At 44.0% G+C, this 72,089-nt stretch overlaps 1 protein-coding gene and 1 long non-coding RNA gene across 2 annotated transcripts; one reads left to right on the plus strand and one right to left on the minus strand.

The window, feature by feature from the left end:
* Nucleotides 1-7,937: 7,937 nt before the first annotated feature.
* LOC129046134 (uncharacterized) lies at nucleotides 7,938-12,684 on the minus strand. The gene is made up of 3 exons (XR_008506916.2): nucleotides 12,504-12,684; nucleotides 11,790-12,196; nucleotides 7,938-11,430 (listed from the first exon to the last, which is right to left on the minus strand). It is a non-coding gene; the product is annotated as an uncharacterized LOC129046134 (long non-coding RNA).
* Nucleotides 12,685-30,162: 17,478 nt separating this feature from the next.
* Nucleotides 30,163-36,950, plus strand: CD93 (CD93 molecule). The gene is made up of 2 exons (XM_045885352.3): nucleotides 30,163-32,367; nucleotides 32,617-36,950. Exon 1 carries the CDS (start codon nucleotides 30,437-30,439, stop codon nucleotides 32,333-32,335), a length of 1,899 nt encoding a protein of 632 aa, XP_045741308.2. The 5' UTR covers nucleotides 30,163-30,436; the 3' UTR covers nucleotides 32,336-32,367; nucleotides 32,617-36,950.
* Nucleotides 36,951-72,089: the final 35,139 nt, after the last annotated feature.

Here is a 72,089-nt window from a genome sequence, read left to right on the forward strand (position 1 = left end):
ATATAGATCAGTGCCACACACTAGATTTTGGGTGTGTTTTGGTCTGTTAGAAGAAAGTGCCTCTGAAAATCTTAAAGAAAGAAAAACTTATATATATACAAAAATAAGGGTTGATATGATGAAGGGATGGAATATGACTGTAAAGATGGAAATTATAAAAAATTTTATAGAAGGAATTGATAAGTTGTTTGAAAAAAGATAGAAGAGAATTAAAAAAAGAGAAAAAAAGGGAGAGAATGTGATCAGGCAGGGGAGTAGAAAAAAAACCATATACTAGAGATTTAGGGTATATTTTGATCTGTTAGAAGAAACTATCTCAAATTTTTAAAGGGAGAACAACTTATATATATATGCCAAAAATATGGGTAACTACTGTGAAGGGATAGAATATGACTCTAAAAATGAAAAATAAAAATGTTTTTTAAAAAAGGGATTGATAAGATGTTGGTTGAAAAAGGGAAAAAGAAAAATTAAAAAAAAAAAAGAAAGAAAAAAAGACAGTTAAACAAAAGAAATTAACGTTGAAAGACTAAAGAATCATGGTAAAAAAGCCATGAATTCTATGTGTAATATTTCCCTAGCGCTGGAGTTCTGCCGTCTCATTGATCGGTAAACTTGGTCTTGGCTGGCTGTTCTCGCTGATCTTCTGGGGAGGGGCCTGTTGCCGTGGTTTCCAAATATCTCTGCCGGAGGCGGAATTGCCCTGCCCTTGCCCCCTCCTGGCTAAGTAATCTGCTCGGGTTTGCTCTCTGGGGCTTTTGTTCCCTGCGAGCTTTCCGTACAGCTTTGGAGACGGAGAGTGAAAATGGCGACCTCCCAATCTCCGCCCCAGAGGAGCTGAGAACTTGGGGCCCTGCTCCTCAGTGAGCCCCCAGAGAAAAGCCGTCAGTCACTCCCGTCTCCCCGGTCTCCAGCCGTACTCTGTGCTCACCCCGCCTGTGACCGCGCGTTTCTGTCTCCGGCACTCGACCCTGTGTGCAGTCTCCAAACCCAGCAGATCCCTGCGGTGCACTCCCGCGCCACTCCTCCCAGGGGAGGAAGGTGAGTCTCCCTGGATCTGCCACTTGTTGGGTCCCTGCTGGAGGAGCAGTGGCCCGACTATGCCGCGGGTCACAGTTTATGGCAACCCCGAGCTGAGAGTCCGCGCCTGGGCTCTGCCTCTGCAGCCGGCTTCCCTGCTCCGATACCTGGGACCTCTGCTGCACTTAGGCACCCCCGGTCTTTCTGTGACCCCAAGGGTCCTGAGACCACACTGTCCCGCGAGGGTTCCACCCCCCGCTTAGCCACTGGAGTGACGTCCCTCAGCGGAGCAGACTTTTAAAAGTTCCGATTTTGTGCTCCATGGCTCTATCACTTGCCAGAAGCGGCCTACGGAGGCCCCTCCCCCGCCGTCTATCCTCCCGAATATCCCCTCGGATTCACTTCTCCGCACGTCCTACCTTCCAGAAAGTGGTCGCTTTTCTGATGAGAGAGTTGTTGCTCTTTTCTTCGATCTCCTGTTGAGTTTGTAGGTGTTCAGAATGGTTTGATCCCTATCCAGCTGAATTCCTGAGAGGAGATGAAATCCAGGTCTCCTACTCCTCTGCCATCTTGCTCCGCCCCGCTCTGCTCATATTCTATGTTAACGTGTAGGAGAGAGTTTTCATGGAAAGAAACGATTAGTCCCTTAAACTCTAGTCTCAAAAGACTGTGCCTTTGCCAATTTTTCCCTTGCAATTCTAACTTTTTATTTTGGACATTTTCAAACACATATGGAAGTCAAGGGAATAATTTAATAATAATCAGTAGCATAGTGACCTTCATGTGTCCATCACCTGGCTTCAGTAACTGCACGGCTAGTCCCATTTTGTCTGCACCCCGCCCATCAAATCCCAGGCAGGGCCATAGCTTGCCTACAATATTTTAGGAAATATCTCTAGGGGATAAAGAAACTAAAAATATATTGCCTAATAGCAATAACATACCTTAAAAAAGGATAATCATCATCAAACATCCAATTAAGGTCCTATTACCTTAATATTCTTATGACTGATGTCTAGGACTTGTTTGAATTAGGACCCAAATAAAGTGCAAAATAGCAATTGGTTGATATGTCTCTTAAGCCTCCTTTACTCTATAGGATCCCCCCTACTTCCTCTCTATCTCTTTCTCTCCCCCTTCCCCCATCCCCACCCCTGCCAGTTAAAGAAGCTAGTTATTTGTCTTGTAGAGCTTTTTATAGTCTGAATTGTGCGGATTGCATCTCTGTGGTGTTTTTACCATGTCCTCCTAATCCTGTGTATTGTCTTTACATTAATGGTTAGATCTAGAAGCCTGCTCAGCTTCAGGAATGGGTTTGTTGGTTGGTTGATTTGCAAAGCCATGTCGTGAGAGGGGAGGAGTACTTCTCTCAGGAGGCACAGACTGTCCACTGGTCTCTCTTTTTTGCTCCGTTAGCAGCCATTGATGATCATTGCCATTACTCAATCAGGGGGACAGACAAATATTGGTATTTTAATTCTATTGTTATTGTCTAGTTTATTAGCTGGAATATTTTCAATAAAAAGAAAATTGGCTTCATCCACTATTGTGTTGCCATAGGTACAGCTCTTCTAGGAAAGGCAGGACCAATGCTTTCTTCTGTCCTTTTATTCACTTCTTCCTTCCTTCCTTCCTTCCTTCCTTCCTTCCTTCCTTCCTTCCTTCCTTCCTTCCTTCCTCCCTCCCTCCCTCCCTCCCTCCCTCTCTCCCTCCCTCCCTTCTTCCTTCTTTTCTTTTTTCTTTCTTTTTCTTTATTTCTTTCTTTTTCTTTCTTTCTTTTCTCCTTCTCCTTCTCCTTTTAAAGGAGGTATTTCTCTAGAAATCTCCAAAGGTAGAAGTATCAGTTTCTATTGCTGGGTAACAACTGACCACCAACTTAACAGCTTACAGCAACCTGCTTTCAGTACCTCCAGTTTCTGTGGGTCAGGAACTCAGAATATGTCTGAGCAGCAGGTCCTCTGCTCAGAGTCTCACCAGGCTGCAGTCAAGGATTGGTTGGGGCTGTGGTCTCATCAGACGCTCGGCTGTGGAAGGACCTGCCTCCCAGCTCACTCAAAATGTTGGCAGAACCCATTTCCAGGGGTTAGAAGACTGAGGGCCTGGCTCCAGGGAGAGGCAACTATGGAGTCACCCTAGAGCCTGTCCACCAGTGTCTAATAATTTTGGTTTTCAGTTTGTGTTGAGTATCATTATGAACTTAGGTACCTAAACATTTTTGATGTTTCATCTGTGCTTACTTTTTGATTAAAGAATTCTTTGTTACCTGGTGCAATCTTCTTCCTTTTACCTTACCTTTTACCTTACTTCAAAAACAGATTTTTGTCCCCAAAACTTGTCCCCTACCACCTCCCTCTGGATGTGACATAAGCACTGTGGATGGTGCTATCTCTCTGCATTTCCCTGGAATGGTTCGTAACCTGCTTCCATTAGAATCACCTAAGGTGCTAATTAGAAGGGCAGGCATCCCCACTCTGACCCCCAAGAGTCAGCTCTTGTAAGTCTGGGGTGGAGGCCAGGCATCTGCTTCTTGCAGGAGCCACCCAGTCATTCTGATTCAGGCTAATATTTGAGAACCTCTGACAGAATAATCCCCAGTGTGAACATTCCTAAATGTTAGTCAGGAGGTTATGAAAAACATGTGACTGTTTTGTTGATATTTGTATCTTCAGTTCCACCAAAAAGACATGACCTTAGCTAGATCTAGTAGAATACTTATCTAATCAACCTTTCCTTTAGGAAGTTAACTCATGGGAGGTAGAACTAGTTTACTGTGAAATATCTTGGGGAGAAATGTGTCAGTTGTCACCTGCTAGCCTTCTCTCACACATAACTTCTGCTGTAAGCAGAAGAAAATGCATACTTTCTGCTAAGACTAGGTGTTGAATTCCACCATCAGAGAAAATCTCTGGTGAAGTCATTTTAAGAAAGGGAACAACAAGGCCAGAACGAGCTGTGCGATGGAGAGGGACCAGTGCTGCACTACAGATGGACCAAATCACGGCCCGAATCACTCTGAGAACTCCTGTCAGGGTGGAGGGGTTTGCCAGACTCAGTCTGGTCATTCCTCTGGAAGCAGTCTGTAAAGCTTCATCATTCTGTTAAGCGTTGCAATTATGTGTGCTATGGTTTCCAGGAGTCAAAAAGTAGCTTCGGCTGATTGCCAAGGGCAATTGTCTCCTCTCCCGGCAGGGTGTCAGTCTCCTTACTCACAAAGCGGTGCCGTCTCAGAAAGCCTTGAAACCACTGGGGAGTTCACAAGCCAACGGGACTTCCAGAGCTGGGCACACACACCTGTGGATAAAGCACTGTCAACGTGGGCAGGGTCAGCCAGCTTGGGCCAGGTTGGCAGGCAGGGCACTGGGGCTTCTGAAAGCCCTGGAAGCTTCTCTGTGCTCCCTGTACCTACTGTTCGCACCCCCACAGCTCCCAGTCTGCCCCTGAGATGTTGGGGCCTGAAGCAAGAGCACGATGAGAGACCTGTTTACTGCAGATTTAAATATTTAAAATTCTGAAGCCAAGCCAATAAACTGTTAAATAAAACACAATTTATCTGCTATCTTGACAAATATACCTGCCTAATGGCCTAGAAGCCCTGGAAGTCTGAAGTTAGGGCTCTCAGACTCCTCCACCTCCTGGTGGAACATGGCAGCTGGGGCAAAGTTCCTCCTTTGGCCCATGGCCGCCTCTCTGCTCCTCCTGCCTAGCTGTCTTGCACCTCGAGGAGTCTCATGTGCACATGCATGATAACCCAGCCTGCCTATGTGGGCAAACCTATCCCACAAACACCCTACAAACATCCAAGGCCACCCTTTGGGGTCAGGGTGCACACACCAAGGGCTGTTCCTTCCACAGGAGGACAGACCAGCCAGGAAAGAGCCCACCTAGCACTGGACATGTCAGGGATCCAGAGTGTGGTCTAGAGGCAGGGCTCACAGGTTCTGGGTGGATGCAGCCCTTAACTGTAGACTCCTTGTTCTTTGGGGAGACAGATAGCCAAAGCACAGCCCCCTAATTTGTGGGGTCCAGGACATAAAGGTATAAGGGTGAGCTTTATGAGCCTTACTTCTCAAAAATGAGTCAGGGAACAGGATCCTACCAGGCTGGCCATCACTCAACTTGGCTGAGGGGGTCAACTTTGTGAATAAGAGCAGAACCTTTCATCGAGGCAGTGTGCCTCCAAGATGTGAGGCCATCATTCCTGCACGATCTGGAGCTTTTCTACAATTTCCGGTGCTTAGGTTCTTTGAGTTTCTTTCTCACATCTGTAAATGGTGGGAATAATCCCCCCCTTTCATTATTCAGACGAAAGGATATAATGAGACCCTTTTAGCACAATGCCTGGCATGGAAGTTACAAACATCAGTAGCTTAAAAAAAAGTAGGAGGTGAAGTCTCCATCAGGGCAGAGGGGTAATGCTCTGGAAAGGGCTGGTCCCTGGGGAACCACCACCTGCCAAGAGTGGAAGGCATGTCTTCATTTGCTGGGGAAAGGAAGCAGCAGAAAGGGTTACCGGTAGGTGACCCCTGTGGGAGCTGGAGCCTCGTCCTGCTGGGGAACCTGGGAGTGGGTTGGTGCACACACCTCAGAGCTTTCCTCCTGGAGGGCCAAGCGAGCCAAGGTTATCACCGGCTGATGCCTTGGCACTTCTGGCCTGCCCTGAGCACAGAGGGGCTGGCGCATGCAGTTGGAGGTCAGGATGGCATGCGGTGAGGGAAAGTCGGGGGCACGAGGAGGGGCCCTGGCAGGATCGGCTACTCCACTGTCTTGTAGCAGTGATCCAGCCATCTGAGAAGAAACTTCCCTTTCTTGTGACGGAAAACACCTTTAACTCTCAGCTAGACTATTAGTCTATAAGTGGAACAAGTTCCCTGCTCTTCTGTGATGTTTAGAGGCCTGCTGACAGGCTTGATGTGGGGAGAGACGAGCACTTTCCTGCAACGTCCTCCTGAGTTAAGTCCCTGGGGCATTTCTTATGTGCTGAGGGAACAGAGGGCACGTGAGCTACAACCTCAGACTCTATCACTGGCTGGCCCTGAACCTCTCTGATCCTCAGTTCCTTGGTTATGAATGTGCAGAAAATACGGTTGACCTTTGAACAACATGGATTTGAACTGCATGGGCACACTTATAAAAGGATTTTTTTGATAAAAACAATACAATATTAAAAATGCATTTTCTTATCCTCATGCTTCTCTTTACATTTTCTTTCCTCTAGCTTGCTTTACTGTAAGAATACAGTGTATGATACATACAACATACAAAGTATGTGTTAATTGACTGTTATGTCATCAGTAAGGCTTCCAGTCAACAACAGGCTATTAGTAGTTATGTTTTGGATTATACGTGGATTATCCACGTGGGTAAGTTATATGTGGATTTTCCAACTATGCAGGGCATCATTGCCCCTAGCCCCTGTGCTATTCAAAGGTCAGCTGTAATGACTTAATATGTTTATTGTTGCTTAAGGAGATGTGAGCCCAAGAGAAGTTTCCATAGGGGAGGGGGTTTGCCTGCATGTGTACAAAGTTCAGGCCCAGGAAGTTCACTTCCTCTTTACTGTGTCTCTCTCCGCAGCCCACTTCTTCAAAGGTTCTGCCACATGCAACTCAAAATGTCATGGGACCAAGTCCCAGGGAGTGTGAGAGTAATATTTGGGAAGTAATGTTTGGGAGTTGTGATAGAATCAAAGATATCTGCCTTTTAGCCCCCACAACCTGTGAGTATCTTATGCTACATGGCAAGGGGAGATGAAGATTGCAGATGGATTTAAGGTTGCTGGTCAGCTGATCTTGAGATGGGGAGATATTTTGGATTATTCAGAAGGCCCAATGTGATCAAAAAGGTCCTTGTAAGTGAGGGAAGGAGGTAGGAAGTGAGGGAAGGAGGTAGGAGGCTGTCAGAATGAGGCAGCATGGGAAACACTCAAACCTCCAGTGTTGGCTGGGAAGACAGAAGGGGTCATGAACCAACGAATACAGGCAGCCTCTAGAAACTGGGAAAGGCAAGGAGATGGTTGTCCCAGGAGTCTCTAGGAGACACAGTCCTGCTGTCACCTGGATTTTAACCGCATGAGTCCTGTTTCAGACTTCTGAACTCCAACACTGTAAGATAACATATCTGTGTTATCTTGAGCAACTAAGTGGGTGTTTATTTGTTACAGTAGCCCTAGGGAGCTAATACAATGGTCTTTCTTTTAAAGATACTAGAATAATGGCAACTGTGTCCAGCTCCCCTCTTTAAAGCCAATGAAAAACAATAAGAAAAATGAATATCAGGAAACTCCATCTTCGAAGAAACTAAAGTACAAAGAACTCCAAAGCACAAGGTTGGAGACTAAATCACCAGCTATCAAATTCAGTGAAACACTCTGTGTGTGTGTGTGTGTGTGTGTGTATGCCAAAGGGAAGCGGTAAGCAAATAAAAACACTACTTTTTTTTAAAAAATAAAAAATGATGGCTACAATTAAAATAACATGGGTATTATCCAACTTATGCTGACTGCACATGTCTGTATGAGTAGATACCTAAACAGATTATGAAGGGGAAGCCACCAAATTATTAATAGAATGAAGGGGGGGAAATCAGAGGTGGAGAGGAACCATGAGAGATGATGGACTCTGAAAAACAAACTGAGGGTTCTAGAGGGGAGGGGGATGGGAGGATGGGTTAGCCTGGTGATGGGTATTAAAGAGGGCATGTTCTGCATGGAGCACTGGGTGTTATACGCAAACAATGAATCATGGAACACTACATCAAAAACTAATGATGTAATGTATGGTGATTAACATAACAATAAAAATTAAAAAAAATTATCTGCAGTTTTTACATACAAAAAAAACCCCCAACAAAACTATTTTTTTTAAAGATTTTATTTATTTATTTGACAGAGAGATAGAGAGAGAACACAAGTAGGCAGAGGGAGAGGGAGAAGCAGGCTCCCCGCAGAGCAGGGAGCCCGATGCGGGACTCGATCCCAGGACCCTGGGATCATGACCTGAGCCGAAGGCAGCCGCTTAACTGACTGAGCCACCCAGGCGCCCAACAAAACTATTTTTATAACAAGGAAATAAAAGGGAAGCACAAAGCACAAAAGTAAAAATGAGATGAAGAACTAACACAAAAAGCAGATGAAAATAAAGTAATTTTGAAAGTATATTTTATTTAAAACCATGTAAGCAAAATAGAATGGATGTTACCCTGGAAACATTCAGTATCTGCATTTTTCCCTATCTAGGAAAAAATACTTGTGACTTCAGAAGAAATAGAATATTTAAATAGACAAATTACCATGGAACAGTTGAGAATGTTACTGATAGTCTGTACCCCCCACCAAGGTCCAGATAATTTTTATGAAATGTGATGAAACCCTCAAATTGAAGTAATGGATAATTCCAATGTCATTTTAAATGTTCTAGGTTGATAAAAAGAGAGAGCCTCATAATTATTTTTATTTAGCACATATGATGCTAAGTCCTGAGAAAACACAAAAATAAAACAATAAACTAATCTTTTTATGATTATTAATGGAAACGTAAGTGAAAGACTAGCAAATATAGTCCAGGAATACATTAAAGAAACAAGAAACTCCACCATGTAGGGTTCCTCCGTGAAATGCGAGTGTGGGCCAAGTTAGGAAGTCAATTGCCATGCATACGACTTTATGTCAGACTCAGCAGAGCCTGAGGTGGGGATTCTTACGCAGGTGCTTTATCAGGGGAGCTGTTGGGAGAAAGCTTTAAGGGGCAGGAGCAGGTGGGGAGACCCAGAGTGAATAGGAGTTTCCTCTGGAGTTCAGCTTTGGTCTGATCTGCAGGGGGCTCTGGAGGGTGATTTGCACCCCTCCGCCTGCTCCAGCTGGAGGCCAGGGTTCTGATTATCTGTAACCAGTTCCAGCCCAGTGTGACTATGGGCTGTGTCCACCTCCAGGGGATCTGTGGGAAAAGGGCCCTGTGGTCTCAGGGCAATTCTCGGAGAGATGGCAACTGTGAGCCCGTAGCAGCCTGCACTCCCAGCAGCTAGCAGATGGGTGCACCCAGCTTGAATGCAGATCTCAAGTGGGGGGTCAGGAGTGGGGGCTCCACCTGCATCTCTTACCAAGTCAAAAGAGAAAAGACATACAATCCTTTCCATAGAGGTCAGCAAGGCATTCAATGAAATTCAACAAATTTCTGATTTTAAAAATCAACTGAATAAGATTAGATATTTGCTTCCACAACATGATAAAACTGTTGGTGATAAAAATGCATGCTTCGTGGTGAAATGCTAGTAACATTCCCATACAAGCCTCAAATATGTCAACTAATGTCACATCATAGAATGTATCTTGAGGTGCTATTTAGTGCAATTAACATAGGAGAAGTACTGACTTCAAAAATAGAGAGGGTGAATTATTAGGTTTGCAGACAGAATGTATTATGCATGAAAGAACAAAGAGAACTGAAAAATTATTTTAAATAATGGGCAGTTCAGTCAAGTGCCTAGCTACAAATTTAATTTGCAAAAATCAGTGACTTTTTAAAAACTGAAACCAGTCAGACAATAAAATGGAAAAAAAATATTCCATTTATGTTAGCAATAAAAAAAAAAGATTTAAAAAACACCGAAGAATAAAAATCACTTCTCTTGACAAAAACTTAAAACACCAAAGAGAAAAAAAAAATTAAGGCTATGACTACATGGAAAGATAATCTGTCTTCTGGGATTGAAAATCCTCACATGATCAACTTGAAACTCTTCTCCAATTGATCTATATGTGTATGGTTGTCTAGACAAAAATAGAAAGATAGTTCAGTTTCAACTAGATAAGCTGGTTTTTATCTATAAGGAGATCCTAGAAAAAAGGAAGAGTGAGGGAAATAAAAGGATCAAGTGGAGATTTAGGCACATAAAACTCAGATGTAAGCGTCACAGACTACAGAAGCATAAGCGATGTGGTGCTATGACGTATGAATAGACACAGGAGCCAAGGAAGACAACTGAGTGCAGAGGATACCTGAATAATATCAGAGTTTCATTTATGATAAAATGGAATTTCAAATAAATACAGCAGGAAGATTTGGTCAGTAAATGAAATTAATGAAATCTGGAATAACATTAAATGAAATCTCGTAACTTTCCATGTAGCAAAATATACTCCGGATGTAGCAACAACAACAAAAAGTTAGGTATAAAGTTAAACTGTGAACGACTGGAACAGGTAATCATTCTCTTATAGGTGTGGGATGGGAAAGGCTCTGTCCACACAAAATACAGATTCAGAAGCCATAAAGGACATAGGTAAAAAATTTAATTAGATTAAAAAATAGAGTTCTCTGGAAATAAAAATAACACCATAAATGAAGTCAAAAGGCAAATGGCAAACTGAGAAAAAAAATGCAGACATGTACACACACACACACACATCTCACAAAGGGTTAACTTTAGAGATATGTATTACATTTCAGTAAAAAAAACCCAAAAAAACCTTACCAAAATCTTAATAGGAGAATAAACTCCCTCCATCTACGCCCACCCCTCCAAAGAAATCAGTTTGCAGGGTCTGGTTAATGGCATGAGCTATGACTAAATTATTGAACACAGACTTGAATAAAAGTGCCAGAGCTGTAGGAGCTGATAAGGGACAATCTCCAAGGCATATTTCTAAGTGACAAAGTGTGCGCACGACAGGACTGCACATATATGGCTATGTTTCTATTTGAAGAGAAAACTGTGGAAGGATGTACTGGGAACTCTCCCTACTGGGAGCCTCTGGGAGGAAGCCTGAGCTCTGGAAGAGGAAGGCAACTAATTTCATTGTATTCTTGTAAATAGGGCTAGAATTTCAAATCACATACATATGTTCACATCCAATTTTTAAAACTCAGTAATTTTTCAGAAAGTCTGTGGGAAACACAGTGGCCACCAGCAGTTGCCCCACGCTGCCAACAGGACCCACACCGTCAGAGGAAGGTGGCCCCCGAAGGAGCCCAGTGTGAGCTGGTGAGGCCAAAGGAGGCCCTCGCATCAAACCGGAGCCATGCTGGCAGGCGCCTCTGGAAGGCCCCTCCAGCTCTCTGTCCTCTGAGCCGCGTCAGAGCAAGTTCACAGGAAACCGAGTCCCTGGTTACTCCCCACAGATCTGGCCTTGGGGGAGGCTTCTGGAAATCCTGCCATGGGCATTAGCCTTCCTGCTGGTGAGAAGGCAGACTTCTTGGGTCCCAGGGTAGGTGAGCAGCTTCCAGGAAGGAGAGAAAATGGCAGGAGCAGCCCCCTAGCAGGTGAAGGACTCACGGTGGACACACAGGGCAGCCAGCTAGCTGCGTCCTGAGCGGGAGGCTGAGCTCCACTCTCAGGACTGAGGTCCGGTGTCTGCCCAGGACCTCGTCGGTTCTTCCCCTGCAACCTGGAGTGTGCAATGCCCTGGTCAGGCACCTGAGTGGAAAGAATGTAAGTTAGTCTCTCTGCTTCCACCCCCATTTTTACTCCAAAGATGGGGCCTTTCTTCCAAATCTGTAGATACTGTTTCTCATCCTGGAGAAGACAGGTGTCTAAGCACAGCCTTTTCCCTGGTCAAAACCACATTATCCTTTAAAACCTAGTTTAGATCTAAGGTCTCCAAGACTTTTCTTGACACGCCTCCTTCCTATCTTCTCCCAGACTCTAGTTATATTGAAGTCAGGGGTAGGAGGAGGGCCTCTGGGGAATTTTAAAGACATCATGACCCAGACATAAGTAGATGCAGGGCTGGTCCCATGCAAAATGAGGAAGGAGCCAAAAGGTGTGCCACTTACCTGTCCTCTGCCTTCTGCTGGGAGGAAAGGCCCCTGGAGCTCAGAGCATCAGGGAGTTGGTAACTTGCTAAGGAAGGCCCAGTGAGAAAGATGAGTACCGAGCAGCATGCCTCTATGGTGATGCCTTTCAGATAATTCAGACAGAGGATTCAGAGTGGTGGGGCTTTCACCTCTGTTAAGTCATGTACAACAAAATCCAGAAACCACCCACATCTCGTCAATAGCAGAATAGATTTAAAAATCGTGGCGTAGGGGCGCCTGGGTGGCTCAGTCATTAAGCGTCTGCCTTCGGCTCAGGTCATGATCCCAGGGTCCTGGGATTGAGCCCCACATTGGGCTCCCTGCTCATCAGGAAGACTGCTTCTCCTTCTCCACTCCCCCTGCTTGTGTTCCTGCTCTCGCTCTTTCTGTCAAATAAATAAATAAAATCTTTAGAAAAAAAAATCCTGGCGTTATTCACCCAGGGGGACACTTAGCAAGGAAATGAAGACAGGCCATCTAGAACCACATGCAGTGTGGGGGAATCTCACCAAAATCTCACCAAAAACGCTGGGCAAAGAAGCCAGAGACAAAGGAGCACAGTTCGACGTGATTCCATAGATGAAACTGCCCACACTGATACGCTATCAGGGTCAAGAGAGATCACCCTTGAGGATGATAGTGTTTGAAGGGGTGCTGGGGATCCCAGGGCATAGGGATGTTCTTTTTCTTTACCTGAAGTGGGTTTGGTGAGTGAGTCCAGCTGCTGAAAACCCAACAGGCTCCTGAGTTATGATATGTATTCTTTCCTACAGGTAAATTATGCTTCAAGAAAAGGTGATAGTGTATGAAGGAAGGTACCCATTCTACCCTCCCAGGAAGCATCTCACCCATTCCATCCCCTACCCCCCACTGCAAAATTCACCCAGTACTTGTCTGAGTGGGGTTGGCACTGTGGATAGGAAAAACGGTGCTGATGTCATAGGCTTTCCTTGTTATTTTAGCTCGCCTTTCATTATTTTTTGTTCTTGCTTTAAATGAGCTCTTTTTTTTAAACTTCCTTCCTGGCATTTGAGTCATTTCCCAAGGTTTTTGTCTGCTTCAGATAAGGAACTTAATACCCAAGATGGATTGTAAGTTCTACACTTTGTTTCTCCAAGGGCCTTCTACCCAGATATAGGCATGAGTTTGGGAGAAAATCAGGTAGGAAATCAACAAGTAGAATTTGCAGCAGGGCAGGATTTTGTGTATGATCAACTTCATGGAATCTCCTGATATAGACAAAGAATCATGCTGTGTAGAGATGAAAGCTCACTTTTCATGACATGAAGGATCCTGTGACTCAGGGAAGGTACTTTCAATCTGCCCCCCATTTTCCAGCAATCCCAAGGGAAACATGAGTGCTTGGAGCTCCCAGAGCCAGTGAGGGCCAGACCTGGAGGAAGTCCTGGGTTTCTTGCCCCAGTGGTGCCTTCCTTTCCTGATCCACAATCCCAGTGTCAGCCTGGAATGGAATCTACATGAATGAATATACCCTCTGGTACGATGAGAAAAATCTCATGAGCTGGCATGATGGAGAAAAATCTCATGAGCTGGCATGATGGAGAAAAATCTCATGAGCTGGCATAATGGAGAAAATGAGACAGTTATTCCTTTACCATTGTTTGGTGATGGATAAAAAAACCACACCCCATTCCTAGCTTTTCCCCACTATAGTCTAAGGATTCCTGACAGTGTGGGATGTCCAAGCTGGCTTTCAATTTCCCTTTCCTGGCCCTCTGACCCTTGTCTGGCCGTCTACTGTCCCAGATTTCCTCTCCTGTAAGAGAGGTCCATTCCTGAGCTCGTTAAGAGTTACCCGCGCTCCACTGCTGGTGGATATGCTATGTGAATTGCAAAAATGTCATATAGATGTAAGAGGTCGGTATGGTGGAGGTCAGCAAACCATGGCCTGTGGACCAAATCCTGCCCACTGCCTGTTTTTATAAATAAAGTTTTATCAGAACACAGCCACGCCCATTTGCTTACATATTATAACTGCTTTCGAGCTACAAAGACAGAACTAAGCAGTTGTAACAGAGTCCGCATGGCCTGCAAAGCTAAAAATTTTCATTATCTGGCCCTTTATAAGAACCATTGGTGACCCCTGATATTATCATGATAGCTGAGTTATTTGTCTGTATTGTGTTAACATTTTAACAGAACCTTATGGAGATCATGGCAGCACAGGTGGGGCTGTTTTGCTGACAGCTGGGGCATCCTCATCGAATAATGGAGGTGACATTTCTCACTGGTCCTTCAGTGGCCCTCGAACACACTTTTGATGGCTTCCTGCACTTCCCATGCATGGGGTGGTCCCCTTCCTTCCCAGGGCCTGTAGCTTTGGTCTACCACAAAGCTTTGGGGCACCAGGAGACTAACTCTGGTCTTGGTTCAGAGACAGTGGTGGATGTTGGCGGGCCTGCGTGAGTGGATGTGGCTTCCCTGCAGCTAACAGGTGATGGGGCAACTTCCACCCAGGTTTTATGCATGTGTGAAGAAACATGTGCCCAAGACCCTCTCCTTTTTTTTTTTTTTTTAAACTTTTTATTTTGAGATCCTTGTGTATTGACATACGGTTTGTAAGAAATAGCACAGAGAGATCCCATGTTCCTTTTACTCAGTCTTCCCAACGGTAACATCTTGGAGAACTATAATACAATATCACAACTGGGATACTGACAGCGACGCAGTCAAGACACAGAGCATTTCCATCACCACAAGGACACCTTCTTGTCCTTTTATAACCACATCAACTTGCCTCCCACTCCACCTCAACCCTGGCAACCAAAATTTTATCTCTTATTGCTAAAATTTCATCATTTCAGAATTATTATATACATGGAACCGTACAGCATGTGACTTTGGGGACTGGCTTTTCTCCTTTGGCATTATTTTCTGGAGGTTGACATGTGAGCCAATAGTTCTTTTTTTTTTTTTTTTTTAAAGATTTTATTTACTCATTTGAGAGAGAATGAGATAGAGAGAGCATGAGAGGGGGGAGGGTCAGAGGGAGAAGTAGACTCCCTGCCGAACAGGGAGCCCGATGCGGGACTTAATCCTGGGACTCCAGGATCACGACCTGAGCCGAAGGCAGTCGCTTAACCAACTGAGCCACCCAGGCACCCGAGCCAATAGTTCTTACCTTGATATTACGGAGTTGTATTCATGGTAATGATGGACCACAGTTTATTTAAGGACATTTGAGTTCCTACTGGTTTGGGACTATTATGAATAAATCTGCTATAGACATCTGTGTACAGGTTATTGTGTGAACATGGAATTAATACAGCAGAGTCTCAGAGAGGTTAGACTCAGACAGGTAGAAGGGCTCTGGCTGTGGGTGCCCTTTCCTGATAGTCTCCATAGACCTGTGGATCATCAGGTTGAAATGGATAATAAACCACCCCTGACGGATGTTCACCTGAGTGCCACCCTTTTGCCAACCTCAGGTCTATATTAGAATTTTGCCTTCTCTGTAACTCCTGAATCCATCATCACTCGTGGTGCCATCATTAAACTTGTCCCACCATCACTCCTGGTCTTAGCACCTTTCCTGCTCCCACCAGACTCCTCCAGACCCCTCAGCCCTTCTGGTCACATCCTCATTCTTGGTCCCCTCATCTCTTCTGGTCCCATTCTCACTCCTAGTCCCATTGTCCCCCCTTTTCCTACCGTACTCCTACTCCCATCATCAATCCTGGCTTCTCTGTCACCCCTGGTCCCATCATGACCCCTGGTCCCATCATCCCTCCTGGTTCCACCATCAATCCTAGTCCCATCATCACTCTTGGCTCCTCTGTGATTCCTGGGTGCATCATCCCTCCTGGTTCCACCATCAATCCTAGTTCTGTCACCAATCCTGGCTCCTCTGTCATTCCTGGGTACATCATCACCTCATTCCCCATCACTCCTGGTCCCACCATCAATCCCGGTCTCACCATCAATGGTAAACTCCTGATTCTACCATCAATCCTAGCCCCATCATCACTCCTAGTTCTTCCATTGTTCTTGGGTACATTATCACTCTTGGTCCCACCATTACTCCTGGCTCATCTGTCATTCCTGGATGCGTCATTTATCCTGGTCCCACCATTACTCCTAGACCCATCATCAGTCCTGGTCTCACTGTCACCTTCCTGGCCTTACCATCACTTCCAGCTCTTCCTTCATTTCTGGGTGCACCATCACTCCTGGTCCCATCATCGTCCTGGATCCCATTATCACTCCTGGTCCCATCATCATCTCTGGTCTCACTATCACTCTTGCTCCCATCATCATTCCTGGATCCTCTGTCATTCTTAGTTCTTCCATCACTCTTGGCTCCACCATCACTCCTGGTCCCAACATCACTCTTGGTCCCATTATCACTCCCCAGTGCATCATCATTCCTGGGTGCATCATCATACCTGATGCCATCATCACTCCTGGTCCCACCATCACTTCTGGTCCCATCATTCTTGGGACCAGTCACTCTTGGGTGCAACATCACACCTGGCTGTATCATCACTTTTAGCTACTTCATCAGTCTTGGATTGTCCATTGTTTCTGGCTCCTGGCTCCTCCATCATTACTCCTGGCCCCTCCATCACTCCTCCAAGTTGGTCTTGGGTGTAGCATTCCAGCTCAGAGAGGATTGCCATTACTCATCTTAACATGTGATCTTGGGAGGGCCTCCCTCCCTTGCCGGTGAGTAAGAGGATTAATGAGATAAAGTGTAAGAAAGTCCTTTGAACTCTCAGTTATCATAGATCTGTGCTCTGCTCAGATGTCCTGTGGCTCAGCCTAAGGGCTCTGTGCATGACAGTGCACACACATATCCAGGCAAATGTTAGCTGGTAGTAAAAAAGTTTCCACTGGAGCTATAGTTATGCTCTTCTCTGAAGGTGAGACCACAGCTCTGTTCAGTGAGTGTATGTTGAATACTTGGACTCTTCCAGCCTTGTGTTTCTCAATGCTGTGTGGGTGGGTCTGGGGGAGTGTGTGTGTGTGTGTGTGTGTGTGTATGTGTGTGTGTGAAAGAGAGAGAGAGAGGGGGAGGGAGAGGGGACACCCAGCCCAGGCCTCACCCACAGTGAGTCTGATTTACTTGGCCCAGCCTGGGGCTTGGCACTGCAGTTTGTCACACTCCCACGGTGATTCTCATATGTGACTGACAATGAGCCTCATGTCCAGTGTCACCACAGGAGCCAGGAGAAGTGGTGCTTGGTGGGTTCCAATCCCTGGTCTTCCTCCTGGTGCAGATTCACTGGCAGCCTTAGGGATGCACTTCGTCTCTGCCCTGCCCTTCCTGCTTTTGAAGGTAAGAATATTCAAGCTGAACACTGCACATCAGAGAGACTTTGCTTCAAATGGGGATGCTTTAAAGGATGATGAAAACTGAGTGTGACCCGATTGCTTTCTTCTTGCTGTTCCCATTTCTGTGCTTGTTCTAATCATCACCTTTGTGTTGCTGTTATTCCTTTAAAAGCATTTTGCAGTGTATTTCAGACAGTGGGCTTTAATGTTTTGCAAAAAGACACACAAAGAGAAGGAAAGTCAAGAAGGAACACTTGAGTGGTGGACCTTGAAAATAATATCTCAATGGCAACCCTACTTGAGAACTTTAAGGACCCTGTTGTTAACAAAAGAAGGAAAGCACAATGGGATCCTTGGTGTGTCCTCCGGGATTCAAATGCCCATGCCCTCAGGATGGTGGAGATGGAGAAACGGTTTTGACACAAACAGAAGGGGTCTGCTGAGCAATGGTGAAGGCCAGTGTAAGGCAGGCATGGATTGTTTTTCATTCCCTTTCATGAATGGAGGAACTATAAGCAGAAGGGGCCAGAGGCCAGCCCAGCAAACCCTCCTCCGTTGTTTTTAAATTTGAACATTCCTCTTTCTGAACTGTAAATACCTCAGACAAATTGGCAATGTGCATCCCAAATGTCCATTGGATTTCCCAGCTGAACAGGCCTTCCCCTGCTTGATCTTCCTTCCCTCCATACTCATCCTGGGGATTCCTCAGTTCATTCAACAAATAGTTACTGACCACATACTCCTTGTAGCAGGCACCAGGGACCAGGGATGGCAAGAAAGACAAGTTTCCAGCTCTGATGGGTTTGCAGTTACTGGAGGGAGACACTGTGTCCCACATGCCTATGTGAAGTTACAAATGTATGAAGTTCCAGGAAGAAGAGGTGCAATGTGGGGAGACTTGCTCTGAGAGCAAATAACAGGGAGTTTGGATCTACTCTGAGAAGATGGGCACAGCTCCACCAACACCTAAAGAAGTTAAAAGGTTAACTAGTTAACTCGTTTACGTGTGTATAGGCATGTCTACATGTGTGTGTATCAGAGTATGTGTATGTGTATATGTGTGTGTATAGGAGTGTGTGTCTATAGGCATGTGTGTATTGTGAGTAGGAATGTGTGTGGCTGTGTGCATAAGAGTGTGTGCATACGTGTGTATATGTGTATGTGTAGAGGAGTATTTGTGTGTATAGGTATGTGTATAGGAATACATGTTTGTGTGTGTATAAGTGTGTATAGGAGTGCATATTTGTGTGTGTATAGATATGTGTGTAGATGAGTTTGTAAACACCTGTATAGGAGTATATGTATGTGAATATGTGTAAGTGTGTATAGGCGTGTGGGTATGTGTATATAGGGGTGCATGTACGTGTGTGTGTATAGGGGTGTATGTGTAGGTGTGCATGCATGTAAGTGTGTGTGTGTGTGTGTAAGCAGGCCAGTGTACATAGCTTGCAGATGCCCTGTGGGAGGACCCTGTAGCCCCCCATAGGGTTGCGTCTGGAGAGCACAGAGATGGGAATAGAAGGGAGAAAAGTACCAGACCTAACCAGACCATGTTAGGATTTTGGTTTTTCTCCCAAGAGCAGTGGGAAGCCTCAGCAGGGTTTTATTGTGGCGGATGTGTGTGGCGGGGGAAGAAAGGACCAAATTTATACTTTAAAGTGATTTCCCCTTCCAGCATGAGCGTGAGAGGCAGGAGTGGAGATAGCATCCCCCCAGGAGCCCAGTGCAGAGGTCCCCAGAGTGGTGGTGGAGATGCAGCACAGGAAGTGACTGGGCAGGGAGAAGGCCAGTCTGGGCTCGATGACATCTATAAGAGGTCGGGGGAGGTAGGAGGTAAAGATGCCCCTGCATGTCCTGGATAAATGTGTGCTTCATGGGGATGGGCAGAAAGTGAACATGACTTTGGTCTTGGTGACCCAGAGCAGTCCAGGTGAGAAGTAGGTAGCTAAGTCAGTAATGGGTGTTTGGGTGGCTGAGGTCAGGCAGGGGAGAGTGAAACATGGAGGGACAGGGACCCAGGAGGATGGCCACCAGGGGAAGAATCTTAGAGGATGTGGACTACCTGGTGTCCTTGACCAGAGGATTCTGACCAGAAGGAAGGACACCGGAAGGAAAGTCAGAAGGTCGAGTAACTGAGGACTGACATGGGCAGACACCACAGAGGTCCGACCTTTGTGAGAGCAGCTTCAGGACATCAAAGAGGCAGAAAAGAGAGAAGTGAGAAAGGTGGGGAGGCAGAGGTGACACACGCCACTGTGAGGAGCATGGCGGTGGCAGGAGGTGAGAATGGTATTGGTAGAGCAGGGATGAGCTGTCCTGCAGGCACATTTTCACAGCAAGTCCCAGGCAGGTGCAAGGACCTGGTGAAGCCAGCCTCGACTGCGGCTGACTCAGCCTTCCCAGGCAGGGCAGGGCGTTCCATGGAGCTGAGATGTCAACCTCTGCTCTGTGCCTTTACGAATCAGTTTGCTACATTACAGGGAGAAGAAATCAACCGTAAACCTCAGGCGGAGCAGGTCACCCACATCCTTTATGACCCTATATTGATCTCTTGAATGACACAGTTTCCTAGTAAAGCAAATTACTGCCCTTCCGCACCCTTACCACCTCTAGCTTGAAACGTTGAGTCGAATGGAAATACATTTGTTTCATTGAATTCTATGGAACCAGCTGGTTTTGCAAAGTGACCACCGAACTCCTGCAAAGAAGTCACCATTGAAAATTATCATCTGTCTGGGGGGCTCCAAGATGAATCGCTAGCACACACCGAAGTCACTTCTGCCTTTTTGACACAAGAGCTGAAAGAAACAAAACACACTTGCTGAATCCCCCCTCAGGTGAGGTGCAGGTAGCCCCTGGGGGTTCCGGACTTAACCTTTGTAGGAAATCATGAGGGACTGCCCCTGCTTTGTGTGATGTGACATCATCGTGTTTCATCCCAAACAGGCTCCAGTCCTGCTTCCAGTGTGGATCTGAGGTGGCTTCTGCATGTTGGAACCTGCAGCAGTCTGGTGTGTCAGCTTTCTCTCGGCCACCCACTTCATTCCCCTGCGAAACTGGAAGGTGATGGCAGGTGCAGGCCCAGGTCTCCGGCCAGCTCAGGCAGGTGTGCCGCGGCCCCCTCTGTGCCATCCACTGCTCCCTGCTGTCGTCGCTGGACCCCAAGGTGCCTGAAGGCTGTTGGAGCATGGACAGCCAGACCACTGCTGGTCTTTCCAAATGTGTCTTTGCGGCTGTTCCATGCCACCATCCGGATTATTGGCAGGTATAAGCAGCCACCTCCCTCACTGTCAGCCCCTGGCAGGGGAGGGCCTATTTTCTTTTTTATTTATTTTTATTTTTTTAATTTAATTTTATTATGTTATGCTAATCACCATACATTACATCATTAGTTTTAGATGTAGTGTTCCATGATTCAATGTTTGTGTATAACACCCAGTGCTCCATGCAGAACGTGCCCTCTTTGATACCCATCACCAGGCTAAATCCCGCCACCCCTCTCCCCTAGAACCCTCAGTGTGTTTTTCAGAGTCCATAGTCTCTCATGGTTCATCTCCCCCTCCGATCTCCCCCCTTCATTCTTCCCTTCCTGCTATCATCTTTTTTTTTTAACATATAATGTATTATTTGTTTCAGAGGTACAGGTCTATGATTCAACAGTCTTACATAATTCACAGCACTCACCATAGCCCATACCCTCCCCAGTGTCTATCACCCAGCAACCCCATCCCTCCCACCTCCCACCTATTTTCCATGAGAAATAGCCCAATGAGAATACTTTTCTCTCTTCCAATATGGGTGAGGGAAATAGTTTGACCCCTAGAACTGTTGTGTGGGGATGTTCTTTGAAAAACAGACCCGGGAAAAGCTTGAAAGTCTTCCGGGTCAGCTTTTGTCCCACAGGCTAAAGTCTTTAGGACTCAAAAATATGGAATGAATGCTTTTGGCTGCAAGTGATAGCCAAAGTATAAGTTGTTCAAACCATCAAAAATGCTTATCATTCTATCCGACAAGGCTCAGGTGGGGTGATTTCAGGGTTGGCTAATGCAGCAATTCAGTGATGCCTTTGAGGTCCCAGTTTCCTAGTTGTCTCTTGGTTTCTGCTTTCGCAGCCATGCCAGCTTGTCCTGACCCCAGCAGCTTTGTAAAGCAGCACTCAAGAGGACAGGACGACCCTCTCACGTCTCTGTTTGAGGGCCAGCGCCTAGCACTCTCCCTCGCACCACATGCACAGCCTGTGGCATGTGTCTGCCCAGGTTCCAGTGTTGGCCAGGGAGATGCGCACGTCGTCAGCTCGGACCTGTCCAGGTTTACCCACTAGATAGAGGAATCTCCCAGCACCTCCTGAAGCTTATTGCCAAAAGATACACAACTGAGTTCCTCTCTGGAATAGCAAGAGAGCATCCATTGGAGAGGCATCAAGGAGTCATAAGATGCTGTCAGTAGAAGGACTTCCCACACCCTACTTCAGAGAGAGAGAAGGACACACAGAATTCTGGATAGAGCCCGGGTAACTTTCAGCTGAAGAATGATCCTGGTTTTAGGCGGAAGACGGGTGGGCTACCGGGATGCTACTTAGTGGAGCTGAGGTGGTGGACACTGGGGCCAGCACAGCAGCCCCTGTGAGCCTGGTGTGGCCACTGGTTGCCATGTCGGCAGGAGGCCAGCTTTGCTACACACCCTGATTTGTCAGAAGCAGCCAGAAATCCACATCTTTATGCAAAATCTTACACTCCTTAGATATTGAGAATTAATTCAAAATTTTAAAAACACTGTGTGACTGTAATAAAAAATGTCCAGGAGCTGGACCTAGCCTGGGACCGACAGTTCTCATTCTGGTAAAGAGCCTCACGTCTAGAAGCTGTTACGAGGTTTTGCCATGACTGATTGTCACCAACTGGGAGTGGCACTTCCCACTTGAGAGACACCGAATATTACAGCACTGTTATATTCTCCCGGGCTTGGGGATCCAGCCACGTTCCAACTTTTTTCTAGGAAGAACTGGGAAAAGGAGATGAGACAAGCCAGGATGCTCATAGGAGGTAGGCTGGGATGGGTCCTGCCAACAGGAATGTTTCCCTTGCCATGTTGGAGAAAGGTAGGGCGTGAGCCATGTGATTCATAGTTTCAGATGGAAACTAGACACAATCCAGAACGTTTATGAGAAAAGCAGCAGGGTGATGAAACTTCGCCACCGGTGAAATATAATTAGGCAAACTGAGTGCAAGCATGGGCAGCTAATTACGTTATGGGCAGCCATGATGGTGGAATTCTCTGCACATCGTGGGCCATCTCTACTTTGACTCTTGTAAGTGTTAACAGGATTTGGTGCTGGTATTGGGGTATCAACCAGGTCTTCTTGTCCAGGACAATGCAGTCGTGGATGGAATGCCTGATTAATAAGGACTTTTCTCTGTCATCGTGCCCTGGGTGCCCACTCGCACCCACAGCCTCACCATGTCACTGACCACAGTGGCCAGCACCTGTCTGTGTTACCTGGAGGCGTCCCCTGGCCACCGGGGCCGTGGCACAGCTGTGTCCCTACCCTGTCCTGTTTGCCCTGCTTTCCCTCCCCCCAGACCCCTGCAGCAGGCTGTCGGGCTTCCCTGGGTCCAGTGCGGTGCTATGGAGCATGGCGCGACCACTGGCCTGTGTGTGGAGGCTGCTTCCAGAACCAACTAGAGCAGAAATAATCCTAAAACTGTCACGTGGGGAATGTGAGACTCTATCCACGTGGCTGATGATGGCAACTGTTGGTAAAGCACTGACTGCCAAAAGTTTTACTAAGTCATCTCATTTAATCCACATGCTTCTACATTAGGAAGCTGAGGCCCAGGGAGGACAGATGCTTGCAAAGTCACATGGCTAGGAAGTGTCACATTTATTAGCAATCACAGCTACAGGAGGTGGGAATTATTATTCCCGTTTGTACTAAATCGCTTGAGTTTGAGGATGCCAACTGCAACCAGGCAACAGCTCTGACCTAGGAAGATGAGGCCCGACTTTTCTGTGTGTTCCTGGAGCAGGGCACACGGCTCCCCTGCAGCCCAGGCTCCCTGCTGCAGAGGGCGGTCTAGCACCTGCCTGCCGGGTCCTGGGCACGGGCCTGGACCTCCCTGGTACCTGCAGGTTCTCAATGGATGCTTGAGTCGCCTGCTTCTCTAGATCTAGTCTATCCTTCTAGGAAAGCCCCAAGATTCCCCACTCAGCCTCCCAAAGGCAATAAAATTCTATCTATTCAACCTACATGACCTCCTTTCAAACAACTATTGTGTTACTGTTCTTATTTCATGGAGAATCAAAACTTGGCAAGTCAGGCCAAATAGATCATTTGTATTTCTATAAAATTATATTGTCTAAATAGGGCCAAATTGCTATGACAGCTTATTGGAACCACCGAGACTGCTGTAAATGCCAAACGGACCCTGCAAATCGCCCAGCTCAGCCACGGAAGCATGATTCGCAACCTTCTATTTCATGCCCAGAGCTGTTGCTGGAGATGAAAAGTGTAAAAAGACCCTGCCAAAAAGCACAATTCGTCTTTGTGATTTATCTCTTTCCAAATGCTGACAAGCGGCCTTTGCTTCTCAAAGCCAGTTGCCAGGAGGTAAATACCAGTTAACCTTAAAAACAACATGCAGCCCAGTCAAGTTTTCTATAAATATTGTGCATGATAAATTATGTTAGGAGACTGTTTACAAAATGTGGAAAAATCAATAATGCTCTAAAGAAGAATGTTTAATCAGCCAAGGAGCCAAACAAGACTTGAAGGCAGGGGAGTCTGAAAAAGAAAACCTCCGAATCTCTGCCAAATGCAACTGGGTGTTTTTGTCCTTTTTAGCTTTTCTTCAGTGGGGATGGGTGTGGAGGCGTGGTGCCTGATTTTTTTCTGTTTCCTTGCAAATCTAGTAACAGGGACTCTTACTTCCTGAGGGTCTGCTCTGCCTTAGCCCCCAAAGGAAGTGCGTACAGCTATTGTCTCTGTAAATTTAATGCTCACAACATGATGGCATCGTGACTCATATTTTCACCGTTTCACAGACGAGGAAACCAACATCTCTGGAGGCTAGGTGGGTCCAATCCCAAAGCCAGCAAATGCCTGAACCGAGGCTCTAACTTCAGTTGTAGAGGGAGAGTCTGGGTTGTCTCAGTTCCTCAGCCTCCCGGTGTGATGGTAGCTCACCTCCTGCCAGGCGCTGTTCTGAGTGCTGGAGGTGCGAACTCATTTAGTCTCCACAAAGTCCCTGGAGACCTGCAGTTGCATTGTCTCCCACTGCAGTAGAGGAAACAGTCACAGATTGTTGTGCTACACAATGAGGAACAGAGTGATTGAGCAGCTTGACTAAGGTCACACAGCTGCTAAGTGACAGAGTGGGATTTGAACGGAGGGTGGAGGTGTTCTATCTCTTGAAAGCAAAAAAAGTTGGATGATCTATAAGCCGCCCCCTGGTTCATCACAACAAGTGCCCTTCTTAATGCCCATCACCCAGCTACCCCATCCTCCCACCCACCGCCCCTCCAGCAACCCTTAGTTTGTTTTCTACAGTTAAGAGTCTCTTATGGTTTGTCTCCCCCTCTGTTTTTATCTTATTTTTCCTTCCCTTCCCCTATGTTCTTCTGTTTTGTTTCTTAAATTCCACGTATGAGTGAAATCATTCGGTATTTGTCTTTCTTTGACTTATTTTGCTTAGCATAATACCTTCTAGCTCCATCCACATTGTTGCAAATGGCAAGATTTCATTCTTTTTGATCGTTGAGGAATAGTCCATTATATATATATATATATATATATATATATATACACACATACATACCTATACATCACATCTTCTTCATCCACTCATCAGTCGATGGACATTTGGGCTCTTTCGATAATGTGACTATTGTTGATAGTGCTGCTATAAATATTGGGGTGCATGTGCCCCTTGGAATCAGCATTTTTGTACCCTTTGGATTAATACCTAGTCGTGCAATTGCTGAATTGTAGGGTAGCTCTATTTTTAACTTCTTGGGAACCTCCATACTGTTTTCCAGAGTGGCTGCACCAGCTTGCATTCCCACCAACAGTGTAGGAGTGTTCCCCTTTCTCCGCATCCTCGCCAACATCTGTTGTTTCCTGAGTTGTTAATTTTACCCATTCTGACAGGTATGAGGTGGTACCTCACTGTGGTTTTGACTTGTATTTTCCTGATGCCGAATGATGTTGAGCATCTTTTCATGTGTCTGTTGGCCATTTGGATATCTTCTTTGGAAAAGTGTCTATTCATGTCTTCTGCCCATTTCTTGACTGGATTTTTTGGTTTTTGGGTGTTAAGTTTGGTAAGTTCTTTATAGATTTTGGATACTAACCCTTTATCTGATATGTCATTTGCAAATATCTTCTCCCATTCCGTAGGCAGCTTTTTAGTTTTGTTGATTGTTTCCTTTGCTATGCAGAAGGTTTTTATCTTGATGAAGTCCCAGTAGTTTGTTTTTGCTTTTGTTTCCTTTGCCTCTGGTGATGTGTCTAGTAAGAAGTTGCTAGGGCCGAGGTCAAGAGATTGTTGCCTGTGTTCTCCTCTAGGATTTTGATAGATTCCTGTCTTACATTTAGGTCTTTCATCCATTTTGAATTTATTTTTGTGTATAGTGTAAGAAAGTGGTCTAGTTTCATTCTTCTGTGTGTGGCTGTCCAGGTTTCCCAGCACCATTCATTGAAGAGATTGTCTTTTTTCCACTAGATATTCTCTCCTGCTTTGTGGATGATTAATTGACCATAGAGTTGAGGGTCCATTTCTAGGTTTTCTATTCTGTTCCATGGATCTATATGTCTGTTTTTGTGCCAGTACCATACTGTCTTGATAATTACAGCTTCGTAATATAACTCAAAGTCCAAAATTATGATGCTTCCCACTTTGCTTTTCTTTTTCAACATTACTTTGCCTATTTGGAGTCTTTTCTGAATCCATACAAATTTTAAAATTGTTTGTTCTAGCTTGGTGAAAAATGCTGGTGTTATTTTGATAGGGATTGCATTGAATGTGTAGATTGCTTTGTGTAGTATAGATATTTTAACAATATTTGTTAAATATTTGCTTCATATAGAAGTAAATTTTTAGACAATTTAAAAAGAAAGCTCAGTACTCATTGATAAATGAGTACAGAATAAAAGTAGACAGTTTGGGGTCATGGCTCAGGGCTTACACCATGCTAATAGGATTATGATTGTTCTAGAACATTTAATGTGACTTGCATTAAAAAATCTGCCAAGGAAAGCTCTCTGGTCTCCCCGCTGCTGATTCCTGTTTTTTAACTATCAATCTTCAGAGAGGTTTGATAAAATCTATGTTCTAAGTAAAAGGTGATAACTTGTCATCCAAGGAGGAACTCAGTACATGAGGTTCAGAATTTCCTCCAAGTCAGCATCCAAACAATTTCCAATACTTTGTGAACTCAGCTAAATCCCACCTGGTAAAAGTAAGCTCTACTTCTTCCGCTGAGCTCACAAAACATCATGCCCCCAAATCCACCCCCTAAATGCTTGTGCCACCTCCTTATGGGTGGAAGAGGACAGCAGAATCCCTGGAGCTAGAGACCTCAGGCCATCAGGTCCTGCGAGAGTTAACTCAGCCAAGCTCAGCCAGTGGTGACTGAAGGATCAAGGATCAGAGTGGAAGTCAGAAATTGGGAGGCACAAGGGGAGGGGAGATAATCAATAGAGAAACTGCGCTGTATTTAACAGTCATTGGGTCAGTATGAGGCCAACTGCACCCATGTGGTTTAGACAGCTGGTTTGGTTCCTTCTGCTGCACCGTGAGGGCAGCAGTGGTCTCTGGTCCTGCTCTCTCACTGGTCTGCTTTCTCTCCAGTTCCAGAAGAGGGAAAGATATGTAATTACATGAGTTCACTGTTGTTGACACTAGATTAAGAAAGGCATCCAGAGGCGCTGGTTCCCATGTCCTTATTTACAGATGAAGGGGAGGAAGAACAAGGCTTAGATAACCAGGTTACTGGAGATAATGAAGTAGGATCCATAAATTTAAGAGCTGGGAGCTTCTTGCACTGTACATGGTCTTTCTTGCCATTGGTGCTTTACAATATTCCCTGGGTTAATGAATGAATAAACTCAGCACATTTCCTTGCTTCATTTTCTTCTTTATGATGTCAACACTTGGCTAAGTGAAGAGGAGTTGATTTGGAAGTTCCCACGTGAAAGATGAAGAGCTGCCAGCAAAAGAATACCCTGACAAAGATCTGGGGGTCAGACTGGTTCATAAGCTGTAAGTCACTCATTCAGCCCACCTCCTTAAGCACCAACCAAGCAGGATGCTGGGTGAATCCTGCATGATCACACCAGTTAATTGAGGAATCTAGCTCTGGGCTACACAGACAGGAGGCTAAATCAGGAGGAAGATTCTGTGCTATGAGTGTATGCCAGGTTGTACAGCAAATCAAGGCCAACATCATCAGATTGAGTTTATAAAATGTTAAGAAGTCGCTGGCCTGTAAATAAAGCTTTAGAAATGCAGCTTCTTCTCCCAGGAAGAAGTCAACACTGACCCTCTCACCAAGGCTAAATATTCACCTAGCTACAGTGTCCTGTAGCCAGGACTCCAGCCTTCCCAGGATCCCTTGAACCTGGCTACTTCCCCAGTTTTCCAAGGGGGTGAATTCAGAGTCCTAAGGAAGCAGGGAGATCCTCAGCCCCAAGAGGCAGACTCTCTCCAATTGTTCTCTGGTCCAGCCCCATTTCTCTACCTCCAGTGAACACAGCCTTCCAGGATCCCCAACCCTTGCTGGTATAAGCAGAGAGCGATGAAGTCCTTCTGCATACTTCCCATGTCCTCCACTCTTACTCCACCAATGCCAAGAACATCCTGTTCTAGACCCATATCATTTCCTGAATCTGCTGTCCCTAATCCAGGGGACCAGCCCAGCTCAAGTCACTGTCATCTGTGCCTGCAAACCTGCAGTTGCCTGCTGAGTGACTCCCCCATACTACTGGGGCCCTTTAGCCTGCTCTCCAATCCTCTACATGCAGTCTCAGCAGGTTGGCCCCTGGGTGTTTCCCCATGGATTTCAGAACAAAACCCTAAATCTTTATTGTTTGGGCTCACAGAGCTCCTCTTTCCCTGGGTCTTCCCTCCCATTTTTCAGGCTCCAGTCTCATGGTCTGTCCTTCACACCCTTATAAAGGTCACAACCCTCACACCACAGGGCCTCTGTCTGTGCTGTTCCCTCATATGGAAATCATTCTCCTTCTTAACTATTCCTCCTTTAGATTCCAGCTTTGTTGGCATTCTCCATCAGAGGAGCCAGTCCTACTGCTCATGTCCCAACCAGGGCAGTACCTCTGCTGACACCCTCAACTTCTCCCTGTAGTATCTATCATAGCTACAACTGTCCAACATGTTCAAATCTGTCCACTCTAACAGACTTCAAGGGTCATGAAGGCAGGAGTTCCCTCCTTTAATCCCAGTGCCTAGCCCAGTGCATGGTAGAGACTTAAATAACATTGACTGGCTGGCTTGCTGGCTGATTGACTGGCTGGATGAATGGATAAATGCATGGATAGATAGGTGAGTGGGTGGATAGATGGATGGGTGAATGGACGGATGGATGGATGGATGGAGGGATGGATGGGTGGATGGATGGAGAGGTGAGTGGGTGGTTAGATGGATGAGTGGATAGATGAATAGATGGATGGATGGATGGGTGGATGGATGGATGGGTGGATGGATGGATGGATGGAGAGGTGAGTGGGTGGATAGATGGCACCAAAGAGCACAGGGGGATGCTAGGGGTTCTGAGAGAGGATTCCTGGACTATCTCAAATATCTTATTAAAATAAGAAGAACATAAAGGACACCTCTGAAGGGTCTCCAACTAGAGTCTGAGATGGGCACCTTATGCCTTGGGGAGGCTGAAAACTAGTGAGTTCATAACCCCCATGACACCCTAACTCAAATCTCTGTGGAGAGCCGATGTAGCAGACACGGGTGCCATGCCCATAGCCCCTTGGTAGCTGCCGGCCATTGTCCTCCTGCGTGTTCCTTCTGGTGAACTAGGTTCTCACTGTCAGCCCAGAGTATCAAGAATTTGCCGCTTCCAATAGGAGGGTAGCTGGAAGAGAGCTGCCACAGCCCTGTCTCCTTGGCTCAGAAAACTGAGAGTATTCCCTCGGGACCATGCTCCAGGAGCCTCAGTGTTACTGCGCACTCAGGTACCCTCTGTTGGTTTCCCCCATTCCTGTCTGACTTCTCCTCTCGAATAAATGACTTGTCTCAAATCTGTGTCTCAGGGTCTACTTCTGGGGGAAGACAGTTCCGATGACTAACACATCTGCGACTTCAGGAAAAGCACCCTTTGCTTCAAGGGCCTTTGATGAGCTGCTGGGAGGAAGGGGCCTGCTGTGGCCGGGATTCTCAGAACTCCGGCCCTTCCTGCTAACCCTGAGCCGGGGGAGTCGGGAATGCAAGTTCAGGGCCATGAGGCCAGAAACATTTTCCTCTTTTCTTTCTGATGCTTTTTGTGACACTGCCACCTCATAACACAGTATTTGCACTGTGAAACCCTGAAAACTGCCAAATTCCATCCCATTTGGTTTAATACTCTTTAGGAGCTTGGCATTGTGTTAGACAATCCGTCATTCCCACGGCCCAGTTCCTATTTAAAAATTGCCCATCTATTTAAAGTTCACGATGAGGGGATAAAAGAAAAAAGACTTCCAAAGCCAAAGGGAACATGAGATAGGCAGAAGAAAAATCCAGTTTGCTTCTAAAAAAGGCTGAAAATTATAACCATCCGTGGCCTCATGTCTCAAGTCTGAGAATTTTTTTTTTCCTTCTGATTGTTTGCAAACCAAAGTGGAATTTTATTATGGGTTACTAAGTGAGCTTTTTCAAGTTCCTAGTCCCCCAAAGTCTCCACTCACTCTGTAGCTTGCCATTTAAGTTCGTCCTGCAGATGGGAAAGACAAGGGAGCCCAAATAAAGCGGCGGGCGTCTCTGAGCTGGAACTGCCTGCCCCTCACGCTGCTACATTTCCCCAGAGATTAGCCAGAGACCCAGCGCAGCCGTCTGACCTCTTCTATGAACAACAAAACCGTGATGAAGGCGACAGGAGTCAGAACACTATTCACTGCAGGAAGCCCCAGTATCCGGTAAGAAGTAAGAAGTACAACAGTACAGGATGCGCCTTGGGTCAGGGGGATGTGAAAGCCCTCAGTCTTTGTGTTCCTCCCTGGGCCAGAGCGTCTGCGTCTGAGCCCTCGGTTCTCCTCGGAGCTCAGCTCGCCTGCGGCTGTCACCGCAGGGCCACCAGCCTCCCGCCGGGAGGGACGCGGCGCCATCATGGCCACCTGCGCTGGGCTGCCGCTGCTGCTGCTGCTGAGGCTGCTTCTGGGCCAGCCCCGGGCAGGGGCCGGCGCTCACAGGGAGGCCGCGGTGTGCGCGGGCAGGGCCTGCTACACTGCGCACTGGGGCAAGCTGAGTGCGGCCGAGGCCCAGCTTCACTGCAGCAGGAACGGCGGCAACCTGGCCACGGTGAGGACTGAGGAGGAGGCCCGGCACACCCAGCGAGCCCTCACCCAGCTCCTGGAGTCGGAGGCGCCCCTGGCAGCTCGGATGGGCAAGTTCTGGATCGGGCTCCAGCGCGAGAAGGCCAAGTGCTTGGACCCCAGCCTGCCGCTGAAAGGCTTCAGCTGGGTGGGCGGTGGGGAGGACACGCTTTACACCAACTGGAACAAGGAGGTCAGGAGCTCTTGCATCTCCAGGCGCTGTGTGTCCCTGCTGCTCTATCTGTCCCAGCCGTCCCATGCCAGCCACCTCCCCAAGTGGTCCGAGGGCCCCTGCGGGAGCCCGGGCTCTCCGGGAAGCAACATCGAGGGCTTTGTGTGCAAGTTCAGTTTCAAAGGCATGTGCCAGCCTCTGGCTCTGGGGGGCCCAGGCCGGGTGAACTACACGACCCCGTTCAATGCCACCAGCTCTTCCCTGGAGGCCGTGCCCTTCGGCTCTGCGGCTACTGTGGTCTGTGGGGCCGGGGAAGCTGGTCAGGAGGATTACTTCATGTGCAGGGAGAAGGCCCCCGATGTGTTCGACTGGGGCAGCTCGGGCCCCCTCTGCATCAGCCCCCAGTATGGGTGCAGCTTCAACAACGGGGGCTGCCAGCAGGACTGCTTCGAGGGGGGTGACGGCTCCTTCCGCTGCGGCTGCCGGCCGGGCTTCCGGCTGCTCGACGACCTGGTGACCTGTGCCTCCCGGGACCCTTGCAGCTCCAGCCCGTGCCGGGGGGCAGCCACCTGTGTCCCGGCACCCCACGGGAAGAATTACACATGCCGCTGCCCCCAGGGCTACCAGCTGGACTCAAGTCAGCGGGACTGCATGGACATGGACGAGTGCCAGGACTCCCCCTGCCCGCAGGCCTGTGTCAACGCCCCTGGGGGCTTCCGCTGTGAGTGCTGGGTGGGCTACGAGCCCGGCGGCCCCGGGGAGGGGACCTGTCGGGATGTGGACGAGTGTGTCCCGGGCCGCTCGCCCTGCGCCCAGGAGTGCACCAACACCGACGGCTCCTTCTACTGCTCCTGCGAGAAGGGCTATGTTCTGGCCGGGGCGGAAGGCACCGAGTGCCAGGACGTGGATGAGTGTGCGGACACGGAGAACAGCCTTTGTGATAGCTTGTGCCTCAACACGCAGGGCTCCTTCCGCTGCGGCTGCCTGCCGGGCTGGGAGCTGGGCCTGGACGGGGTCTCGTGCACCCCGGGCCCCACATCCCTGGCCCCACTGTCTGGGCCTCCCCAGGGGGAGGATGCAGGAGATAGAGAGGGGAAACTCGTGCATTCTGCCACAATGTCCAGGCCCACCAGGGACCCTGAGGGCACCTCCAAGGAGGCACCCACCGCAAAGGGACCCTCCCTCCCACACAACGCCCCCGTCACCCTGGCCGCACCCCACATGCCGGCTCCCAGTGGGCCCCCTGGTGTCTGGATGGAGCCCAGCACCCATCACCCCATGGTCACCCCTGGCCGTCGGGAGAATACAGAGGAGGATTTCACCGCCAAACAAAGCGATGAGGGCACCGACGGACAAAAGCTGCTGTTGTTCTACATCCTGGGCACCGTGGTGGCCATCTTACTCTTACTGGCTCTGGCTCTAGGGCTACTGGTCTACCGCAAGCGGAGAGCAAAGAGAGAGAAGGAGAAGGAGAAAAAGCCCCAGAACGCAGCTGACAGCTACTCCTGGGCTCCAGAGTGAGCTGAGAGCAGGGCTTTGGAGAATCAGTACAGGTAAAGGAGGCCTCAGGTCACCCAGAGGGGGTGGGAGGGTGGGCAGTTGCGGGGAGGTGGGAGGGCAAGGACCGGCACACAAAGCAGGCGGAGTACAAGGGGCAGGTGTTGTCCAGGCTGTCAGCCCAGGGGCACTCACTAAGGGCTGTCGCCCTGCCGGGGACATAGAGCACGTGGGCCTCTCCTGGGGTCTAGATGTGCTTGGCGGGTCACAGCAGCTTCCAATGCTGTCCTGGTTGTTTTCTGTAGTCCGACGCCGGGGACGGACTGCTGAAGGTGAAACGGCCCCAGAGACACTGACAATTGGCTACCACCATCCTCAGAGCTTTACACACCCCGTCGGAGGGCGGGGGGGCACATCCTTCCAAAAGACTGGACTGGAATCTTAGCAAACAGTTGTACACATTCTTAAAGGCCTGGCCACTTGGAATATACAGGTATTTTCTACGTGTGTGTGGTATTCTTGAAGTGGATGCAATGGGTTGGGATGTCATTTTGGGAATTTTGTGAATATTAACAATTCTCACTCACTTATCTTGTCAAATTCAAATGTGACTGATTTCATGTCTGCCGCTGGTTCTGGATCAAGGGCTTACAAGTCAGGTGCTAATGGAACTCCTTTTGAACTGCTTCTCTGCTCACTGGAATCATCTAAGAAGAAAGGGTGGTCTGCTAATGCTAATTAGGATTGGAATGTTTCGTTCCTCTTGGTAGAACAGAGACTAAATCAATTGTTAAATTACGTAAGAAGCTTTTTTTTTTTTTTTTTTTTTTGGTCAAAAGGAACATATTCAGGACTGGAAACATCTCTTTACATTTGCGTTCATGCATTTTCCCATCACAAGCCCTGCTGAGCTTTATAGTTGGAGTCCTGCAGAAAGACCAGAGTACACTGATCTGTTTAGGTAGCAAGGATGCTGGAAGTTTAGAAATTGCATTTCCTAGTTCTTAGTGTCTCTAATAGTCTTGGGTTTATTTGCAAGTGAAGTCTGGAAAGTGTGGGAGAAGTATAAAGTGAGTTGAAAGCTTTTTTGAAAGCACGTACTCCAAAGAGCTTGAGAGAGAAACCTGGGGTTTGTTCCACAAATACTTGAATCAATCCATCTAAATGCACTTGCATTAACACACACTGACTATTGATGAGGTGAACGCACACAAGGATAAAAGCTGGAGACATCTCGTCTCTGGGTGAGTGCAGCCCCGAGACACCTCCCATGCCACCTGCCTTCCCTGCGTGCTGTTCTGGATTTAAATGCTCTGATCCTAGATGGACGGAGCCCTGAGAAGTCTCTCATTCTGATTATTAAGGCTGTGTGAGGGGGATGAGCTGCTGAGTTTTGAAAGCCGGCATCGTAAGGCATCTTAACCTAGCTCACAGCTGGTATTGCTTCTTGAGAACACGATCCTGTCTTGTGGCTGTCGCTTGCAAGAAAGGGACCGGGCAGGCAGGACGCTGTCCCCTTTCTGCTTGAAGAACGTTTGTCACATTTTTCTCTATTTCTTAAAAAAAGTGGGGGAGATGGGAGGGAGAGAAAAAAAGAGAATAGCTCAAATCTTTTGCAACCACAAAAACCACTCAAAGCAATTTTAATTTATTTTTAAATGCTCACTTGCAAAGGTTTCCCTTCCCTATGTAGTGGTAGAGAGTACTCTCTCCCCACGCAGTTCTGCCTGGGTCACTGGAAAGCAGCTCAGGGATTCACCAACGGTCAGAGCTGTTAAAAACTGCCTGACTAGCACCGGGAGACCTCAGGTCATCTGCAGGCTTGTTGCTGTCACCTTGTAGAACAGAACGGGAGTGTGTTTTCTTCTAGGGATTCCAAAACCTGCCTGTCAGAACCAGGGTGCCCTACTGTTTCTGGTTTTGCCTTAGAAACACATCTGTCCCAGAGGCGGACACCTGGGGCACGAGGAGCTGCCAGGTGCACGGCCCTCAGAGTTAAATAAATACACTTTAGATATTTTTGAAATGTAGATGCTATATTTCAGGGGTTTTGTTTTGTTTTGTTTTGTTTTTAAGGAAATGGGTAACTGAAGGAGTGGGTGTAAGGAAAGATGAAGGTTTTGGAGGACTTAGCACAGTATTTGGAACTTCTGCTTTTTAAAGACCTCAGTTGAAATACTGGTGCTTAACACCCAAGGAGGCAAAGGTTGTATCCACTGGCCATAGGACCCTTGGCCATCTGTTGTGTGGGAACCAACCATGCCACTATTCAGATGATTTTAAAGAGTTGGCCAGATGCGTTGCTGACAATATCGGCACTTACATGAAATAAATGCAAATTCAACAGCTTTAGCTCCAGGCTTTTACGATTCTACCTTGTCACTAGAAGGAAGGAGACATTCCTGTTCTAGGCTTCCCCTAAGCCCCTCTGGGGACCTGTGGGACCTTGTACTGGCTGAGGTCCCCAAGTGTGCCCGCTCATTTTTAGAGTCGGATTCCTTCTTCGGTGCTTCTATGTTTGAATCCCTCCGTGGGTAAAACGCCCTATCCCGACAGCATGAAGACCACAGATTCCCACTGTGAAACATGCAAGGGGAGAAATGGGCTGATATACCTCTGTCATTTTGTCTGAGGGATGTGAATCCTTGTTTGGGGAGATGGGGGCCCACGGCAGTGGATACACAAATGCCCACTGGCTGTGTGGCCATTGGCCAACAATCCTTTTATCCAGAAGCTCCCCAGGTGCCTGGGCCATGACACAGACTGAGAAATGGAAGGGATGGAGCATGGGAGAGGTAGGCTCTGCCATGTACAGACTCCTCCAACAGTGTCCCTGGGCTGGGCAGGGGCATACCAGGCACCGTTCTGTCCCTGAGCTGCCGAGCAGCAGAATGGCCAGGGCGATAGGGAAAGCGAGACAGCTTCACTTGGCAGCGAGCTCTAAGACAATGGAGACTTTTGTCCAAATAGAATTTCCCATACTTCAATAATTCTAGGATGCACTTAGAAAAACTGTATTCAGAACAAACCCACTCCGTCCCGTCCCCTCCCTCCAAGGTGGATCATTGAAGGGGAGGATGCAGCCCACTATGCCCCTTCCTGAATTTCAGGGATGCTCCCTGCTCTTTGCTCTTGTTCATTTGCACAGTGATGCAGAGCAAGCCCCGCCCCAGAATCTGAGGAGTGTATAAAGCAAAGGTGGGGCAATTATCCGAAAATGCCTTGAGAGTGGCGGACCCGGTGGGGCTTTTTGTAGGGTGCACCCACCGCTGCTCAACACTGTGGCTGGTGTCCCTTTGGTTCACCCTCATGCCTGATTATCATAACCGTGATATCTGGTGCTACACAGCCGCATGGTGTTTTCTGGGCAGCATAAAGTGAGTGACTCAAGTGGGTTTCTTCTTAAGGACAGGAGAGATGCAGGCTAACACCCTCCCTGTGATTAGGCAAAAAGGTGGAATAAAAAGTTAAACACGTATGCGAACGTGTTTATGTACATAGTATAGGAAGAACTAAGTTGGAAATGAATCTCTCTCCCTGAAACACACACGTGCGTGTTGCTATTCTTACGTTCCATTCAGGAGCCCCTGTTTGAACACATCCTGATAGGACCTGGAGTTTTATCACCGAAAAACCTTTGGAGAATATGGACGTGATCACTAGCTAATTTTATTCCAGCCCTCTTTCCCACAAATATTCCTGTGAAAACTAAGAGAACAGAGGCAAGATTTGACCTAAAAAATGTACTACATTCAAAATAATGCAGTTTTTAAAAGCAAATATAGGACAGCCTTTTCCTATTATTTTTCTCCTTAGCTTCTCCATTGTCTGAATCAGGAAAACAGGAAAGCATGGCTTTCTAGCAGCTGCAAAATGGTGTAATGTCCTCTCCATATTTCCATCACCTTAAACAATAGATTTAGCATGGGAATCTGAGATATGATCCCTGAAAACATCTATCCCTATCTGCTGCAAAACCTACTGCTATGTCTGTGTGGTTTGTGGTGTTTGTCAACCAAAAAAAAAAAAAAAGCTGATAATCAAAATTCTCCATGTATTCTATAATCAAATACCATATTCTGTTCCAGATTCCTGAAACTAATGCTCACTGAAGTGCTGTAAAAAAAATGAATTGTGTTTTGACCTGTTCTCGGAGATCATGCCCATCTGTTTTAGGAAGAAACTCTGGAAATTCTGTCTTACATTGTTCCCCTTATCTGCAAGGGGGCAAGCATTTCCTTTCTGCACATTTTGCCCACCGTTCTTCCAGGCTGGGTACTTTACTCATATTTGGCTGAAGCTTGAATTAGGTCATTCACAAGGCCTTGTTTTGTGATACTTGATGTGACTGTAAATGTCAATCATCACTGCACGAGAGCTAGATGAGAATGTAAGTATTTTTAAATCTGTGGATTTGAAAGGTGGTCCACTAATTCTGCCATTGTGGGATTTCTCTGTAGGGCTTCTTTCTGTCCTGGGCACAACTGTTTCCCAGGGCGGGGAGGACAGGCTTGGCCGCTGCATCGGCCTTACGACTCTGAGAAACCAAGAGGCATCTCAGGTCCGCCTCAATGAGTAGCCTGCTTGTTGTCCTTTGTGTTTTATGTCACATGCCTAACCTAATAAACTCTGGAATGCATTTGTTGTCAATTTGTTTTAATACATTTCATAACAACTCTAAATACATGGCAGAACTTGAATTCATGGTCATTAAACATAACCGTTTCCCTCCTCAAAGAGTTGCTTAAAGAAGTACCTTGTCTGCCCCATTTCTGCATCTTTACCTACTGGTAGTGACACTAAGTCCAGGGCACCTAGGTTGGGACGAGGCCCTGTCCACGGGGCAAGGACATTCCGAGGGACTGGGCTGCACTATGTCCTGTGTCCCGGCTGCTGAACCCAGCCAGGCTGGACTCAATGCTTCCAGATTTGTCTTCTGGTCTGAGTCTACTCCCCCATGCCTCTCTGCCCGTTTAATTCCCTGCATTGTTTTAATTGCATGGGGGGCACCTGGTGCAGGATTAAACATGTCCAATTGGTGTGATGTGGAAACACCGTTCTGTAATTATCATAGGACCACTTGTCGCCACTTTGTCAGCAAAGCCTTTTCCGTTCGTTTAGCTAATTACACAGGCAGACCACATCCCTCATTGCTTGGCTGCGCGAATCTCACTGTGCCTGGAGGCCCGGGCAGCAGGTGGTCTGATTTGAGTCGGCCTGCCTCTCAGACTGCGTGCCTGGTGAGAACAGGGCCTGGGGAGGAGAAAGTGCCCTGCTGTCATGCTAAGGGACAAGACACTTCCGATAACCATTCATTGCTTACGGTTAAATAAAGCTGATCCTTTTAGCAGTCCAGTCACTAACGAAATACATTTGGAAATTCTATCTTAATATGAACAGCCATGGCTGCCTCCCAACACACACACACACACACACACACACACCACAATTTTAACAGGCTTCTCTTTCATATTGAAAAACCTGAGGCCAGTGTTTCCTAATTAAGGAAAAGCCCATGAACAAAATTGCCAAATTTAAACTCCTCTTGGTGACTTTTGCTACCTGCTAACTAAAATAACAAATATTAGATACATCTTTCAAATATGAATCATTTACAAAGAAATTCAATTCATAGAGTTATATTTACTGCTCAATAAAAAGTCCATTTATAGCAGACATGTAGATTAAAATACAAGACTCACCTGCCATGGAGTTTAACACAAATCAAACGAACATATCAAGTTCTCAGCTGACTTCTAAATATATTCAGTAAGCGGAGACAGGGCACAGATAATAAACCTGCAAACTCGAAGCCTCAATTAGCCCTTCACAGCTTCCCTAGGCCCCCCAGGTCATCTGTTGCAGAGGAAATGATGGACAGGTAAGTGGTGAAAAGGTGAGCAAAGTGCAGTGAAGAAATGAAAGAGCAGGATAACCCCTGAGGCTGGCAACCACCCCCGGGGAGCCTGACTTGACAGAATGCTCTTCACGGGGCTGCACATGCAGGTCCTCACCTGAGCCTCCTGGCACCCAAACCGCGGCACCATGAGCTGCTTCCCCACCCCGCCCCCGAAATCTTTTTGCTGGGGTTTTATGTGAAGTCTGTCATCATTGACTTGGATGTTGATCTTCTCCTGTGGTTGAAAACTGGTCCATAGAATTCAACTGTACAGTAGGAAGGAAGAAGGAAGGAAGGAAGGAAGGAAGGAAGGAAGGAAGGAAGGAAGGAAGAAAGGAAGGAAGGAAGGAAGGAAGGAAGGAAGGAAGGAAGGAAGGAAGGAAGGAAGGAAGGAAGGAAGGAAGAAGGAAGCAGGGAAGGAAAGCAGGAAGGGAGGAGGACAGAGAGAGAGAGGAAGGAATGGAAGAAAGGAAAGACGAAATGGAAGAAACACAGAGAGAAAAAGGAGGGGAAGGAGACAGAAGAAGGAAGAGAGAGAGAGAGAGAGAGAGAAGAGGGGGGTGGAGGATGACTCAGATGTGGCCAAGGTCATTGGGTCGCCATTCACGCATCTCAGCTTTAGTTTGAGATGCTCAGGGGCCATTTGTCCTCACTGCCATCTGTAACTTCCTGGACCTCGCTTACAGAAGACAGACCTCTATTTCTGCTGAGCTTGGCTGAGGACCAACACGCTCTGTATCATGCTCTTGCAACCTCTTCCTGCAAAGCACTGCTTATCTCTTCCACTTCATGTTTTATGCCTGTCCACATAATTCATAGCATAACGTCCTAAACTGGGTCAGTGCCTTCTGTGCTGTAGAGATCCTTCTACTTTCAAACATCACACGAAAATAATGAAATTTGTGAGGTAGAAGCAAATAATTGTGTCTTCCTTTCCCCAAAAGGTTATATTACAAATCAGGTGTTTCACTTCCTTGTCAAAACAATCATCTGCACCCCCAAGTAGCTGACCCCTGGGTATCTGAGCCCACCTTCTCTGGTCATGGCGAGTGTGTTGCATGCAGGCTCTGGCTCATCCATGGACTTTGTCCAAATTGTTGTCTCTCACGGTGATGAGGCTTTGCTGACCCCCTCGTATTTCTATCGCTTTTGCTTTCTACTTAAAACTGTATGGTTAAGGGATTGATGTGTATTTGGCAGATCCTTTACCAACATGAAATAGAACTTTCTGAACATGTTCATATCATATTTTGTCAAACTACTGTAACTGATATACCTGATTAATTGGTTGCATTTGATGAATGCTTTTTAATTTTTAAACACTTAAAATATTTTCAGCTTCCTCTTGTCTCCTTGTTTTTCTCTTGCAAAAAACAAAGCTGGATTTCACTATCTTTCCCCCCTCCCCTTTTATCCAATCAAAAGATTGTCTTTTATTTATTTTTTTGATTTTATTATGTTATGTTAGTCACCATACAATACATCATTGGTTTTTGATGTGGTGATCCACGATCCATTGTTTTCGTATAACCACCCAGTGCTCCATGCAGTACGTGCCCTCCTTAATACCCATCATTGGTCTTTTAATGGGAGATCTAACCTATTCACAGTTACTGAGATTACTAGTAAATTTGCAGTGGCTTATTTTGTATATTCTATTTATCATGTTTTCTTGGTGCTTCTATTCTCTCTTTCTCTGTCTCTCTTTCTCCCTCTTTATCAATTATTGGCTTGCTTGACATTTTTTTGTCTACTTTTCCCCTTAATAGTATGGAACTCTGTAAAAACTGCTTGTATTCTTTTTTTTAAAATTTTTTTATTGTTATGTTAAACACCATACATTACATCATTAGTTTTTGATGTAGTGAGTATTCCACAATTCATTGTTTGTATATAACACCCAGTGCTCCATGCAGAATGTGCCCTCTTTAATACCCATCACCAGGTTAACCCATCCTCCTACACCCCTCCCCTCTAGAACCCTCAGATTGTTTTTCAGAGTCCATCGTCTCTCATGGTTCATCTCCCCCTCCGATTCCCTGCCCACTTCATTCTTCCCCTCCTGCTATCTTCTTCTTCTTCTTTTTTTTTTTTTAACATATATTGTATTGTTTCAGAGGTACAGATCTGTGATTCAACAGTCTTGCACAAATCACAGCGCTCACCATAGCCCATACCCGCCCCAATGTCTATCACCCAGCCACCCCATCCCCCCCACCCACCACCACTCCAGGAACCCTCAGTTTGTTTCCTGTGATTAAGAATTCCTCATATCAGTGAGGTCATATGATACATGTCTTTCTCTGATTGACTTATTTCGCTCAGCATAACACCCTCTAGTTCCATCCAAGTCGTTGCAAATAGCAAGCTCTCATTCCTTTTGATGGCCGCATAATATTCCATTGTGTGTGTGTGTGTGTGTGTGTGTGTGTGTGTATATATATATATATATATATATATACCACATCTTCTTTAACCATTCATCTGTTGATGGACATCTTGGCTCTTTCCACAGTTTGGCTATTGTGGACATTGCTGCTATAAACATCAGGATGCACGTACCCCTTCGGATCCCTACATTTGTAACTTTGGGGTAAATACCCAGTAGTGTAATTGCTGGATCATTCCCACCAACAGTGTAGGAGGGTTCCCTTTTCTCCCCATCCCCGCCAAAATCTGTCGTTTCCTGACTGGTTAATTTTAGCCATTCTGACTGGTGTGAGGTGGTATCTCATTGAGGTTTTGATTTGGATTTCCCTGATGCCCAGCGATGTTGAGCACTTTTTCTTTTTTTTTTTTTTTAAGATTTTATTTATTTATTTGAGAGAGTGAGAATGAGAGAGAGAGAGAGCATATGAGAGGGAGGAGGGTCAGAGGGAGAAGCAGACTCCCTGCTGAGCAGGAAGCCCGATGCGGAACTCGATCCTGGGACTCCAGGATCATTACCTGAGCCAAAGGCAGTCGCTTAACCAACTGAGTCACCCAGGCACCCCTGTTGAGCACTTTTTCATGTGTCTGTGGCCATTTGGATGTCTTCTTTGGAAAAATGTCTGTTCATGTCTTCTGCCCATTTCTTGATTGGATCATTTGTTTGGATTGGATCATGAGTTTGATGAGTTCTTTATAGATTTTGGATACTAGCCCTTTATCTGATATGTCATTTGCAAATATCTTCTTCCATTCTGTCGGTTGTCTTTTGGTTTTGTTGACTGTTTCTTTTGCTGTTCAAAAGCTTTTTATCTTGATGAAGTCCCAATATTCATTTTTGCCCTTGCTTCCCTTGCCTTTGGTGATGTTCCAAGGAAGAAGTTGCTGCAGCTGAGGTCGAAGAGGTGGCTGCCTGTGTTCTCCTTTAGGATTTTGATGGACTCCTGTCTCACATTTAGGTCTTTCAACCATTTTGAGCCTATTTTTGTGTGTGTAAGGAAATGGTCTAGTTTCATTCTTCTGCATGTGGCTGTCCAATTTTCTCAAACCCATTTGTTGAAGAGACTGTCTTTTTTCCATTGGACATTCTTTCCTGCTTTGTCAAAGATGAGTTGACCATAGAGTTGAAGGTCTATTTCTGGGCTCTCTATTCTGTTCCATTGATCTATGTGTCTGTTTTTGTGCCAGTACCATACTGTCTTGATGATCACAGCTTTTTAATAGAGCTTGAAGTCCGGAATTGTGATGCCGTCAGCTTTGCTTTTCTTTTTCAACATTCCTCTGGCTATTAGGGGTCTTTTCTGATTCCGTACAAATTTTAGGATTATTTGTTCCATTTCTTTGAAAAAAGTGGATGGTATTTTGATGGGGATTGCATTGAATGTGTAGATTGCTCTAGGTAACATTGACATCTTCACAATATTTGTTCTTCCAATCCATGAGCATGGAATGTTTTTCCATTTCTTTGTGTCTTCCTCAATTTCTTTCATGAGTATTTTATAGTGTTCTGAGTACAGATCCTTTGCCTCTTTGGTTATATTTATTCCTAGGTATCTTGTGGTTTTGGGTGCAGTTGTAAATGGGATTGACTCCTTAATTTCTCTTTCTTCTGTCTTGTTGTTGGTGTATAGGAATGCCACTGATTTCTTCGCATTGATTTTACATCCTGCCACTTGACTGAATTCCTGTATGAGTTCTAGCAGTTTTGGGGTCGAGTCTTTTGGGTTTTCCACATAAAGTATCATATCATCTGCAAAGAGTGAGAGTTTGACTTCTTCTTTGCCAATTTGGATGCCTTTGATTTCTTTTTGTTGACTGATTGCTGTGGCTAGGACTTCTAATACTATGTTGAATAGCAGTGGTGATAGTGGACATCTCTGCCATGTTCCTGACCTTAGGGGGAAAGCTCTCAGTTTTTCCCCATTGAGAATGATATTTGCTGTGGGTTTTTCATAGATGGCTTTTAAGATATTGAGGTATGTACCTTCTATCCCTATACTCTGAAGGGTTTTGATCAAGAAAGGATACTGTACTTTGTCAAATGCTTTTTCTGCATCTATTGAGAGGATCATATGATTCTTGTTCTTTCTTTTGTTAATGTATTGTATCACGTTGGTTGATTTGCGGATGTTGAACCAACCTTGCAGCCCAAGGATAAATCCCACTTGGTATGGTGAATAATCCTTTTAATGTACTGTTGGATCCTATTGGCTAGTATTTTGGTGAGAATTTCCATCCATGTTCATTAAGGATATTGGTCTGTAATTCTCCTTTTTCATGGTGTCTTTGTCTGGTTTTGGGATCAAGGTAATGGTGGCCTCATAAAACGAGTTTGGAAGTTTTCCTTCCATTTCTATTTTTTGGAACAGTTTCAGAAGAATAGGTATTAATTCTTCTTGAAATGTTTGGTAGAATTCCCCTGGGAAGCCACCTGGCCCTGGGCTTTTGTTTGTTGGGAGATTTTTGATGACTGCTTCAATTTCCTTAGTGGTTATAGGTCTGTTCAGGTTTTCTATTTCTTCCTGGTTCAGTTTGGTAGTTGATACACCTCTAGGAATGCAGCCATTTCTTTCAGATTATCTAATTTGCTGGCACAGAGTTACTCATAATATGTTCTTATAATTGTTTGTATTTCTTCATTGTTGGTTGTGATCTCTCCTCTTTCATTTATGATTTTGTTGATTTGGGTCATTTCTCTTCTCTTTTTGGTAAGTCTGGCCAGGGGTTTATCAATCTTGTTCATTCTTTCAAAGAACCAGCTCCTAGTCTCGTTGATCTGTTCTACTGTTCTTTTGGTTTCTATTTCTTTGATTTCTGCTCTGATCTTTATTATTTCTCTTCTGCTGGGTTTAGGCTTTGTTTGCTGTTCTTTCTCCAGCTCCTTTAGGGGTAGGGTTAGGTTGTGTATTTGAGACCTTTCTTGTTTCTTGAGAAAGGCTTGGATTGCTATATACTTTCCTCTTAGACTGCCTTTGCTGCATCCCAAAGATTTTGAACAGTTGTGTTTTCATTTTCATTTGTTTCCATGATTTTTTTTAAGTCTTCTTTAATTTCCTGGTTGACCCATTCATTCTTTAGTAGGATGCTCTTTAGCCTCCATGTATTTGAGTTCTTTCCAACTTTCTTCTTGTGATTGAGTTCTAGTTTCAAAGCATTGTGGTCTGAAAATATGCAGGAAATGATCCCAATCTTTTGGTACCGGCTCAGACTGATTTGTGACCTAGGATGTGATCTATTCTGGAGAATGTTCCATGGGCACTAGAGAGGAATGTGTATTCTGTTGCTTTGGGATGGAATGTTCTGAATATATCTGTGAAGTCCATTTGGTCCAGTGTGTCATTTAAAGTCTTTATTTCCTTGTTGATCTTTTGCTTAGACGATCTGTCCATTTCAGTGAGAGGGGTGTTAAAGTCCCCCACTATTATTGTATTGTTGTCGATGTGTTTCTTTGCTTTTCTTATTAATTGCCTTATATATTTGGCTGCTCCCATGTTCGGGGCATAGTTATTTACAATTGTTAGATCTTCTTGTTGGATAGACACTTTAAGTAGGATATAGTGTCCTTCTTCATCTCTTATTACAGTCTTTGGTTTAAAATCCAATTTTTCTGATATAAGCATTGCCACCCCTGCTTTCTTTTGGTGTCCATTAGCATGCTAAATGGTTTTCCACCCCCTTTGAAAGACACCTTTCAATCTGGAGGTGTCTTTGGGTCTACAATGAGTCTCTTGCAGACAGCATATCGATGGGTCTTAGTTTTTAATCCAATCTGATAGCCTGTGTCTTTTGGTTGGGGGCATTTAGCCCATTTACATTCAGGGTAACTATTGAAAGATAGGAATTTAGTGCCATTGAATTGCCTGTAAGGTGACTGTTACTGTATATTGTCTGTGTTCCTTTCTGGTCTATGTTGCTTTTAGGCTCTCTCTTTCCTTATAGGACCCCTTTCAATATTTCTGTTAGGGCTGGTTTCGTGTTTGCAAATTCCCTCAGTTTTTGTTTGTCCTGGAAGATTTTTATCTCTCCTTCTATTTTCAATGACAGCCTAGCCGGATATAGTATTCTTGTCTTCATATTTTTCTCATTTAGTGCTCTGAATAGATCATGCCAGTCCTTTCTGGCCTGCCAGGTCTCTGTGGATAGGTCTGTTGCCAATCTAATGTTTCTAACATTGTAGGTTACAGATCTCTTCTCCCGAGCTGCTTTCAGGATTTTCTCTTTGTCTGTGAGACTCGTAAATTTTACTATTAGATGTCGGGGTGTTAACCTATTTTTATTGATTTTGAGAGGGGTTCTCTGTGCCTCCTGGTTTTTGATGCCTATTTCCTTCCCCAAATTAGGGAAGTTCTCTGCTATAATTTACTCCATTATACCTTCTGCACCTCTCTCTCTTTCTTCTTCTTCTGGGATCCCAAATATTCTAATGTTGTTTCGTCTTATGGTATTGCTTATCTCTTGAATTCTGCCCTCGTGATCCAGTAGTTGTTTATCTCTTTTTCTCAGTGTCTTTATTTTCCATCATTTGATCTTCTATATCACTAATTCTCTCTTCTGCCTCATTTATCCTAGCAATTAGTGCCCCCATTTTTGATTGCACCTCATTAATAGCCTTTTTGATTTTGACTTGGTTAGATTTTAGTTCTTTTATTTCTCGAGAGAGGGTTTCTCTAATATCTTCCATGCTTTTTTCAAGCCCAGCTAGTATTTCTAAACTCTAGTTCCGACATTGTACTAATGTCTGTATTAGGTAGGTCCCTGGCAGTCGGTACTGCCTCTTGTTCTTTTAGTTGAGGTGATTTTTTCCATCTTGTCATTTTGTCCAGAAGAGAATAGATGAATGAGAGAAAAAAATGCTAACGGGGTAACAACGTCCCCAGAAAATATACTCTAAATAAATCAGAAAAGACCTGAAACTGGGGGAAAAGAAAGGGAAAGAAAGAAAAAAGAAAAAGAAAAAGATAAAAACAAACAAAAACAGAACAAAACAAAAAAAACAGAATATGATCAAATATGATCAGGTTGGTGAATAGATCATTGCCACACACTAGATTTTGGGTGTATTTTGGTCTGTTAGAAGAAAGGGCCTCCTAAATTTTTAAAGAAAGAAAAACATATATGTACAAAAATAAGGGTTAATATGATGAAGGGATGGAATATTACTGTAAAAATAAAAATTGTAAAAAAAATTATAAAAGGAATTGGTAAGAAGTTGTTTGAAAAAAGAAAGAAGAGGATTTTTAAGAAAAAGAAAAAAAGGGAGAGAATGTGATCAGGCAGGAGACTAGAACAAAGACATACACTAGAAATTTAGGGTATATTTTGATCTGTTAGGAGAAACTATATCTCAAAATTTTAAAGAGAGAACAACTTATATATATATATATGCCAAAAATATGGGTAACTACTATGAAGGGATAGAATATGACTCTAAAAATGAAAAATAAAAATGTTTTTTAAAAGAGGGATTGATAAGATGTTGGCTGAAAAAGGGAAAAAGAAAAATTCAAAAAAAAAAAAAGGACAGTTAAAAAAAACATTAACTTTGAAAGACTAAAGAATCATGGTAAAAAAGCCATGCATTCTATGTGCAGTATTCCCCTAGTGCTGGAGTTCTGCCGTTCTCATTGATCGGTAAACTTGGTCTTGGCTGGCTGTTGTCGCTGATCTTCTGGGGGAGGCGCCTGTTGCCGTGGTTCCCAAATGTCTTTGCCGGAGGCGGAATTGCCCTGCCCTTGCCCGGTCCAGGCTAAGTAATCTGCTCGGGTTTGCTCCCGGAAGCTTCTGTTCCCTGCAAGCTTTCCCTACAGCTTTGGAGGCCGAGAGTGAAAATGGCGGCCTCCCAATCTCCTCCCCGGAGGAGCCGAGAACTCGGGACTCTGCTCCTCAGTGAGCCCCCAGAGAAAAGCAGTCAATCACTCCCGTCTCCCCCGTCTCCAGCCACACTCTGTGCTCACCCGGCCTGTGACGGAGCATTTCTATCTCTGGCTCCTGACCCCGTGTGGAGTCTCCAAACCGAGCAAATCCCTGCGGTGTGCTCCCGTGCCACTCCTCCTGGGGGAGGATGGGGAGTCTCCCCGGATCTGCCGCTTTTTGGGTCTCTGCTGGAGGAGCAGTGGCCCAGCTGTGCCCCAGATCATGGTTAATGGCAACCCCGAGCTGAGAGCCTGGTCCTCGGCTCCGTCTCTGCAGCCGGCTTCCCCACTCCCATACCTGGGAGCTCTGCTGCACTCAGGCACCCCCGGTCTTTCTGTGACCCTGAGGGTCCTGAGACCACACTGTCCTACGAGGGTTCCACACCCCGCTTAGCCACTGGAGCGATGACCCTCAGTGGAGCAAACTTTTAAAAGTTCCGATTTTGTGCTCCGCTGCTCTATCACTTGCCAGAAGCGGCCAACGGAGGCCCCCTCCCCCGCTGTCTATCCTCCCAAATATCGCCCTGGATTCACTTCTCTGCATGTCCTACCTTCCAGAAAGTGGTCGCTTTTCTGTTCAGAGTGTTGCTGCTATTCTTTTCTTTGATCTCCTGTTGAGTTCGTAGGTGTTCAGAATGGTTTGATCCCTATCCAGCCAAATTCCTGGGACCAGATGAAATCCGGGTATCCTACTCCTCCGCCATCTTACTCCGCCCCCCAGAACTGCTTGTATTCTTCAAACACTTCATCTTAATTTTTGCCTCACATACTTAAACCTGTACTTCCCCATCAATATCTATGTTAATTCATAACTATGTCCTTCTCCCTGAAAAAAAAATGACAAGAACGGTGATTTCTTCTCTCTTCTTCTCAAACAACACCAACCCCCAACACCGTCACTCACCTTGATAACATCTGAATTTTAGTGTTCGATTTCTATACATTTTTTTTTTATCAATGCCTATTTAGATACTATGAATTTTACATGATCCTCTTCTCCGTTCCCCCTCCCCTAATTCCCAGTGCTTTTGGATTTCAGGAGAGTGGAGCTAAATACCAAGTGTTTTTGTTGTTTGGTTTTTGTCTTTTTCTGAGGGGGTCATCATCAAAGCATAGATTTTTGCTGCATCCTTGCATGATTGGAAATACTTCTTTTCCCTATTGAAAGATGGCTTATGTGGGTAATGATTTTTGTAATATACAGATCTTCCTTGACTTATAGTAGGATTGTGTCCCACTAGAGCCATTGTAAGTTAAAAATATTGTAAGTTAAAAATGCATTTAACAGGCAAGGTAAGCCAACGCCACTCCCGGGTGGTCCTGTTTGCACTTTTAATGTCTGTAACCTCTCTCTCCCCCACCAGCAGCCTGAGACCATCAACTGCCCCTCCACACTCTGCTCTCTCCGACCCTGTCCAGCTCAGGGTGCTGTCCATACTCAGGCCTTCACTATGGCTCCCCTGGACTGTTGCCATCATGTCTGCCTGGCCTCCAAGCTCCTTCCAATCTAGATCCCAGAAGCAGAGCTGAAGACAAGTATTCCAAAGCAAGTACTTTATTGGGAAGTACGAGAAATGGTGATAGAGTCTTGTAACCTTGGAAATTCTAGGAAATGTTGCAAAACACAGCAGATCATTCCACCTGTGGGACAGGGGATCCAGGATGTTTATACAACAATTCCCATCTATAATTGATAAAGGGCTGCTCCCAAGGTTGGTGATGAGTAATTCCTCGCACTTCCAGACAGCCCAACATGTGGGCAGAGGGGCTAGGGAAGCCATCAGGTACAGGGACAGGGACACAGGCGGATAGGATTTGACCCCACTCATGGTGAAAAGCCTAAGGGCTGTGGGCTGAGCACAGATGGCATCCTCATCTGTCCTTACACCCAGATGAGGCACCCCTTCCTTCCTCCACAGCTCATGGCCCGATTTCCTCAGGAGGAAGCTGGGCTCCGAGGAAGGGGTTCTCTTTCTGGATTGCTATAATCCTAATCACTTAGTTTCTCAAGTGCTGGCTCAGAGGCTACATGCCTATGTATTCCTAAGAGAAGATAAGGTGCTAGAGGGCAGGGACTGCGTCTGTATCATGCTTCACACAGTGCTTTACACATAGTTGAATAGCAAATATTCAATATCTTTTTTAAAGATTTTATTTATTTTTAGAGAGAGAGTGCATGTGGGAGGAGGGGCAGAGGGAAAGAAAGAGAATCTCAAGCAGATTCCCCACTGAGCGAGGAGCCTGACAAGGGGCACAATCCCACGACCCTGAGATCATGTCCTGAGCTGAAATCAAAAGTCGGATGCTTAACCGACTGAGCCACCCAAGTCCCCCAAGTCGCAAATATTTTTTAAATTAAAGACCAACTGAATATGTTATTTCATATGTTATATTGTTAAAGTCATGTATGGGAAACCAATCATTTAACTTTTACTACTTACCAGATATGGAAGTAGTATTTATTGAGAAACAGGCACTATTACTATTCTCACTTTATAGATAAGGAAGTTGACAAACTTGCCCATGGTCACACAGCTGCCAGCTAATGAAGTAGGGGTGGAATCTTGCAGTGTCAGTCTTAATCACTGAGTTTCCCTGACCCCCATTAAAGTGGAGGGGAGGTGCAATTCAAAGAGTGCCAACCAGCAACAAGTTAGACTGGTTGTCCTCTCAACCTGTTCAAGATAGGAAAGGTGAAGCATTAAACAATGGTGGGTAGTTTTAATAATATCTTATGTCCAAATGAACATACTAAAGCTTATGTACACCCCCAACACACACAAACACACACAGACATACACACACACATACATACATACACACACACACAGGTCCTGGGTCTGGAATTGCTCAAAAGCTGCCTGCCATCCCCAGAGAGATTGTGGCAGCTGCACCCCACCTGCAGATCCCACAACCACATCCTCATTGATCCCCAGAGGGTCATCCCTATTCTGTTTTGAACAAGCTGACATGTTTGTGTGTTGACCTGAAAACCATCCAGATATTCTTCAGCAGGTGAATGGGTAAAGATTGAGGTTTACCCTTACAGTGGGATATTCCTTATCAAGAAAAGAAGATATCTTTTGATACATGCAGTGACATGGGTGAATTTCAAAAGTATTATATTTTGCAAAGTAAACCAGACATAAGAGTACACACCTTGCATGATTCCATGTCTGTGAAATTCTAGACTGGGTAACACTATTCTATTGTCTGAGAAAGTAGATCAGTGGTTATATGAGAGTGGGGGTAAGGATTGACCACAAAGGACCTTGAGGGACCCTCATGGAGAAAAATATTTTGTCTTGATTGGGTGGTGGTTACATGAGTGTTGGTATTTGTCAAAACTCATTAAACCATACATGTAAAATGGGTACATTTTATTGTACGTAAATGATACCTCATTAAATTGATTGTATTTTGTATTTTATATTTATTTTTTATTTTAATTCCACTATACTTAACACACAGTGTTATATTCATTTCAGGTGTACAGTATAGTGATTCATCAATTCTAGACATTACTCAGTGCTCATCATGCTAAGTGTACTCTTAATCCCCTTCACCTATTTCCCCCATTCCCATCCCTCCCCTCTGGAAACCACCATTAACTTGATTTTAAACTCCTGCTTAGTGATGTTATAGATGAAATAAAGGTTTACACGTTGTGATCTGTATTTTTTATGGAACAGGGAGCCATGACTGAGTTGGATTTCGTTAGTTCAGAGGAAATAAAAAATGAATGACCCTAAAGTTAGCCTGGTAGTGTACAAATTTTCTCCATTGTCTGTATCTTCTTGCTTAGCTTGGGGAGGTACCCCTTGGGCAACCAATCCTCTCTCTACCTCCCTCCAGGGCAGCACAGGAATTACTAATCCCCTTCATTTTGCTGACCTCCATCAAAATATCCAATAACATCATGAAGAAAGGGGCTCCCTGTCTGTTCCCTGCCTCTCTCCCACACAGAGTATGGACTTTTAAAATTCACATTATTGGGTTATTTCTTTTACCACTCGCTGCCCTCCTGCAAATCATCTGACTATATTTCCTTCTTCAAGATGGTCAAGTCAAACCCTACCCTTTGGCTTTAAACCATGCACTTTTAGGGAAGCAGCTTTTTACTATGGAAACAACCTATTGTGTCATTAAAATTCATAAATAAAAACAACCTTTGAAAAACTCTTGGTTACTGCAGATGCCACATTGGAAGTGAAGCCAGTGTCGGCAGTAAAGTCATGGCCTTTCATTAAGAGGCTTTTTTCCATTGCACAGAGGAGACCAGATGCCCGGAATGACTTCTTCAATCCTCGCAGAGACTGGATTTGATGCTTAATGGTTGGTGGCTGAAATTAAATGTTATTTGTTAACTTCAGCTGCATGTTGAAGGTCTTTAACATGAGGCATTTATCCTTTTAGAGCATAGGAAAAGATAATTCATTTGGGCCTTGTTATTTCAAAATTTGAAGTCACAAGGTCTGGAATCAACTCATGGGTTAGCTGAACAAACAAGAAAACAAACTGAAAATTAATAAATAAATAAAGGTTTACTGGGGAAATGAGGTTCATGAGAGATGTTCAGCTGTAGCCTGCTAAAAATTCATCTCCTGGGGGACTTATCTCAATGCTTACATGTATTTGTGGAAAATAGATATGAATTATAAATAATTCTTACATGAATGTAAATGAATCAATATCTGGTCTGGGCATTTGATTCTGGTTCTACTTGTATGTGAGGTGAACTTGTAATATTTAGCCGTGAATTTGCCTGCATGTAATAAAGCCTGGTTAACATGATGCTTATTTTTCTCCATCGCCAGAGTTCAGAGGTGGGGGCTCTGGCTCTGCTCTCGGGGTCCTTCTATCTTTCTGGTCCTTCATCACCAGCCTGTGACTTTCATCCTCATGCGTATGGCATGGCCCACCAGGGCAGTCCCTTTTTTTTCTTTTTTAAAACATTGAAGTAAGAATTTACTTAAGAACTTATATACAGAGAAAGGTACCAATCCCACTAATACAATCTGATGAGCCTTGAAAAACATATACACTGCATAACTGCCTCTCCAATCAAGACACAGAACATGCCACCACCTGGCACGTTTCCTGAGCTCCCTTCCAGTCTGTTCTTACCCCAGAGATAAGCACCCTTCTGCTTTCTACCACAATGGATTTGGTTTGCCTATTCTAGAAACTCATATTGATGGAATACGAGTTTATTGGGTTGAGGCCTATCGTTTTGTTATTTGTTTTCTGCCTCTCTTATCTGTGTGTTTGTCTTTCTTCTTCTCTTTTCTTGTTTTATTTTAGGTTGATCAAGTATTCTTTTTTTTTTAAATTATTAGACTTTTTTTTTTTCTGAGCAGTTTTAGGGTTATGGAAGAATTGAGCTGAAAGTACAAAGAGTTCCCATATAATCTCTCAATACTTAACCCCACAATTTCCCTATTATTAACATTTTGCATTGGTGTGGTACCTTTGTACACTTGATAAGCCAATATTGATACATAATTGTTAACCAAAGTCCATAGTTTACATTAAAGTTCACTCTTTTCGTTGTGCATTCTATGGGCTTTGAAAAATGTGTAATGACATGTATCCATCAATACAGTATCACTGCCCTAAAATTCCCTGTGCTCTACCTGTCCCCCTCTCCCTCCCCCTGCCCCTGAACCCCTGACAACCACTGATCTTTCACTGTCTCTGTAGTTTTGTTTTTTCTCAAATGTCCTATAGATGAAATCACACAGTATGTAGATTTTCAAGACTGGCTTAGCAATATGCATTTAAAGTTCCTCCATGTCTTTTCATGGCTTGATAGCTCATTTCTTTTTAGCACTGAATCCTATTCTATTGTCCAGATGTACCACCATCTTGTTTACATATTCACCTATCTTAGGACATCTTGGTTGCTTCCAAGTTTTGGCAATTGTCAATAAAATACAAACTTTTGCATGCAGGTGTTTGTGTGGACATAAATTTTCAACTCATTTGGGTAAATACCTAGGAATGTGCTTACGGGGCCATACGATAAGAATATGCTTTGTTAAAAACTGCCAAACTGGATTCCAAAGTGACTGTATCATTTTACATTCCCACCAGCAATGAATAAGAGCTCTTGTTGCTCCATAGCCTCTCCTGCACTTGCTGTTGTCAGTGCTCTGGATTTTGGCCATTCTAATAGCTGTGCGGTGCTGTCTCATTGTTACTTTAATTTACATTTCCTTGACGACATGATGTGGAACATCTTTTCATTTGCTTATTTGCTATCTGTATATCTTCTCTGATGAAGTGTATGTTCAGGTCTTTTGCCCATTTTTAAAAATGTTGCTTGTAGTCTTAGTGTTGAGTTTTAAAAGTTCTCTGTATATTTTGGATAGCATTCCTCTATCAGATATTTGTTTTGCAAATATCTTCTCCCAGGATGTGGCTTGTCTTTCCATTCTCTTAACAGAAGTTTTTAAGTATATTTTACTATTGCATTTTTATTTTTCTATTGAGGGTCAGGAGCTCAGTTGAGCTGGAAAGAGAGAGAGATAGCCAGGCAGAGAGACAGAGAGAGAGAGAGAGAGAAACTGTCAGATGTTGGAGTAGCTGATTGAAACAACAATAAGCCAAAATGAAGGAAACAATGAAGCCTTTAATCACTTCATGAGACAGTCCCTGTAAGCCAGAGTCTAAAACTAGAGAAAGTGCTGAACCTCTTTTTCATTTTTTTCCCATGGAAAGTGTACTGCTAAAGGGTCAGCTGGATCAGCACAGGCATGGAAGAGGTCTCAGTATGGATGAAGCCCTGAACAAAAGGCTCCAGCAGTTTTATGAGTTCTGAGGTGGGGAGAGGTGGAGAGGTGGAAGGCTAGGAGTGGGCAGAGTCAGAGTGAGGAAAAGTCTTCAAGGCTCCCCTTGGCCCTCAGCCCCACCGGTACGGAAACCTCAGCAGAGGTGCCTGGAAACATCTCTGTCCAGGGCCACAGGTAAAGAGGCCTGGGAATAAAGATGCCCAGGGTGAGGAGTGCAAATATGCAAGGAGCACGTCTAGCCTGGGGACCCTGAGTCCTGACTGTACCTCCCTTTGGAGACTGCTGTGCACTAGCCATGCCCCAAGTCCACCGTGGGGCTGGGCAGCTTCCCCCATGACACCTGTTAGCTAAGTCTTTGCAATTACCTGTGGTCAAGCCTGAAAGTCACACACATTTTGGCAGGGAGCCAGACTTCTCACTGGGTGTTTACTGATAATCCCTTTGTATTATTTAGTTGCTTTAGAAATTATATCTAATCGACTTGTTTAGGCTTAATACTGGACCACTTTGTATAAAATAACAAAGAACTTGAAACAGTATAATTCCATTAAACCTGTCTTTTGTATTATTTTTGTCACATATTTTATATTTACAGAATTTGTAATTCCTATGATATGTCATAGTTTTTGCTTTAAAGAGCCAGTTGTTTTTGAGAGAACTGAGTAAATGTCATCTTTTATACTTATTCACATATTTACCATTTTAGGGGTTTTGGGTTTCTTTTTGGAGGTCCGGATTTCCATCTGGTGTCATTTCCCATCACCTGAGAGCTTCCTTTACTACCAGTACCGCGCACATCTGCGGGCACTGAATTACCTTAGTTTTCTTTTATCTGAAAATGTGTTTATTTCTCTTTCATCCTTGAAGAATATTTTATCCAGACATAATATTTTGTGTCGACAGTGGCTTTTTTGTTTGTTTGTTTTAGTACTTTAAAGATATCGTCCCATTGTCTTCTAGTTTGCATTGTTTCTGATAAGAGATCAGTTTGTTTTTTCTCTAGCTACTTTTAAGACATTCTCCTTATTGTTGCTTTTCATCAATTTGACTATAAGAAATATAGTTATGGTTTTGCCTGTACTTATGTGCTGGGGGCTCACTAAAATTCTTGGACCTGTAAAATCTTAACAAAATTTTGGAAATTTGGGAAATATCAAATACTTCGTTGTTACATTCTCTTTCTTCTCTGCATCTAAGACTCCAGTTATATACTACTGAAGCTTTGTTCATTCATTCTGAAACTAAGTATCTTTCTGTTCTTCAGACTTATTAATTTCTACTGAGCTATATTCAAGTTCATAAGTTCACTGACCTATTTCCCTACCGTTTCCCATATGCTTTCAAGTTCATAATGTAAAGTTTTCATTTCAGATATTGTACTTTTCAGTATTAGAATTTCCATTTTTTTTTACAGTTTCCATTTCTTTGCTGAGATCGTTTATTCAGTAAGAATATCTTTTTCATTAGCTCTTTGAATGTGCTTATAATAGTTTCTTTAAAGTCTTTATCTGTTAATTACACTACTTGATTCATTTCAACACCTGTTTCTAATTTTTTTTTTAATTATGGGTCATTTTTTTCCTATTTCTTTCAATGTCTAGTATTTTAAATTGTATGGTGGACTTTGACACACTTTGGAGGCTCTAGTTTGTATAATCTTCCTCTGTTTTGTGAATTTGACTTTTGTTCTACCAGGCTGTTAAATTCCTGGTTGATTATATAGAATTCGTGAAGACTTGGTTTTATGCTTTATTAAGGCATGTATCTTTTATTGTTTTTCCCCTTAACTGTAGAGTAAATTCCTTTTTTTCTGGGACATAAAAGTCACATAAGGTGTGGCTTTTGGGGGGATTTCAGTGAAAAGCCCACGTGTTTATCAAGCCTTCCTAACTTGGTGGGACTTAAACTTTAAACTCTGTCTTCCCTGTGGTGGTCAGTGGCAGACATGCACGCTCAGCCCTCTGTCATCATCTGTTAATTTCCACCGGGTTTCTTGGATTCTCCCTTATGCATGTATTTCAGGGGGTTAGTCAAAACTTTAAGTGTTGCTTACATTTAGATGACTTGGGGGCTCTTCCCTGTGGCTTCCTGTTTTCTAAGATTACCCTCTTAATTTCCAGCTGTGCAAACCCTGAACTCCATCCTTTGACACTTCTAGTCAGTGATACTAGGACTGTCTGCAAGTGTTTTAGTTACCCCACACTCTGTGAATTGAGTGTGTGTTCAGGGAAAATATGAATAAACATAGATCTCATCCAAATAATTTCCTCCTTTAAAGGGTTAAGTCCCTGCAGTTTCTGCCTGATTTCAGTCACTCCCCGGTGCCTTCAAATGGCTGTTTTTCATATTTTGTCCAAAATTATTACTACTGTTTATTTACTTATTTTTACCAGAACCAGATCCTAAGCTTGTCATTTTTGAAGGGACCGTCCAGGTCGCTCACCGTGCAGTGTTTTTATATTCCGTTGGCTAGAATTGGACAACATGACCATCTCTAGCCTAAGCATTGGAAGGAGGATTAGAAAGTAGGGCTTATGGATTGGGAAGGGGGAGTGGTCACAGAGTGTCTGCAACATTACCATTTAAAACATTCTGTAGTTGGTTATCTTCAGACTCACCTTCTTTTCTCTCCCAACAAGACAAGCACATGTTCCTATAGTTCATCTAAATAATGAAGTGCTGACACAGTAATTTTCAATTAAAACTGAAGATTAGTCCACAAGTTTTGTATGACCTTGACGTATAGATTCTTAAAGATGATCCTATATCCTCATAAGCTTCAAGTTTTTCGGGCTATAGATCTTCATAACAATTCCCTGGCCAACAAGGTCTGGGCAGCAATGTTAATAGCAGTATAATTGCTGACAACAGCATAAACGGCAACATCCATTTTCTTTGTAACAAGTTCTCGACACTTCCCACCCATCTTCCTGGTTCTACTGTCCATCCTGGGTGTCCATGGGCCAGATCCAGGGATTCAGAGTGACACTGACTGCGTCATCCAGATTGTGTCCTCTAACTCTAAGATATGGCTTTTATCCTCACTTTGGGAGGGAAGGGGAACTGACAGGTCATAGCAATCATGAAAACAGGGCGAAGAGTAGTAATGATTGCTTGGGCTCATCCTATGTGACTAGCGTTGTGCTAAATGCCTTGTTTCATTAGGCACTAGGCACTATGAATTATGCTTGATTTACAGGTGGAGAAATTAAAGCTTAATGACATTTAAGCAATTTGTCCAATGTCATGAGCATCAGAAGATTTAAACTGAAGCCTGTCTGACTCCTCAGAACCTTGCTCTTATTAAAACCATGTCAGTCCCTAAATGTTGATGAAAGAATAGCACAAGGAGACACATTTCTGGTTCTGTTTATTTTACTAGGTAGAGTGTACACTGTATCATTCAAGAAGATGATATCTTTTCACCCCAGATCAAAAAAAAAAAAGGAAAGCAAAGAAAGTTTGACCTTTTAAGAGTTTTATTTTACTATGAGTAAAATCTATTAAGAGCTAGTTTAGGACAGAGGAGTAGATGGAGGGCTGTGTGGAAAGGGGTTGGGGGAAGGTAAGGGTGGGTGGGTGCATGGTGTGGGGCTGGGGGAAGGTAAGGGTGGGTGGGTGCATGGTGTGGGGCTGGGGGAAGGTAAGGGTGGGTGGGTGCATGGTGTGTGTGTGTATGTGTGTGTGTGTGTGTACATGCATGTGCATCTCAGGACATTGGCTGCAAAACAAGTCTTACAGATTGATACATACCAATCAGTGGATCTTTAAATTCATGCCAGTTGCTAAGTGAAATGGAATCTTGTATCCAAGGTGGCTGTTGAGAGCTCAGTAAGCTAACTGGTCCCCCTCTGCCAATGTGACCATCTGTCTCTGATTGAATGGGACTTCCTATGCTGCCTCTTCCTTCATATCCCATTCTTCAGTTTGGGTATTGCCAGCAACATCTTTCTCTGCCACCTGGATCCCCACGAGAGTCTCCCAGGATCTGTTAGCATCCAAGGCCTCAGCAACTCTTCTCATCACTGGGAGGGTCCTAGGACTTGGACAATTGGTAAGTGGATACCAAAGGATGGAAGGTAAGCAATTTATAAATACTGTAAAATGTAGCTGAGAAAACCATTAAACATCTTCTCCTGGACAGGTTCTGAGACACGTCACTAGAGGTGGTTTTCATCCTCAACAGCAGAAAGGAGGAACCTGTAGCCCAGAGAGAGCACAGTGAGGGCCAAGAGTCAGCACTAGGATGGGGCTAAGGAGGGTGTGCACCAGACCTTGCTGGGGCCCAGGCCTAGCTCTTTGCCTGCACCTGTCCACAATGAAGACACCAGGCAGCTCACCTCCAGATTTTGCTCGTTCCATGTGTTCATCTGTTTGCAATGAAATGAAGGACTGGTGGGGGAGGGCAGGCTGAGGACCCAGGAATATTCTAAGAATTCAATAAAGCAAAAGTCCTCAGAGGTCTAGATTCAGTACCTTTTAAAATCCTTCCTGTATGTTTGTGGCTCTTGGAGGCATTATATTCTGAAGTCTACTAACACCATCGCAAATTTAATTTCTGAAAAAATTAGATAAGAGTTTGCAATGGTATGAGGCATTTACTATTAAAAACAGTCCCAAGCTAAACCCTCATACACTGTTGGTGGGAATGCAAACTGGTGCAGCCACTGTGGGAAACAGTATGGAGATTCTTCTAAAAATTAAAAATAGAATTACCATACGATCCAGTAATTCTGCTACTTGGTATTTACCCAAAGAGAATGAAAACACTAATTAGAAAAGATATATGTACTCTTCTGTTTATTGCAGCATCATTTATAATAATCAAGATAGGGAAGCAACTCAAGTGTCCACTGATAGATGAATAGATAAAGATGTGATATAGGGTGCCTGGGTGGCTCAGTTGGTTAAGTGACTGCCTTCGGCTCAGGTCATGATCCTGGAGTCCCGGGATCGAGTCCCGCATCGGGCTCCCTGCTCGGCAGGGAGTCTGCTTCTCCCTCTGACCCTCCTCCCTCTCATGCTCTCTGTCTCAAATAAATAAATAAAATCTTTAAAAAAAAAAAAGATGTGATATATACATACAATGGAATTTCATTCAGCTATAAAAAACAATAAGATCTTGTCATTCCCCAAATCATGGATATACCTAGAGGCTATTATGCTAAATGAAACAAGTCAGACATAGAAAGACAAATACCATATGATTTCACTCATATGGGAAATCTAAAAAAACAAAACAAAGAAGTAAACAAACAAAAAGCAGAAACAGACTCAAATACAGAGAGCTATGTGATGGCTGCCGGAGAGGAGGGACTTGGGGGGATGGGCAAAATGGGGGAAGGGGAGAGGGAGGTACAGGCTTCCAGGTACAGTCCATTCCAGGAATGGACTGAATAAGCCATGGGGATGAAAGGTACAGCATAGGGAACATAGTCAATGGTACTGTAATAATGTATGGTGACAGATGGTGGCTACACTGGTAGTAAACATAGCATAACATATAGAATTGTCTAATCATTATGCTATACACCTAAAACTACTGTAATCTTGTGTGTTAGCTACACTTCAATAACAAAAGAAAAAGAAAAATGAAAACGAATCTTTTCCTCGACAGAAAATAATCACTCCATAGATGTTTGTGATTTCTTCCTGTGCATAAAATATTGTAATAGGGATATAAAACTTGGTTGTAGCCTTCAGAGAGCTTACAAATCCTTTGAGAAACATATGTGTCTAGAATAAAAACAAAAATAATAGAATTATTATTATTTTTTTTAATGTTGGAACTTGAGCTAGGGTTTTAAGCTCAACTATTTGAAAAGGTAGGAGCCAAAACAGGCTGAGAAGAAGAGAAGTCATTACTCATTCAGACAAGTGCTATTTATCCTGAGCCTAAAATGTGCTGGTCATTGTGCCCTACATCTAAGCATAAGTAAATAACATGGACATGTGGCCCACTCTATGGAGCAGATAGAGGGAAGAGAAGTAAACAAAATAAATATGTAATCACCACCTATGTGTATACATGTATATGCATATACGCATATTAGTATGTTTACATACATTCAGTGAGGAATAAAATAAGTACATGTGATGGGGGCACCTGGGTGGCTCAGTTGGTTAAGCGACTGCCTTCGGCTCAGGTCATGATCCTGGAGTCCCGGGATCGAGTCCCGCATCGGGCTCCCTGCTCGGCAGGGAGTCTGCTTCTCCCTCTGACCCTCCCCCCCTCTCATGTGCTCTCTGTCTCTCTCATTCTCTCTGTCTCAAATAAATAAATAAAATCTTAAAAAAAAAAAAAAAAAAAAAATAAGTACATGTGATGGATGAGATGAAGGGAAGGGATGGGGTGGGAGAAATGAAGAGGGCAAGTGGTGGGTGGTGTGGGCACAGTGCTGAGAAAGGTGGGAAAGGTACAGACATGCAAATTGCGAGATGGAGGAGAGTTGTAATGAGGAGCACCTGGCACAGCCGCCCAGGGCAGGGAGGTCTGTGATGTAGAAGCAGAAGGTGGGAGGGGAAAGTTTCTGGGTAGCACTCAGGAATGCTAAAGAAAGGGAGCACACAGTTTAGCTGGAAGGAGGGCATGAAGAAGAAGAAGAGAAAAACAGCCTTGGAAGAGCACACAGGAGCCGATTAGAAGGAACCTCAGAGCTGGTGCAACTTCTCAGACATGATGGTGTTGGGTGTCAGCCACTGGGTGGTGGACCTTGGCCCTCGCAAGGCTCTTCCCTTGGCTGTCCTTTAACTACTCCCTGACTTGGACAAGGATGCAGTCACAGAAAACCCACTGTGGTTGCTATTGCAGGTGTCATGTGAATGGACATCCCCCCAGTAGTGCCTAAAGCAGATGCTGATTGCAAATCAAGATTGGCATCCATCTTTAAAGGAGCAAGTGAGTTTCCCTCAAGTCAGGGCAAAATGTTCACCCACCCAGATTCCACCACTAATATTGTACTCTAATTGTTTTATCACATGCTTACCCATCTAACCACCCATCAATACATCTTTTTTTTTTTTTTAATTTTATTTATTTGACAGAGAGAGATACAGCGAGAGAGGGAACACAAGCAGGGGGAGTGGGAGAGGGAGAAGCAGGCTTCCCGCGGAGCGGGGAGCCCGATGCAGGGCTCAATCCCAGAACCCTGAGACCATGACCTGAGCCGAAGGCAGACGCTTAACGACTGAGCCACCCAGGCGCCCCCCATCAAAACATCTTATTTTGGGTGCATTTCAAAGTAAGTTTCAGACATCAGTATACTTCCCCCTAAACACGTCAGCACATGCCATTAACTGGAGTCCAGTAATTGTTTATGGCTGTGTTTTTCTTTTGAGGTAAAATTAACATATAATTAAATGTATAAATTTTAGGTGTACCATTCCACGAGTTTTGACAGATGCAGACACGTTTGTAACTCATACCCTTATCAAAGTAAGAAACATGACCATCACCCCAGAAAGTTTCCTCACCCCCCTTCTCAGTCAATTATGACCACTCCCCCAACCCCAGGCTCTCATTAGAGGCAACTGCTCCTCTGATTTTTTTCCCCTACTATTGATTAGTTTTAAAAAGCTTCATGAAAATGGACTCAGAACCTACTCTTTTGTGTAAAACTGTTTTCATTCAGTGCAATTCTTCTGAAATTCATCCCTGCTATTGTGTGTTTACTCCTCGCAATTGCTGAATAGAATTCCATGGAATGGGCACACCACAATTTGTGCATCCATTTAACTGACGAACACCTGAGCTGTTTCTAGTTTGAAGCTGCATTTCACAAGTCTGTCTGAACAGAGCCTTGGCACATCTCAGAGGCAAACCCACACTGTGCATAAGGCTATTCTACACCTCCTTTTAAAGGGATATAAAATGCAAGTGGCAAAATATAGAAAACACATTTTCTTATAATAACATATTTGATGGTGACATTTTTATTACCATGCACCCCGCTGGGCGACATTCCCGTTAACAGAAATTTTCTGTCCGTTCACTAGATTGCTAAAGCAAATAAAATTGCTCTATAAATGAAGGACTGTTATTCTTTACAGTGCTTTCCTGCTTCTGATCACTTCTTTTTGCCATAAACATCGCTCAAGTTCAACAGCACTGTTCTGGACCCACTCTGAAAGTGGAGGAGAAACTGGCATAGCCTCTTACATTTTCTATTTCAGGTTTAATGGGGTCTAAGTTGTGTGCCTTCTTGGAAGATGATGCTTCCATCTTTCAACCGTTTGGCCAGGGAAGGTGACTGTCTTAGAAGTTAAATTAATTGCTGGGTGAGGGGAATTGAAAGTGAGCAATAAATGATGTCCTGGTCAGTGTGGGGGTCACAGATAACCTGGTGGGGTCAGACCACCCACGTCGATGTGTTTGAGGGAGTAGCCATCTAAGCTTTAGTTCTTGAACCAGCTCTGGCTTCTGAAGGAGGCACAGGACAAACCAAATCTGGGAAGGAAACAACTCACACAACCTTTTTATTTCCATTTGTCTTTCTTCTCCTACTTTAAATTCTCCTGCTCCTCATTAAATTAAGAGAAAGAGGAATATGTGGCATTATAAGTAAACTGAACCTTTTAAATTCCGGTTTGGCGGCCCTGACAAAGGCTCAACCTTGACACAGGGTTGGAGTTCTTACAGTTTTTGCTGCTAAATCCAGGCAAGTCTGATTCAGATGACAGAGAAAAGATGTGTGGACGTGGATTTCCTATGCTTGGCTGTGGTGAATGCCAGAGTACAGCTGGCCAAGAAATCCTCTTTGAGGATTTATGACATCGTCTGTGTCATTCATCTGCCCCAGGAATCAGCAGACCGTCTTGTAGTTTTAAGTGTGAAATTTAAGAAATTGAATGAAATTCGGAAATGGAATTATTTTTGAAATGGTATTTTTAAGAACAAACAGGTTAGGTAGGAAAGAGATGGATGGTGTTTTTAAATATGTCATTTATAAGCCCCTGAAGGTTTCATAAAACACAATCCAAATACTATGTTTGCCATATTTGACCCATGTCCTAGATCAGAAATGTTAGGGCAATTGTGTCATTTGGGCAAAATGATTTTTTGCCTTGGTTTTATTATCAACCCTTTATTATCTTTGGATCTACAGCCTCAGTCTGGGGGGCCCAGTACAATCACAAGTTCCTTAAAAAATGGAAGAGGAAGACAGAAGAGTCAGAGAAAGAGATACAACAACCAAAGCAGAGGTCAGAGAGTGAGAGAGATTGGCAGGTGTTATTCTGTTGGCTTTGAAGATGGAGTGGACCATGGGACAGGAAATGTAGGCAACTTCCAAAACATGGAAGGTTCTCCCCTAGATTCTCCAGAAGGAATACAGCCCTACTAACACCTTGATTTTGAACTTCTCACCTCCAGAACCATTAACATAATAAATGTGTCTTGTTTTAAACCACTAATCTGTGGTAGTTGGCTACAACAGGAATAAGAAACTAACACTCTCTCACATACTAAGCTACTCACTACAAATTATAAATATTTCCAAGGTTTTTTTTAATGTAGCTTTGTTCCAGAATGTAGTAATGACAGAGTGTTCACTAAAGAGTGATTAATAATAGTGCATGAAAAGTAGTGTCTGAACTAGTACAAATGGTTCCCATTTGCTAACCTTGTATGAACTAATTCATGGTATGGAAGCTCCTGTGCAGCAGACCACACTGAGCTAGTTAAGGAACCAAAGGTGAAAAGGGCTTGTTTCTGTCTTGGATGTGGGGGGTTCAGAATATGGAGAGATGTAAAGCATAGGCTCACAGCTTACTGGAAACCACATAATGGAGGATTCCAAGGGGATCAGCCTCGGCAAGGTCAACTCAATATTTATGGTTCTATCTGGGAGCCGTGGGGAAGCTTTGTGGCCTTGAACTTGAAGGATGGAACAGTATTTCTCTCTGTTTGCAGTTCAAAGCCTCTGGTCCTTTTAATTCGCCCTTCTCTTCTCCAACTTTTTAAACACTCCTGCTGCTTCTTTCTCCCTCTTCCTTCGTACTCAGCAGCCTCTCTTTCACCCACAAGAGTTGTGCAACAGTGATAAATACATCTATAATGGGGTAAAATGGGGTAAAAATTAGTGCTGGGCCCACTCCCCACCATTGCCCCTTACTAAAGTGCTACTTTAGTTGTTGGATTTTTACCTTTTTGTCTGCATATCTTCTTTGAATTAGGGAAAACTCTACGAGCAAGGTCTGCATCATCTGGGATTTCTCTTTTTAATATGTTTAAGGCAGGGGTCAGCAAACTATGACCTGCAGACCCAATCTGACCTGCTGCCTGTTTTTGTAAGGCGCATGAGCTAAAAATGGTTTTTACATGTTTTTGTGGTAAGGAAAAAATCAAAAGAAGAAAAATATTTCATGACATGAGAACATTGTAAAAAAAAATCGAAGTCCACAAATAAAGCTTTATTGGGACACAGCACTTTTATTCACCCTACAGTGGCAGAGACCAAATGGCCTGCAAAACCTAAAATAGTGACTATCAGTCCCTTTAGTTGACCCCTGGCTTAAGGGATATGATCTAATGAACATATAGAAGATACTATTAAATGATAATATTTGACTAAAAATAGGGGTCGGGCCTTGAAGTTTACAGAAATGAGATCAGATAAATGACAATCCAGGAAGCTATACTTGAATTTATTCAGATTTGTACCAGCTAGGCCTATGACTGGCTGCATGTAACAGAAATCCAATTATAGTGGTAGAACCAGAAGAAGACTGATTTATCTCCCCAACAAGAAGTCCAGAGGTTGATAGTCCATAGATGAGGCTACGAATTCTTAATGCTTTTAGCATCTTGGATTCTTTCAATCTTTCTGCTTTTATCCCAGTGCATGACTGTCTGCCTCATAACCATGATACCAGCTGTACCTTCTGTCTTCCTGGCAAAATTCTACAAATTCCAACTTGCTTGGCTTAAAAGTATATCCCTACTACATCATTAGAATAAGACTTGGGATAAATGTTTCCCTGGAGCCAAGAACTGTGTTTGAAGTTTCCATGGACGTATTGGCAGAACCAGGACCCAGAGTGGAAAGCCCAGGAAAGGAGATGGGGATAGTGAGGTATGATCAAAGCCTTGGAGGCCACTTCATTCATGTCTCACATGCCACGAGCCAGTGGTTCTCAGTCGTGTGCATCACAATCCCCAGAAATCCATGCTCAAACACAGATGGCTTAACTCCTGGAGTTTCTGTTTCAGAAGGCCTCGGCTGCACCCAGAATCTGCTTTTCTGACAAGTCACAAGGTGATGAATGGTGTTTACAGAGAGAAGATATAATGATGCTGATGGTCTTGGGAATGCCTTTCCACACATCTAGGGAGGATCACTGAAACTCTAATGGAGGTGAGGGAAGGAGCCTCTCATCTCAATTAGACCATTCAGTTGCCCTGCTGGGTCCTCCTGGGGCATAACCATGCTAGGGAACTTTGGGTGTACCAAAACCCCAGGATCTTGTCAAAGGCAGATTCTGATTCAGAAGGCATGGGATGGAATCAGAGATGCTGTATTCTAACAAGGTTGTAGGTGAGAATGCTAGTCTGGGGATCACATGTTGAGGGACAAGGCTGCAGTCACCTTGGTTGGCAGATTCCCTCCTCTTCCTCAGTCTGCATCACAGCAGGGCCACCCTGTTTCCAACCCTAGATGCCCCCCACTCTGCTAGAGGCAGCAATGCCCAAATATTCTGGGGTAGGCTGTCCATATCTTTGTCAATTCTACTGAGCCTGGGGGACTAACTTATTTGAGTGACATTCTCAACTGCTTGGAAAGCTACTGGGCCAGAAATGGAAATGGCAGCAAACACTTTCTTGAGAATTAGGAAGCCAAATACTTTTTTTTTAATCATTATTTTCCCCAGATTCAGAGATTGCTTAATTCTCAACAAAATAACAACTTTTAGATTGCAAGATAAAATATGAAAATGTTGGCCAAGCTCAAGGCCACAGGAAAAGAGCAGAAAGTCTACACACTGTGAGAAAATAGAGTTACAGAGTGTCTCTGTGGCATATTTCAAGTTCTGGATTTACTCTATTTTCAGCTGTGTGCATTTATCTGCTTTCCATAGAACCAGCTGGAGATTTAAATTTGCATCATGAATAATGCTGCCAGAATTCTCCCTTGCATCTGTTGGCTCCGAGGTTCTTCAGTGGCCAGCTGGTCACCAGAAGTGATCATAAAAGTACAACCAGTTCCAAGGAAAAGCATTTTTCTCTATTGCCTGTGGAGTGAGACAAGTAGGCATCCCATGACTTCCCTTTCTGGAGAACACTTTAAGGGACTCTGGAGAGCAGGATCTTGCTAAATGTCCTAAAAGTTCCTTCCAAAGGAGAAGAGACCCCAAAGAGGAATCTATGACAGTGCTTCTCTGGAATCTGGCTTCAGAATGATTCTCAGTCTGGAAAGTATTCCCAGTGATTTGGGTGTGGACTGAATGCTTCCCTGTCTCTCCATGGGTGGGCTGGCTCTCAATGCAGGTGAGTGGGATCTGAGCATGGGGGTGAGCGGGATCTGAAGGTCCCTCAGTGGAGAGCCACTCCTGTCCCTCTCTCCTAAAAGCTTGATGAAGCCTCAAGCACCCCGAGGCCTGTGGGTAGAAGTGGAATTTCTGAGTGACAGTCTCAAATGTTGGCAACCCTGACCCCAGAGTAAAACTCCCTCCTTGCAGCTGTTCTCTGTGACTCCTTCACTCCCCGCAGGGCCTGCCTTCTCAAGCTCAAGATGTTCCCAGTCAAACCACCTGAGGTTGTCAAACCATCTTGCAGGACGGCAGCCACCAAAGATCTGCAGCAGCTAGTCTGCAACCCTGATTGACCAGATGTCGATGGAAACAAGCCATCTACCTGCACCAGCATCTGTGAGTTACTGAAAGAACTCAGGTCTATATTATTCAATAACCTGACTAGACAATGGGGGAGGGGTGGTTCAAATATCGATTATTCGCATCACTAAATTTGAGGAAGATTTGTTACCTAGCAGGTAGATAGCCAATTGTGTTGGACACCCCCATGCTCACTCATGCTACAACAACAGCGTCGAATAGTTACAACAGAGACCAAAGGGCCAGCAAAGCCTGAAGCATTTACTACCTGACCTTTTACAGAGAAAGTTTGCCCTCCTCCTGCATCCACAGAATTCCTCCCTTACATAGGTCCTAACTGGTGCTCTGATTGTCTCCCCTTCCACAACTCAAACCAAGAAGCCACAAGATGTAACAACTAAATAGTAAATTGGTAATTATATTGCCGTTGAGTTGGGACCCGGCTCTACTACCAGGTCTGATTGAATCCCTGTGATAAAAATCTGTTCACTTGTGAAATGTGTGTTTGGGGAAACGTGTGCACTGAGCTCTGGGGTGCAGAAACCCAAGTTCTTCCTTAGTCCACAAGGGCGGCTCTCCCATGATCCTGATGAAGACACCCACATTAAATGCTTCAAAAGCAGTGAGCTAAGAGTGACTCAAAATACATTCTATTTTGCATGAAACATCAAAAAATAGGTGGCATATTATTAACCAAATTACTTTCAAAGTCACTAGCTTTCAATTGCCAAAAAATAATTTTACCTTCTTTATAAAGAATCAGAAACTGTTAGTTATGAAATACATGTTGGCTGTCAAAAATATGGAGGAAAGTGAAAATCATTTGCTATGCTTCAACACAGATAATTTTATTAATATATACATTATTAGCTATACGTTATATGATATGTAGGATTTTTTTTCTAAATCAGATAGATCATCTATTTCCACAGTTTTCCATCCAATGGATGTATCAGTTATAATTCGTTAACTATCCTACATATGCTAACTAAATATTCAGGTATCTAATTCTCAAAAAAGATTATGTGCAGTTAGTTTTATGACAGATAAATGTTTTTGTTGCTGGATTTCTTACATTTGATACATTTAAAGTATATATTAAAATACAATTTTGTTACATAGCATTAACAAAAATATGTCCTCTTTTCTGATTTTCCTAGCTAAGTAAGGTATGTTCTCTACACATGCTTCGCTTGTAAGCCTCTCATCCCGCATGCAGTTGAGCCAAGAACTTATCCCACAGTAAATGTTTGCCAGACGTCAAAGCATATTTGAAGTTTTTCAAATAACATTTTTGGATTTCTTGGCTCTCTCATGAGGAGTGTCTTCAAGGACAGAGCATTCCTTCCAAATATGTATTGTGTTTTCAATAAAAACAAAATATGCTATGAATAAATATTACATAAAAAATAAAGGGAGAGTCTAAAATAGCATAAATACACCTTGACAAAACATAGTTCCAGAGGCTTCTATCTGACTAACCAAGGTAGTTCTGTATTCTTTTAAGTCAGTAGTTTGTAATTCAGGGGTTCCATGAACTTAATGGAAAAAAAAAAATACATCCTTATTTTCACTAATCTCTACCTGGAACTTAGCATATCCTAGCATTATTGAAAAAGAAATATCAACACTGAAATCACAGATAGTTCACACCACACTGTAGATATTACAGATCTCTCAACAGCTTGTTTGCATCAATTACCACTTTGAGATTCTGGTATTTAAGTGATGCACCACCAGGTGTTGTGATTTTAAATACCCATAAAGAGGCTTTTATATTTGATATCACGTATTTGTTTCTTATTGATATTCTTATAACTGTATTTCAATACGATTGGTGCCCCTTGTAATTCTATGTATTTTATCACATGCGTTTATTCAAAACGTTATCCTGAGAAGGGGTCCACAGGCTTCTCTGCTCAACTGCAGGACAGTCCATGGCACCTCTTACTCACCGTCCGTGGCCCAAGCAGAGATCTCCACAGCCCGCTGGACCAATGTTGCCAAAGGGGATACTGTCCAGCAGGCTGGGCCTCTGGCATATCTTGCTATTTTCCTGTGTTCCTCTCCTCTCAGAAAATACTTCTTGAGAAGAGGGGCACATCAGGACACTTGAGTGAGAAGAACTATGTGATGGCCCATGGATCCACAAGGCACAAAATCCTCTCTAGTCCCAATGGGGCCACACTGGACAACCATCCCGAAACAGGTCACTAGTCTTCTGCGAGCTGCCTTGGGCTTACGGGAAGATGCGTCAAGATGACAGATGCACAGCTCTGTTTAAAAGTCTAGGGAGTTATTGGTACCATTTGTCACCTCAAATGATAAAACCTTTGGTGGTGGGAAAAGGCTCAGAGGTATATTTGGTGATTTCCATGCTTAAAGAATTGGGGGACATAATTTCTCATTTTCTTAGTACCTTGATTGAGGGTATAATCCACATGACACACAATTCACTTACTTAGAGTGAACAAAGGCTTTTAGTATATTTACAGAGTTGTGCAACCATCACCAAATCAATTTTAGAACACTGTCATCACCCCGAAAGAAACCCGTACCCATTAGCATACCTCAATTCCCCACCCAGCCACCCACTCCCAATCTCTAGGCAACCAGTAATCTACTTTTGGTCTCTTTAGATATGTCTGCTCTGCACATTTCCTGGAAATGGAATCACACAGTATGTGGCCTTTTGTGACTAGCTCCTTTCATTTAGCATAATATTTTCAAGATTCACCCATGTGGTTGCACAAATCAATACATCATGTCTTTTTATTGCTGAATAACATTTAAGTAACATTCCATGGTATGGATATACCACGTTTTATTTATCCATTCACCAGCTGATGGACATCTGGGTTCTTTCTACTGTTTAGCTATTATGAATAATGTTCTTATGAACATCTGTGTACAGGTTTTTGTGTGGACGTGTTCTAATTTTTCCTGGGTATATACCTAGGAGTAGAATTACTGGATCATACGGTAACTGTATGTTTAACATTTTGTGGAACTACCAAGCTGCTTTCCAAAGAGGCTGCACCACCATATACCTCCACCAGCAGTGTAGGAGAGCCCCAATTGTTCTATATCCTGGTCAACACTCATTATATCCTGTCTTTTTGATTTTAGCTGCTCTAATGGCAGTGAAATAGCATCCCATTGTGGTTCTGATTTGCATTTCCCTGTTGCCCAATGGCTTTGAGCATGTTTTCATGTGCTTATTGGCCATTAATATTTATTCAGATCCTTTGCCTATATTTTAATTGGTTAGTTTTTTTTAATTATCGACTTGTAGTAGTTCTTTATATATTCTAGAGATGAGTCCTTTATCATATAAATAATTTGCAAATATTTTTCCCATTCTCCCATTCTGCGTGTGTCTTTTCACTTTGAAGTACAAACATTTTTAATGTTGATAATATGCAATTTATCTGTTTTCTTTTGTTGCTTGTGCCTTTGGCGTCATAGCTAAGAAATCATTGACTAATCTAAGGCCATGAAGATTTACACCTATGTTTTCTACTAAGACTTTTCTAGTTTTAACTCTTACATTTAGATTTTTTGTCGACTTCGAGTTAATTTTTGATAAGAGGTGAAGTAGGAGTCTGACCCTATCTCATGTGGATATCCAGTTATCCCATCACCATTTGTTGAAGAGAATATTCTTTCCCCCATTCAATTGCATTGGCACCCTGTGGAAATTAACTGACCATAAATGTGAGGGTTCTTTCTGGACTCTCCATTCTATGTCTGTCCATTTGCTAGTACCATACTCTTCTGATGACTGCAGCTTTGTAGTAAATTTTGAAATCAAAATTTCTGAGTCCTCCTGTTTTGTTTCTCTTTTCCAAGATTGTTTTAGTTATTCAGAATCCCTTGAATTTCCATGTGAATTTTAAGATCAGCATGAAAATCTCTGCAAAGAAATTGGCAGAGGTTTTGATAGGGATTGCACTGAATTGTGATCAATTTTGGGAGCATTGATGTCGGTCTTAACCATGTTAAGTCTTCCAATCCATAAATATAGGATGGCTTTTCATTTATTTAGGTCTTAACATTTTTTTTTTTTTCCAACATTGCTTTGTAGTTTCCAGAGTACAACTGACCCTTGAAACAATACAGGTTTGAACTACACAGGTCTACCTATATGAGGATTGTGTGTGTGTGTGTGTGTGTGTGTGATAAATACAGTACAGGACTGTAAATGTATCTTCCTTATGATTGTCTTAATAACTTTTTTCTCCAATTTACTTTATTGTAATAATACGGTATATAATACAAGTAACATACAAAATATGTGTTAATGACTATTTATGTTATTGGTAAGGCTTATAGTTGACATAAGCTATTAGCAGTTAATGTTTTTATGCAAATTTTTGACTGCCCGGGTCAGGGGGTAGCACCCTAACCCTTTCATTGTCCAAGGGTCAACTGTATACATTTAGCACTTCTTTTGTTAAATTTACTCTTAAGTATTTTATTCTTTTTGATACTATTGTAAATAGAATTGCTTTCTTGACTTCATTTTCAGTTTGTGCATTGTTACTATTTGGGAATACAATTGATTTTTGTATATTGATGTTATATCCTGCGACTGCTAAACTCATTTATTAGTCCTTATAGACACAATAATGTCATTAATGAAGATAGATGATTTTATTCCTTTTTTTTTTTTTAAAGATTTTATTTATTTATTTGAGAGAGAGAGAACACATGAGAGGGGATAGGGTCAGAGGACGAAGCAGACTCCCTGCCGAGCAGGGAGCCCGATGCGGGACTCGATCCTGGGACTCCAGGATCATGACCTGAGCCGAAGGCAGTCGCTTAACCAACTGAGCCACCCAGGGGCCCGATTTTATTCCTTTTTTTTCTAATCTGGATGCCTTTCATTTTATTTCCATACTTAAACTGTTCTGGCAGAGAATCTCCAGAACATTTGAAGAGCAGTGGCAAGAGGAGATATCTTTGTTTTACTTCTGATCTTAGGGGGAAGGCTTTCAGTCTTTCACCAGTAAGTATGATATCAGCTATGGCTTTTTTGTAGATGCAAAATGGTTTCTTTTACAAAAAAATGAGCCAATAAAAGATAGTTGATTTTTACCTTGCTTCTGGAGAGCCAAAATTTAGAATATTTGCTCTGCCACACTGACATGCTGCTGTTGGTTGAATAACATTTGCTTATCAGGCATTTATTTTCCATGCTTAGATTCATATATTGCTGCATAGCCACAGACACTTAATTTTTATGTCAGAATTTTAGTATTGTTATGGCTTATAATATTTTTAACTTTATAATTTCTTTCTTCCTAATATCTAAATGATTATAATGAAAATCAAGATTAAAAATAATATTTTTTTAATGTTTTATTTATTTATTCATGAGAGTCAGAGAGAGAGAGAGAGAGAGAGAGAGAGAGGCAGAGGCAGAGGGAGAGGCAGGTTCCCTGCCTAGCAGGGAGCCCGATGCGGGACTCGATCCCAGGACCCCAGGATCATGACCTGAGCCAAAGGCAGATGCTCAACCATCTGAGCCACCCAGGCGCCCCTCAAGGTTAAAAATAATATTGATGTATTTATTAGTCAAGTACTAATTATGGCCATATAATTTTAACATTCCTCTTAGTGTTTGCCTTATAGATTCTGACTGCGGTTTTGACAATCATTACCTTGAAAATAATTGTTGTGAAACAATAGCCTTTGAATTTAAGAAGGGGACACTCATGTGCCCCCTCCAATGGCTTCCTTGAGGTGACATTATCTGACTATCTGTGTAGACCAGCACCTTCTAATAGAAATTTTGCTAATGATCAAATGTTCTCTCTTCATACTGTCCAATCTGGTAGATATTAGACTATTGTGCACTTGACACGTGACTAATGAGACTGAGGAAATGAATTTTTAACTTTAATTTTAATGAG

This window comes from Mirounga angustirostris, unplaced genomic scaffold, assembly GCF_029215605.1.
Source record: "Mirounga angustirostris isolate CCGP_5_RB_7025 unplaced genomic scaffold, mMirAng1.0.hap1 SCAF_10, whole genome shotgun sequence".
NCBI lineage: Eukaryota > Metazoa > Chordata > Mammalia > Carnivora > Phocidae > Mirounga > Mirounga angustirostris.

Excerpts from the sequence above, each read along its gene's own strand:
- CD93 (XM_045885352.3), top strand. The coding sequence starts at position 30,437 with ATGGCCACCTGCGCTGGGCTGCCGCTGCTGCTGCTGCTGAGGCTGCTT.